The sequence below is a fragment of the Phacochoerus africanus genome, chromosome 1 (assembly GCF_016906955.1).
Source record: "Phacochoerus africanus isolate WHEZ1 chromosome 1, ROS_Pafr_v1, whole genome shotgun sequence".
In the NCBI taxonomy this organism is placed as follows: Eukaryota; Metazoa; Chordata; class Mammalia; order Artiodactyla; family Suidae; genus Phacochoerus; species Phacochoerus africanus.
In genome coordinates, this window is record NC_062544.1 from 277,079,677 (window position 1) to 277,151,765 (window position 72,089).

At 43.6% G+C, this 72,089-nt stretch overlaps 2 protein-coding genes across 4 annotated transcripts in view; both read right to left on the reverse strand.

Annotated features, from left to right (window-relative positions):
• Window positions 1-5,380: 5,380 nt before the first annotated feature.
• Window positions 5,381-54,432, reverse strand: TMEM50B (transmembrane protein 50B). 3 transcript variants are annotated; one of them, XM_047795699.1, is made up of 7 exons: window positions 54,288-54,432; window positions 28,439-28,580; window positions 25,475-25,587; window positions 23,375-23,442; window positions 16,409-16,501; window positions 12,973-13,030; window positions 5,381-5,674 (listed from the first exon to the last, which is right to left on the reverse strand). In XM_047795699.1, the coding sequence occupies exons 2-7, from the start codon at window positions 28,535-28,537 to the stop codon at window positions 5,668-5,670; spliced, it is 438 nt and encodes a 145-aa protein (XP_047651655.1). In that variant the 5' UTR covers window positions 28,538-28,580; window positions 54,288-54,432; the 3' UTR covers window positions 5,381-5,667. The 3 variants fall into 3 exon arrangements, with proteins under 3 accessions (XP_047651655.1, XP_047651639.1, XP_047651647.1); XM_047795683.1 differs by lacking the exon at window positions 5,381-5,674 and adding an exon at window positions 6,474-7,949; XM_047795691.1 differs by lacking the exons at window positions 5,381-5,674; window positions 54,288-54,432 and adding exons at window positions 6,474-7,949; window positions 53,605-54,139.
• Window positions 54,433-71,024: 16,592 nt separating this feature from the next.
• DNAJC28 (DnaJ heat shock protein family (Hsp40) member C28) overlaps window positions 71,025-72,089 on the reverse strand; it is a 3,858-nt gene continuing 2,793 nt past the window's right edge. The window contains exon 2 of the mRNA XM_047795711.1: window positions 71,025-72,089. This exon is cut by the window's right edge and continues 1,602 nt beyond it. The gene's annotated coding sequence lies outside the window, so the exon portion shown is untranslated.

A 72,089-nucleotide genomic window follows, 5' to 3' on the forward strand; every position in this document is an offset into this window, starting at 1 on the left:
GCTCAATGGGTTAAAGAGCCGGTGTTGCTGTGACAGTGGTGTAGGCTGGCAGCTACAGCTCCAATTCATTCGACTCCTAACCTGGGAAATTCCATATGCCACAGGTGTGGCCCTAAAAAGCAAAAATAAAATAAAACAAAATTTAAAACTTATTGAAATTTCCACTGTGGCGCAACAGGACTGGCAGTGTCTCTGCAGTGCTGGGATGCAGGTTCGATCCCCAGCACAGCACAATGGGTTAAGGATCCAGCATTGCTGCAGATTACACCTAGGTTGCAACTATGGCTCAGATCTGATCCTTGGCCCAGGAACTTTCCCACATGTTCCAGGCACAGACGAAAAGAAAAAAAAAAAAAGTATTATACATCAAAAAGCCACTTGTAGACTTTAGACAGTAATATGACTTTTTTCTCTCCGCTCTGTTTGCCAGCCATCTTCTAGAGAATATTCCTATTCATAATGAAATAATATCATCAATTTTGTATAAAATGAAAGCCCAGTGCTCTGGCCCAAGAGACTCTGGGATGGAAGAGACTGGAAACAGGTAGATTTCAGGACGAGGGTAAATCCTTCCCCCACCCCCCACCCCCCACCCCACACCCCCGCATCCAGGTTTTTCTTCAACCAGACAAGAAGCATTTATGTATGTAAGGCAAAAACTGCAATTTATTACCCACAAATTATATACCTCCTCTGCTGTATCATCACAAGGCCACTTTAGCTCAAGTCCACATAGCGCTGTTAGTAAAAAATACAATGGATTTGTTCCATTTCATTTATTAATCAGTTTCTCTCCCACAAGGTACTTTAATCATTAAAAAGGAGAAAAATAGCTACTTTGTAACAGAGAAACCTAATAGACACAAACTTGAACAAGTAAGCAAAGCTCAAATCACCAGTACTGGGACAGAGGTGTGCTTGCTTTTATGTCCTGGAAACATAACTTCTGAGTTATGCCAAGAATGCATAACCCGAATTTAATCATGATGGAACATCAGACAAACCCAAATTGAGGGGCATTCTATAGAACAGCGGGTCTGCATTCTTCAAAAATATACCTAGTCATGAAAGACAAAGGCAGGAGTCGTGCAAAGTTAAGAACCATATAAAGGGCCATGACGGGAGTTCCCATTGTGGCTCAGCAGTTAATGAACCCGACTAGCATCCATGAGGATGAAGGTTCGATCCCTGGCCTCACTCAGTGGGTTAAGGATCCAGCGTTGCAGTGAGCTGTGGTATAGGTCACAGATGTGGCTCAGATTTGGTGCTGCTGTGGCTGTGCTGTAGGCTGGCAGCCGTAGCTCCAATTAAACCCCTAGCCTGGGAACCTCCAAATTCCATGGGTGTGGCCCTAAAAAAAAAAAAAAAAAAAGACAGACTAAAGGGCATGAACACTAAATGCAATGTGTGATCAGGGACTGGATTCTGGAACAGAAAAACAGTATTTTTCTTTACTATGAAAAGCACATTAGGCAGTTCCCTTGTGGCAGCAAGTTAAGGATCTGGTGTTGTCATTGAACACTGCGGCAGGTGTTCAATCCCTGGCCCTGGGAACTTTCACCTGCAGGTGGCACAGCCAAAAAAAAAAAAAAAAGGACATTAGTGGGGCATTTGGCAAAATTTGAATGAAGTGCTTAATATTGTATCAATGTTAACTTCCTGATTTTGGTGTGATGCAGCAGCTGTGATTTGGGGAAATATACACAAAAGTATTCAAGGGTATAGAGGCATATTGTCTGCAGCATATTGTGAAATGTCTCAGGAAAAAAACTGACTAAAGCAAGCGTAGCAAAATGTTAACATTTGGGGAATCTAAAGGTTGTACAGGAATTAGGGTCTAATCTGAGCTGTAGTTTCTGGCCTACGCCAAAGCCACAGCAATGCCAAATCCAAGCTGTGTCTGCAACCTACACCATAGCTCACGGCCACGCCAGATCCTTAACCCACTGAGCGAGGCGAGGGATCAAACCCACAACCTCATGGTTCCTAGTCGGATTCGTTTCCACTGCACCATGACAGAAACTCCTCTCTGACCTTATTTTTGTAGATTTCCTGTACGCCTGAATTTATTTCCAAATAAAAAGTTAACCTCTCTCTGAATTCACAACTTTCATAACAGGAGGTAAATACATTTAGCATCACACTGAATCCCCCTTTTGGCACCTGGAGAGGGTGCTCTCAAATCCGAAATCTGGTGATCATTTGGAGTGAATAAGCATTGAGATCTGCCGTATAGTACAGGGAACTGTATCTAGTCACTTGTGATGGAACAGGATGGAGGATAAGGTAAGAAAAAGAATGTGTGTATGTACAGCTGGGTCACTTTGCTGTCCAGCAGAAATTGACAGAACATTGTAACTCAACTACAACAGAAAAAATAAAAATTTTTATTTGCTAAAGCTTAAAGAGTTGAAGAGACATGTTATCATCTAAAAATCCCGTGCAAAATGACTTAAGCTGTGTTAAATCTGCTATAGAATATAAGCACTGGAAGACAAAACAAAAACTGACTCCAGACTCTTTTTTTAAGGAGGCACGCCACCTTGTGACAAAAAGCTTAAAAGCCATTAAATGATGAAGGAAAAACCCCTTCAGGCAAAGCCACCAGGGAAAGAAGGGCCCAGCTTTATTGATCACTTGCTGCTTCCAGGTACTATGAGGCATTTCCTCAAGGGAGTTCTCAAACCACACTTACACACAAACAGCCCCAGAGTCACACAGCTAATAAGTGGCAGTGACAGAATAAGGGAAAAAATAAACTGACCTAAACACAAATTTATAATCCCTCAAGAATCCCACCTCCAGGGCTCAGTGGTTAACAAACCCGACTAGGATCCAGGAAGATGCAGGTTCAATCCCTGGCCTGGCTCAGTGGGTTAAGGATCCGGCATTGCCGTCAGCTGTGGTGTAGATTGCAGACACAGCTCAGATCCTGTATTGCTATGGCTGTGGTGTAGGCCAGCAGCTGTAGCTCTGATTGGACCGCTAGCCTGGGAACCACCATATGTCACAGGTGGGGCCCTAAAAAGCAAAAAAAAAAAAAAAAAAGAATACCGCCTCCAAAGCCAGAAAATTCCAGTAACAATGCAGCTGGAAATACTCTTCCTTCCCTCTGTTGTCACCATTCCCATTTTCCCATTCCCCATGTTAGGCTTTTCCCAAGGTCACAACATCCACACCTGTTTCCCACTCCTTTTGTTAATTCTCTTCTATCCATTTTTCTGAAGTCACTAAAGCAACAATTTCTCCAAATTTTATTTCCTAATATTTCCCAGGAGATAAATTCCCAAGACTCAAAGATGGAAAACACCAGTATTGATATTTCCTTCCTAAAAACATACAAGATCTATTTTATAAAAAGCACTAAGAAAAAACTTCACAGGGAAAAAAAAAAGTTTTAACCTAGTTCAGCCCAGGGTCTCCCAAGCTTTTTTTCTAGGGCAGCTTGGGAAATGCTGGCTAAGAGGGGAGCAAGGGCTTCGCACTCAAGAAGAAAGGGCCTGAGCTGTGTCTGAGATCCCTGGGTGAGTCACTTCATGTCTCCAGATAGAAGTTCCTATCTCTGCAGTTCCCTGGTGGCCTAGCAGGTTAAAGATGTGGCGTTGTCACCGCTATGGCGCGGGTTTGATTCCTGGCCGAAAGAGTGGCCAAAAAAAAAAAAAGCTCCCACCTCCAACTGTAAGAGTGAGATTAAACAATGCACAGGACACAGAAAGTTCTCAGTATATGTTAGTGATCAGGGTTGACCAGAAAAATGACATGATGTTACAGGACCCTACATCAGGAAGGTTTGGCTGGTGGTATCGAGGGAGGACAGAAATGATGGACCACGACGGGATGATGATGAAAAAATAACTCTATGCTAAAAGGAGGTCAGAGTTCTTCACAAACTGCGGTTGACCTTCATCATGTGAAGTTCCTTCACTTGCTAAAATGTTTATTTATAACTCCCGAATCAATACTCATGGCACTTCCTGGTCATCTGGGGACATGGGTAGACTGGTAAGTCATCGGAGCCACCTGACCTGCAATTTCCCAGCAGAGGCGGGACAATGCAAAGCTCTGCCTTGTTTTTGCCCTCATGTTGTAATAAGTGTCCTTTTCATGGCTTTTTTTTTTTTTTCCTTTTTTTGCTGCACGTGGAAGTTCCCTGGCCAAGGATCAAACCTGCGCCACAGCAGCAACCCAAGCTGATGCAGTGTCAAGGCCAGATCCTTAACGCACTGTGCCACAAAAGAACTTGCACATGGCCTATTTTGTGCCACATTTTTACATTTATGTGTCTGTTACTGACTCCACTGTATAAAACGGCCCCCAAGACTGGGATGGGATTTATGGGGAAAAAAATATTCGAGTCAGAAGTTTCCTTCAGGTATAAGTTAATAGCGCTGCTTTGAGCTCAAGGTCCATGAACCAACAATATTAAATAAGATGTTTTTAAACAGAAACACACATGAAGCAAGATTGCGTACTGATGGCTGAGGAAAACGTTGTGGCCAAAAGCTCAACTAACCCAGCATCTCCTCCGCCCCCAGCAATGATTCAGAATTCGATAATTCGGTGTTGGGAGGCTTTATAGAACCTGCCTCTTGTGAACAATAAGAATTGACTGTATTTAGGAGTTCCCGTCATGGCGCTGCAGAAACGAATCCGACTAGGAACATGGGGTTGTAAGTTCAATCCCTGGCCTCGCTCAGTGGGTTAAGGATCCGGCGTTGCCGTGAGCTGTGGTGCAGGCTGGTGGCTACAGCTCCGTTTGGACCTTAGCCTGGGAACATCCATAGGGTTGGAGCCACAGGTTTGGCCCTAAAAAGACACCCCCCCCCAAAAAAAAGGGGGAAAATGATCAACAAAGTAACTAAAATATATAATTTCTACTTCAAATCATTTCTACTTTAATCCTTCCAGTCTGAACAGATGATACAGAGGAGAGCGAGCTCAGAAATAACAGCACAGTCTGTTAAAAACAAATGTGACTAATTGTTTAGAGTAGAACAAAATTAACATCAGATATTTCTCCCTCATGATTTAACAGGTTGTTATATGAGATTAAAATGTCTAAAAGTAGTTGTGGCTCAACAGAAACAAATCCGACTAGTGTCCATGAGGACAGGTGTTTGATCCCTGGCCTCGCTCAGTGAATTAAAGATCCAGCATTGTGGTGAGCTGCAGTGTAGGTCATAGACAGAGCTCGGATCCTGCATTGCTATGGCTGTGGCAGAGGCTGGCAGCTGCAGCTCAGATTGGAACCCTAGCCTGGGAACTTCCATAGGCCATGGGTGCGGCCCTAAAAAGACAAAAAAAAAAATCTGAAAGTAGCCCCAAGCTTTAACAAAATTGAAACAACCAAAATGAGAGTGTGATGACAGGAGAGCAGAGGGAGGGGGAAAAAAATGGGATAAATTTATAAGATTAGCAGAGATAATTTGATATGAAGTAATTAAAAATGGAGCGACAGAAAAAGAAAAAGGGTCCAGAATTGACATTATGATTGAAAACCTTCCCATCGTGGAAAAATATGAAGAACCTGAATTCGGTGCATCTGTGTCAAACACTCCTGGAGTTCTTGCTCAAGTAGCAAATATTATATGGCACTGATCTTCCAGTCTTCAGGTCTTGCTACTTCATTAGGCTGATACATGTCAAAAGTTTATATCATGGAAAAATCTAGCCTCTGCAGCAACAATACAAAGTATATACAACAAGGATCTTAGAAACAGTGCAATTAATAAAACAGAATGCTCTGGCAATATTGGTCTATATACAAAGTAACACCAAAAGACACTCAAGATTCAACAGCCACCACACCTGTGTAAAAGGGAGATATTTATCTTAAAGGAATAAAATGTATTTTTAAATGATTACAGGACTATGTTCTAACTCATAATGTCTGATAAGAGTGGGTGCTGGGAGTTCCTGTGGCGCATTGGAAATGAATCCGACTAGTATCCATGAGGACGCAGGTTCAACCCCTGACCTCGCTCAGTGGGTTAAGAATCCAGAATTGCCGTGAGCTGTGGTGTGGGTCACAGACGCAGCTCGGATCCAGCATTGCTGTGGCTGTGGTGTAGGCCAGCAGGGCAGCTGCAGCTCTGATTCGACCCCTAGCCTAGGAACTTCCACATACCTTGGGTACAGCCTTAGAAAAAAGCAAAAAAAAAATAAAAGAGTGGGTGCTAACATTATCTCTTTCTTAAATGAGGAAACAAAGAGGGAAATTAAGTGATTTGCTCACAATTTAAAAAATTCAGGGCAGAGTCAAAAACAGAAACAGCCACTCTTCTCAGTCCGCCTTCTGGATGCCTTCATTAGCTTTCACGCTAGCATCTCACAAATCTGAGCATAATGTATTTCTCCTTATTTTATAAAGAGACACTGCTGCTATAATCAGGTCCACTTGGATAACCGAAAAACGAACAGCAAACCAAATTTCACGGTTCGTTTTCTCCAACAGATTTAACAGTATGAGAATGTATGAGAAGTAATATTTATTGCAATGGGTTATGAGGGAGTGGAAATAAGCCATCAGTCTCACAATGTGTTGGGAGCAAGACAGAGTTTACTGATGTTTTGAGGGAAAAAAAAAAACAACAGAGAGGGAAGTAATTAAACAAGATGGTATCCAGACAAAAAAGGCACAGCGATCCACAACTGCTTCATACTCTGTGCACAGGAAATCCTCAGGGAGGAGACGCAGAGCAAAATAAGGTTTATATTAGAAGCTGCCTATCATACCACTGATATTCTGTCTTACAACAAAAGGCTCTAGAAAAACCCCTCTGTAGGAAAAAAGTGCGACACAAGACCTGTATAACAAATGAAAGCAAAAGTAGAAATAAAGACCCACCTATCCCTTTGAAATCTCTCGCAGGAATACATACGGTGCAAATACAGTATTGCAAACTCAGCAAAAGAAGTTTTTGAAGGGCCTACGAACTCCCGGGTGAAAGATACATTTTGCAGGAAGAGTTCACCGGAAGCTTGGGAGCTAGAGCAAAAAGAGACTCGCAGTCGCAGTCGGTAAACTGAGGGGCTGAAACGCCTTAATCTTTCACTAGGTCATAATAATCCCCGTTGGGAAGAAGGGCTTTGTCTTGAAACTAATTGCTCCACTTGTTGTTACACGGCTCATGCTTTTAAACTGCGGTTGTCTCGAACGTGCTTGATACTGAATTGCGTAAGGTCAGATGATGGGAGGCTGTCAACAGAGGACCCCACTAGATGGATCACTTAAGCTGCTTTTGGAGGATGCATGTGGCTGAGCTGCCTTACAGTCTTCTTACATCAGCCATATAAAACTGCACTTATCTGACCGTAGATTACCTCTCAAATTAAGTCCGATGAGAGGAATTGTTTTGTAAAAGAGGCTTTCAAACTGGACCTTCAGGCCTTTTAAAAAATCTTCATATAAAAGTCCACTTCTTTTATACATAAGAACAAACATTTTTTTTTTCCTTTTAAAAAAAAACTCATGTTTAAACCAAAATAAATTACAGCCTGCTGAAACACCCTTTTCTAATGGCTCAGTGCTTATTTCAGACATACAGAGCTGTCTTTTTTGGACATCTTTGAAAATCAGAGATACTGAGACAAAGTAGTTAACTCTAAAATGACATGATGATATAGTCCCAGCCCAGGGAACAGATTAAGCTTTACGTCTTCAAGAATAAAAAACGACACTCATCATCCCATCCAGTCCTATGCTATGTACATATTAACAATCCAGTCCGTGAAAAAAGGCGACAGACAGTGCATGAAATGATTTCACAACCAGCATAAAAGTGGTAAGAAACAAAACAAGGTACAACCTATTCTACTTGGCAATGTGGAAATTATATTGAGAGATAAAAACTTATCTACAAAGAGAATGTAACAAAAGGAAACTGGGATTTGAGAAGTGATCTCAGGTCCATAGCTCTTCGGTTCTTCCGAATTTGTAGATCAGGGTGCTGGAAAGACAGTAAAATAAATCACGAGGACAAACGACAAAGCAAAGCAATAGAGAGTTAAATTTTCTAAATATGCTTTGATGGGTATCTCCCTGATCCCTGTGCATCAATTTCTAAAATTAAAGATTGGGGTGGTGTTGGTCTGAGTTTGTTTGCTTTGTAAGGTGGTATGTTGACTTTGATGGCTGACCTTAATGAAATATCTGTGCCTAAAGCCTGACGTTATTAGGAGAGTTGTAAGGAAAAGCAGCATTTCTCATGGGCCAGCATTAGGGCCACTCACACCTCTAGGATTCTACAATATCTGAGCTACAAAACCTGAAGCAGCTAAAACAGATCACGCTGCAATTGTTCATTTACTTAACACATGATTATGGTGCACTGAGTACGGGCTGGGCACTAGGCACCTGGCGAAGCAAGAGGGATGTGGCTGTGAGTCCAAATAAGACTTGTACTCACCAACGGAGCTAAGAGTCCAATGAGGGAGACAATCAAATTCCAACTCATGGGACCAAGAGAGAGAATGTAAGGATGTGACCTAGTTAGAGAGGTCAAGAAGGACTTCCCGAGGAGGTGGTAACTGAACTGAGATCTAAAAGAAGCCTGGGAGGCTTGTGGATTCTTGTGGATCGGGGAGTTAAGGAACCAACACAGTCTCCATGAGGATGGGGGTTTGATCCCTGGCCTCACTCAGTGGGTTAAGGAGCCAGCGTTGGAGTTCCCGTTGTGGCTCAGCGGTTAATGAATCCGACTAGGAACCATGAGGTTGCGGGTTCGATCCCTGCCCTTGCTCAGTGGGTTAAGGATCCGGCATTGCCGCGAGCTGTGGTGTAAGTCGCAGACTCGGCTTGGATCCCGCGTTGCTGTGGCTCTGGCATAGGCTGGCAGCTACAGCTCCAATTCGACCCCTAGCCTGGGAACCTCCATATGCCGTGAGAGCAGCCCAAGAAATGGCAAAAAGACAAAAAAAATTAAAAATTAAAAAAAAAAAAAGAAAGGAGCCGGTGTTGCTGCAAGCTACAGTGGCTTGGTCACAGATGTGGCTCAGATCTGGTGTTGCCGCAGCTGTGGTGTAGGCTGGCAGCTATAGCTCCCATCCTACTCTTAGACTGGGAACTTCCATATGTTGCAGGTGCAGTCGTAAAAAGAAAAAAAAAAATTAAAAGAAGTATGGGAATTATCTCAGCAAAGTACAGGGGAAGGAGGAGGGGGCAGAGAGATGGGGCACTCAGGGGCCATGAGCTGAGTTGTGGGTATGTCGGATGCATTCAATTTGAAATGTCAATTTGAAATCCGTAAGTAAGAATACGGATGTGTGGTTTAAAGGCGGAGACAGACACCTATGACTCACTGCCATATAGACAATAAATGAAGTCCTGGAGTTCCCATCGTGGCGCAGTGGTTAACGAATCCGACTAGGAACCATGAGGTTGCAGGTTCAGTCCCTGCCCTTGCAGGGTTAAGGATCTGGCGTTGCCGCGAGCTGTGGTGTAGGTCGCAGACTCGGCTCGGATCCCAAGTTGCTGTGGCTATGGTGTAGGCCGGCAGCTACAGCTCCAATTGGACCCCTAGCCTGGGAACCTCCATATGCCATGAGAGCAGCCCAAGATGGCAAAAAGACAAAAATAAATAAATAAATAAATAAATAAATGAAGTCCTAAGCGTCAAGGAGCCCACCTAGAGAGAAAAAGAATGAGTCGAGAAGAAGAGGCCTAGAATAGAACCTTTAGAAACCTCAGGAGTCCCCTGGTGGTGAGGCAGTGGTTAAAGGATCCAGTGTTGTCGCTGCTGTGGCTTAGGTCACGGGGTTTGATCCCTTGGGTCGGCAACTTGCTCAAGCCAAGGGTGCAGCCAAAAAACAAAATAAAACAAAAAAAGAGAGTGGCCAGAGGGTGCAGGATCATCTTACAAAAGAAACAGGGGAAGAGTGGCCAGAGAAGGAGGAGCTGCACTCTGTGCACAGAACAGGCCCAGTGCACCCAGGAAGCACACAGCTGACCAGTAACTCGCCAGCTCCCAGGGCAGCGCTTAGCTGATGCAGTAGCCACAACCCTCGGGAGCACAGGCCTTTACACGTACATGGATTCTGTGCATCCAGCTGTCATTTATATGGACACATCTACCCCTATAAAGGGCTGGATCTGAATTTAAATTCTATCTCTAAACAGTGCCTAAGACGTCTTCATGAAAACTCACTGTATTCCCCCAAGGCTGTCCATCACAGGCCAAGAAATACAAAGCCAAGATACAGCACCTGTCAAACATCTTTTCAAAACCAAGCATCTCCAGGCCCCGGTGCCATAAGATGGAACCCAGGCAGAGCACGGGGTCTCCCTGAGTTGAGGAAACAAGAGTGGAGCGTTCAGAGAGGCCAAGGGGCTGGATGGAGTGTGCCAATCAGAGGGCAGGGAGCTAGAGGGCTCCCCTGAGTCTCCCACCAGCAATGACAGCGGATGAGAGTGAGGAAACTACCCACGCAAAGGGAAGGAGCCATCTGAAAGAACACTTCCCAGAGCTCCCAAAGGGCTGGGAAGACCTCACGACCTCATAAGGCAGAGTGGGAAAGCTCAGAGTACACATAGCACCAGGAAGAAAACTCAGAGGTGTACTGCCTTATAGCAAGAGGGCCATATTGATCCCAGACTCAAGCTGCTCTGGTCCTGCCTCACGAAGATTAGAAGAGACTCCAAAGGCTCCAGCTGTTTCCCAGTGACTGTGCTGCATCCAGAACAAAGCTCAAAAATGCTTAAGTGAATACGGAAAGTCCAGGCCTCAACTAGCTGCATGCAAAGAAGCAAACGGGGCGATCCCACTGTGGTGCAACGGGATTGGCAGCATCTTGGGAGCGCTGGGACGCAGGTTTGACCTCCACCCCAGCACAGTGGGGGTAAGGATCCAGCATTGCCACAGCTGCAGCTTAGGGCATAACTACAGCTGGGATCTGATTCCTGGCCCGGGAACTCCATACACCACAGGGCGGCCGAAAAGGGAAAAAAAACAAAAAACAAAAGAAGAAGAAGCGAATAGGGGAAAAGAGACCCAAAATGAAAAGAGAAATTATCAACAGGAACAGACTGAGAATGGACACCATTAGACAAAGACACCAAAATAATTATAAACCTATTTCATATCTTCAAGAAGGCAGAGGAAAGCATAAGCATGTTAGAGACATGCAAATTGGTCACATACACACAAAAAGACCCAAATCAAGATAAGAGTGATGGGGAGTTCCCGTCGTGGCACAGCAGAAACGAAACCAACTAGGAACCATGAGGTTTCGGGTTCAATCCCTGGCCTCGCTCAGTGGGTTAAGGATCCGGCGTTGCCATGAACTGTGGTGTAGGTTGCAGACATGGCTCGGATCCTGCATTGCTTGTGGCTGTGGTGTAGGCCAGTGGCTACAGCTCTGATTAGACCCCTAGCCTGGGAACCTCCATATGCCTCAGGCACAGCCCTAAAAAGACAAAAAGACAAAAGAAAAAGAAAGATAACAGTGACGAAAAATGCAGTGTCTGAGATGAAAAACATACTGGAGGTGGGTAAGAGTAGACTGGACACTACTAGAGATCAATGAACTTAAAGCTACAACAAAAACTATCCCAACTGAAACACAGAAAACAAGAAAAAAATACTCGATGGGGCAAGGGGGTAAGAGCAGGGGTGCAGGGGTAGGAAAGAAAAGAACTAAGCATCAGTGGGCTGTGAGATGGCTTCAAGCTGCCAGTATACATGTAGTTGGAATCCAGGAAGGCAGAGGACAGAAAGAATATTTGAAGGAATACGGCTGAAAAGATTCCCAATTTGATGAAAACTATAAATCCACAGATCCAAGAAACTAATGACCCCCAAACAGAAGAACTATGAAGAAAACTACACCACAGCACATTATAACCAAATTGCTTAAAACCAAAGACAAGAACAAAATTCTTCAGGACTTAGATCTTAATGCTTTTGTAGGTAGGGTGGGGGGGAAAGGATGTGATCTTATCAATAATGCCTAAAATTACCTATCTTTATACTAAAAAGATATTTCATTCTGAAACCACAGGATATAGGCTTCATCTTGGAAGCTTTTTAGAAGACTGCCCCTAAAAAATACCTTTTTTTTATGGCCACACCCATGGCATACGGAAGTTCCTGGGTCAGGGAGTGCATCCAAGCCACAGCTGTGACCTACTCCACAGCTGCAGCAACACCAGATCCTTCACCCACTGCACTGAGCCAGAGGTAGAACCCTTGCTTCTACAGTGACCTGAGCTGCTGTGGTCAGATTCTTAATCCACTGTGCCACAGCAGGAACTCCAAAGATACTTTAATGTTGTTTTATTTTTATATTTAAATTATCTTAAAAACGTAATGAAAAAAAATCTAATTACCCAACAAGGTTTTGTATATGACAAGCATACTATGTAATTAATCCTAATTTCCTTCCTTCTTTTCTATTAAAGGCACATGATATGGTTTCTTCACAAAACACAAGCTAAGGAAGCAGCAGTCTGGGTTCAAATCCCTGTTCTGCACGTGCTTCTAGGTGGCCTTAAATAAGCTTTGAGGCTTATTTCCTCATCTACGAAATGGGAACACCACCTGGTTTATATACTTAAGATAATTAAATGGTGGAATGCCCTTGTGGTGTAGCAGATTAAGAACCTGGCATTGCCACTGCAGTGGCTTAGGTCACGGTGATGGTACACATTTGATCCTTGGCCCAGGAACTTCCACATGCCAAAGGCATGGCTAAAAAATAAATATATAGGTATCAATAAAATGAAAAAAAAAAGATAATTAAATGGGATTTTAAAAGGTAACATGCATAAAGCATTCAGCGGAAGTCTTGGCACAAAGCAAGCCCCTAATTAAAGGACTTCTATGCAATAGTACAATTTTCACTTTTTAAAAGAAGTGCTATAAACTAACTAATCCAAGAGATTTATACACTTTCCATCGCATACACTGCTCTTATAATAAAGATGATGTTTCTGTAAATGTTATAGGTATATAGTTTAAAAATTAGGCAACTTACCTAAAAAATATAAGTGCATTTTGAAAAAACACAGCTAGTCCTGGATAAACATCAGTATCTGCATATACAAAGTAAAACAGATCAGAAGATTACAAAAGGCAAATGGCAGTAACAAAGTATTTTGCCATTCATAACAACAGGCTTTGTATATTACAAAATACTACCAGTATTCATCGACTCTAAGAAACCCACAATAAAATTGAAATAAGAAATTGCCAATCTAATCCCCTCAAAACAAAGGATTACTCTCACACTGGATAAAAGACAATGAATTTACTAGGTTTTCTTTTTGTCTAAAGCAGCTGCTGTGGTCCGAGCTGCAGCAGAACCACCAAGGAAGCAGCAGCTCATCCCTTCACTTCCCATGGCCAGTACAGACACACAATGTCAGAAAGACACAAATTCAACTGTTGATGATGTCACAGACTGTTCATTTACTTTCTTTCATGAATTCAGGAGTTTCATTGGGCAAATCTGACATATATAAAAAGCATCATTATAGGAGGTCCCGTTGTGGCGCAGCGGAAACAAATCCGACTAGTAACTATGAGGTGGCGGGATCAATCCCCAGCCTCGTTCAGTAGGTTAAGGATCTGGCATTGCCGTGAGTTGTGGTGTAGGTTGCAGACACAGCTCGGATCTGGTGTTGCTATGGCTGTGGCTGTGGCATAGGCCAGCAGCTGTAGCTCTGATTAGACCCCTAGCCTGGGAACCTCCAGGTGCCACGGGTTCAGTTCTAAAAAGCAAAAAAAAAAAAAAAAAAAAATCACTGTAATTCATCATCACATTCTTCTAGAAAAAACAGTTCCTATCTTCAAAGGAAGAAAAAGAAAAAAATTTGCTCAAATTTTTGTGGACATTTAACTCATAAAACTATAAATGTTGATTAAAAATACTAGATAGGATGAAGAAATAGTCAATTTGTAGCCTTTGATATCATAGCAAACAATATAGCTGCATGGTTAAAACTCCAAGTTAGGGAGTTCCCATTGTGGTGCCATAGAAACAAATCTGACTAGCATCCATGAGGACGAAGGTTCGATCCCTGGCCTCCCTCAGTGGGTTGAGTACCTGGCATTGCCACGAGCTGTGGTGTAGGTCACAGATGCAGCTTGGATCTGGCACTGCTATGGCATACTCCAGAAGCTGCAGCTCTGATTCGACCCCTAGCCTGGGAACTTCCATAAGTAGTAGGTACAGCCCTAAAAAGACAACAAAAAAAGCTCCAAATTTGAACTGTACCCCTGGATTTGGAATCCTAACACTACCACTGACTAAATGTATGACCATAAGCAAATAATTTAACCTCATTGTGCCTTACTTTCCTCATTTGTAAAATGGGCATTGTAACAGCACCTACCCCACGGAGAGTGAGAGATGTGAACTATGCATAGTGCTTAGAACCTGGCCCATAAAGTGCTATATAAATGTTAGCTTTAACAACTGTGGACAATCTGTACGGTAAAAGATTTGATGTGTCAGGGAGTTCCCATCCTGGCGCAGCGGAAACGAATCTGACTAGGAACCATGAGGTTGCAGGTTCGATCCCTGGCCTTACTCAGTGGGTTAAGGAGCCGGTGTTGCCATGAGCTATCGTGTAGGTCCCAGATGCGGCTTGGATCCCACATCCCAGCTGTAGCCTGGGAACTTCCATATGCAGACCTATGCCACAGCTGTAGCCTGGGACCCCAGAGGCTGCAAACTTCCATATGCTGCAGGTGCAGTCTTAAAAAAAAAAAAAAAGTATGGTTGATTCACAATGTTCCTTCAATTTCTGCTGAACAGCAAAGTGACCCAGTCATACATATATGTACATATATACATATATATTCTTTTTCTTTTTTTCAGACTATCTTCTATCATGTTCTAACCCAAAAGAGGTACAGTAGATAGAATCTAGAATATGGCACAAATGAGCCTATCTCCATAGTATTTTTGATTAATTAAAATAATACATTGTTAGATGTATTTGGTGAGTGGTATTATTTAAACATTAGTCAACCACTGTCCTCTTGCACTGACCTACTTTGTGCAAAAAAAAAAAAAATGACAAAGGTATTCTAAATTCTTATACCTCGAAAACTATGATACTTAGGGGATCCTGTCATGATACCAAAAGGTCAGCTGTGGGTCAGGATAAGGAGACATGACAGTTGAGCAGAGTGACAGAGAGATTCCAGAGATGGAGGAATCGGAAGATGAATGAAGTGTTTTCTGAAAGGGACTCCTGTCTGGAGTGAAGGAGAACCAGCGAAACAGGTTCTTCTGAAGCTTCCAGAACCTGAAGCGTCAGGTTCTGCTTCAAGGCTGGGTCCTGCTTTTCAACACCCCCTCACACACCCCTCCAATGAAAAGCCATGGCGACTGGAATAGTCACAAAACTCAGAATTGTGCACCAAGAGCTCACTCCACTGCGTCAACAGTTTCTGCATGAAGGCCTCACACGGCTTCAGTCTTGCCTTTAAAAAGTACCTGTGTACCTTGTACCTCTGAATGAAAAGTTACAGGCTGGGGTTGGAGAGAAGAGGTATCAGTGGACAGAAAGATACTGGGGTCCATGACACCTTACCCTGAAATCCTCGGGACAAGGTTTTTTTTGCTGTTTTGGGGTTTTTTTGTGTGTTTTTGTTTGTTTGTTTTGTCTTTTTGTCTTTTCTAGGGCTGCTCCCTCGGCATATGGAGGTTCCCAGGCTAGGGGTTGAATCGGAGCTGTAGCCGCCGGCCTACACCAGAGCCACAGCAACACCAGATCCTTAACCACTGAGCAAGGCCAGGGATTGAACCCGCAACTTCATGGTTCCTAGTCAGATTCGTTAACCACTGCGCCACAACAGGGACTCCTAGGTATGTTTTGGAGATCAGAATTTTTCAGATTTAAGAATGGTAACACAGGGCGTAATATTACACAGCACCCCAAACTGGGTTTGAACCAGCTTCCCCAAATCAAACACAACCCCATTCCTCTAAGAAAACATCTGAATACGCAATAGATGGAAAAAAGACTGTAACAACTTCCGGGTCAATGTAGGTCAGGTTTTGCTGCGAAATGGGTTGTGAAAAACTGGACCTTCAGCACTTTGTGGATTCTAGAACTGCATATAAGGGGACGTACAGGTTTCTCGATTTTACCACAATGGCCCTCGGCAAACAGGCCTTGAGTAGAATCTGACTGTCTGGCGCGAGGAAGACCCTCTAGAGACAGCTGAGAGTTACCTGGTCTTGACGGTGGCTTGAATTTCCTAACAGGGTACCCCACTGCACGCAACGACCCCGCTGAGAGGTTTTATTAAACAACTTACGTAGCTTCACACAGAGTCTTTTCTTCGAGCTAACTAATTAAACTAAATTTCACTCCAGGTAGAGTTAATAGACTAAGGCAAATCTAAAAGACATACCTGAATCTCTCCTAGGAAATGAAGGTGGAATAAATACTTACTTTGGGTAACATATGCACCAAAGAGAATCCACATAGAAGCAATAAGTGACCCAAACATCAACATGAAACCGACGAAGAGCCAAACTCGAGCACCTGTGGGAAGAACAGGGGATTCTGCTCATTTTGGCAGCTCTACGTCTTAGGAACACATAACACTAGAACACTGTAAACCTCATATATGCTGTGCGTATCCAAGACAGGCACTTATTTACACACACCTGCTATGACAACTAGCTGAACCAAGACTAAAAAAAAGAAAGAAACTAAAAGAGGTTAAGCGATAGCTGGACAGGGGAAAAAGGGCAAATTACCACTCATTCTACTGGCTAGAGAAACCAACAGCTGAGTAAACTAACCAGGAAGGTTTCGTAAGTAATTATTTGACTCAACTGATGAATTAAACTCTAAGTGAGGAGTTCCTGTCGTGGCTCAGCGGTTAACCACCCGACTGGTATCCAAGAAGATGCGGGTTCGATCCCCGGCCCCACTCAGTGGGTTAAAGATCCGGCATTGCCATGAGCTGTGGTGTAGGTTGCAGACTCAGCTCGGATCCCATATGGTTGTGTTTGTGGCGTTGGCCGGCATCTGTAGCTCTGATTCAACCCTTCGCCTGGGAACCTCCGTATGCATCAGGTGCGGTGCTAAAAAGACAAAAGACCGAAAAAAAAAAAAAAAAAAACCTTTAACTGAAAAATCACCCTGTTGCATGTGTTATAAAAGTAACTGCCCTACTGGAAGTGGCAGAAAGGGGTTCTCTAGTGGCCTAGTGATTAAGGATCCAGTGTTGTCACTGCTGCGGCTTGGGCTTGATCCCTAGCCTGGGAATTTCCATATGCTGTGGGCCCTGCCAAAAAAAAGGAGAATAAAAATAAAGACAGGAATTTTAAAAAAGGAGAACTAGCAAATGTATTTCAGATGGCCTTTACTACACAGGAATGAGAGACGGCGAATGTACAAGGACCATGTACCCCCTTTTCATCAATGTAAGTATCAGTGTGGTGCTAACGGCAGCCAGAGAGCCCATCTCTGTTACGGCTGAGGCAGCCAACCTGTACCAAAGACCTTGAAGAGTTCAAGGTCAGGGCTTGGGATGGGACTGCTATAAAATTTGGTTGTGATGATCGTGGTACAACTATAAATGTAATACAATTCATTGAGTAATTAAAAAAAAAAAAACAGAAGACATGAGGTACTGATAAATGCTACAACACGGGGGACCCCGAAAATACCTAACTGAAAGAAGCTAGACGCAGAAGGTCACATATTGTACAGTTTTGTTTATATAAAATTGTTCAGAGTGGGCAAATCCATGGAGACAGAAAATAGATAGGGATGGCCTAGGCTGGAGGAAGCGGGCAGTGACTGCTAGTGAGTAAAGGGTTTTTTGGGGTTTGTTTTTTTTTTTTTGATGATTATTATGAAAAGTTTCTAAAATAGAAAAAAAAAAGTTCAAGGACAAAAGCACCTCTTTCAACCTTCTGCTGCACAAAATTTTAGAATTTGTACAACAGAAGCTCAATAAAGTCATCATCTGGACACCTGAATAGATGTTTAGAGACACTTTTTTAGGAAAGCAGGTTAGCATTTGTGCCAGGCCTTGATCACAAGTACACTGACAGCCTGTCACCCTGTTGAAAGGGAATATGGCTCCACTGAAGTGAAAATAAAATCCAAACCAATTGCCACAGCAGAAAGCTAAAATTGCCTCCGTTGTAGATATTCTGTTACTAAGTGAACAGAAGTTCATATATTTTTAGATACCACACAGGCAGGAAGCTCAAAGCTCAGCATGGTTAGAACATCTGATATCTCAGAGAAATGGGTCTCTAAGATGATTTAAACTTTATTATAATACTAAGCAGATCCCCAGAAATATACAGTAATGTTTAGTTCCTTGGAGAAAGACATCCTCCAAATTTAATCACAGCTTTTACCTAAAGTGAATGAAAGCTACTGACAAAAAGTCTTGTAATTATTTCCCTTCATGTCCTTCATAGATAACCACACAAAAATTTTTCTAACAGAATTAAACAAGAAAAAGAAAAAACTTGCCTTGAAAAATGAGTATGCTTTTGTTTAGCAAAAAATAAAAACTGTAACATTTTCCTTTTTTTCTTTGACTACAAAGGAAGCTCAGAGTCAAGGTTAATGAACAATGAAGAGTATCCAGGAGTTCCCGTCGTGGCGCAGTAGTTAACGAATCCGACTAGGAACCGTGAGGTTGCGGGTTCGGTCCCTGCCCTTGCTCAGTGGGTTAACGATCCGGCGTTGCCGTGAGCTGTGGTGTAGGCTGCAGATGCGGCTCGGATCCCACGTTGCTGTGACTCTGGCGTAGGCCGGTGGCTACAGCTCCGATTCGACCCCTAGCCTGGGAACCTCCATATGCCGCGGGAGCGGCCCAAAGAAATAGCAAAAAGACAAAAAAAAAAAGAGTATCCATCGTGTCCTAGATTCCAGGTACATGATCTTCTTTCTACCCAGTTCCTGTTCCTTTTTGTGGCTTTCTTATCTAACAGCTTCATTTGTAGTATATTTATTATCTTGATAATACTTTCCTACAAATTAATCCCTCTGGGAATTAAATGGGGATAAATTACAAATAAACTAAGTAGTAATAAGAGCTTAGTGTGGCAATACCTGAGCATGCCTGCGAGACAGCCTGTCCCTAAGTTTTGAAGCACTAGACAGAACTTGCACTAAACACACCGCATATAAACTGCACTGTGAATTTTAACGAGAGAGGGAATAATCATGGGATAAAATGTAATCACTGTTTACGAAGAATAAAAAATATGGACTCTGGAACCAGACAGACCCAAGGCAAATACAAGCTCTACCTTTAAGCTAAAAAGCTTTAGGTAAGTTACAATGAAATTTTCCATAGAAAATAGATAATAGTAACTTCATCTACAACAATGTGGAATATTCCTTAAAGAAGAACACAATCAAGTAAGTTCTTGTGTGCTCTATGCCCATTTTCACTTGCTAATACGTGCTTTTTCATTCATTATTTTCACTCATTCCCAAGATTAGCTGCTGAAGCTGAAGCCTAAGACATATGTGTGTGGGAGAGCTCACACACACACAAAATGCACTTTTAACTTAGGTTCATCTGTCATTTGTCACTATCCCCATTCTCTCCGATTCTTCAAAGGATCCCAAAGGAAGTGAAATTATAAAATCTGCAACAGTATTTAAAGCATCAGGTACTAGGAGTTCCCATTGTGGCTCATCGGGTTAGGAACCCAACTAGTATCCATGAGGATGAAGGTTCACTTCCTGGCCTCGTTCAGTGGGTTATGGATCCAGCATTACTCTGTGCTGCAGCATAGGTTGCAGATTCAGCTTGGATCCAGTGTTGCTGAGGCTGTGGTGTAGACCAGCAGCTGCAGCTCCATTCTAGCCCGGGACATTCCATATGCTGCAGGTACGGACTGAAAAAAAAAAAAAAAAAACAAAAACAAAACAAAAAAAAAACAAGGAAAGAAAGAAAAGAAAAGAAAGGGGGAAAAGGCATCAGGTACTAAAGAAAGCTAATTTATCCCCCTGTGACTGGCTTATTTCATTTGGCATAATGTCTTCTGGGTCTATCTGTGTTTTCACATATGGCAGGATTTCCTTCTTTTTTAAGGCCCATTCCCCTTATACGAGGCATCTAGAAGAGTCAAATTCATAGACACGGAGTATAGCAGTGGTTGCCAGGGGGGACAGGAGGGGGAAGTGGAGAGTAGCTATTCAATAGGTATAGAGTTTCAGCTATACAAGATGAGTAAGTTCTAGGGATCCGCTGCACAACGTCCACAGTCAGCAATACTGTTTTGTGAACTTAAAATTGTGTTGAGAGTAGATCTCACGCTAAGTGTTCTTACAAAAAACATTTTTTTCCAAAGCTAAGCTCTTCGGCTCCTTCATTTTGTTTAAAATCTATGACACTGACTTTATGACTCCATTTATATGAGGGTCTAGAAAAGACAAGACTACAGTCATAGAAAGCAGATCAGTTGTGGCCAAGAGGTGGCGGGAAGGGGATTAACTAGAATGGGATGTGAGGGAACTTTCTGGAGTAATGGAAATGTTCTATATCATGATTGTAGTGGTAGTTACATGACTGCACACATCTGTCAAAACTCAGCAAACTGTGGGGTTCCCGTCGTGGCTCGGCAGTTAACGAACCTGACCAGCATCCAAGAGGACGTGAGTTTGATTCCTGGCCTCGCTCAGAGGGTTAAGGATCCAGCGATGCCGTGAGCTATGGTGTAGGTTGCAGACGAGGCTGAGATCCCGCATTGCGGTGGCCCTGGCATAGGCTGGCAGCTACAACTCCAATTGGATCCCTAGCCTTGGAACCTCCATATGCCAAAGGTGCAGCCCTGAAAAGAGAAATACAGGGGGAAAAAAAAAAACCCTCATCAAACTGTACACTTTATATTGAATTTTATTCTATATTTCACATATTATCCTCAACACACTAAAATATATATATAATATTATATATATATATAGTACCATATATATGGTACTATAGACAAAGAGACTAAATGGTTCTTAACTGGAAATAAACATAGCATGGTGGCTAAGAGCATGAGGTCTGGGGGGAGTTCCTACTGTGGAGCAGTGGGTTAAGGACTGGTGTTGCTGTAGCTGTGGCATAGGTTGCAGCTGCAGCTAAGATTCAATCCCTGGCCCAGGAACTTCCATATGTCTCAGGTGCAGCCAAAAAATAAACAAAAGCATGGGCTCTGGAACTAGACTGTCAGTGTTCAAATCCTGGCCCCACCACTTATTTGATTTTATGACTCTAGACAAATTACTTAAGCTCTCTGTGCCTTAGTTCCTTCACCTAAAACTGAGGACAAGGAGTTCCCTGGTGGCTCAGCAAGTTAAAGGCCCAACACTGTCACTGCTGCAGCTTGGGTCGCTGCTGTGGCACAGGTTCGATCCCCGGCCCAAAAACTTCCGCATGCCACAAAAGCCAAAAAACATATGTATGTAAAATAAAATAAAACTGAGGACAAGGAGTTCCCGTCGTGGCTCAGTGGTTAATGAACCCGGCTAGTATTCATGAGGATGCAGGTTCGATCCCTGGTCTCGCTCATTGGGTTAAGGATCCCATGTTGCTGTGAGCTGTGGTGTAGTTCACAGATACGGCTCGGATCCTGGGTTGCTGTGGCTCTGGCGTAGGTCAGCAGCTGTAGCTCCAATTCAACTCCTAGCCTGGGAACCTCGGGTGCAGCCCTAAAAAGACAAAAAAGACAAAAAAAAAACAAACAAAAACAGAGGAGAAGGGCACTTACATCACAGGACTACTGCGACGATAAATTGAGTTAATACATGTAAAGCATTCAGGACAATCTGGTACACACTAAGTATTCTCAAGTACTTGCTATTATTCTTTATTATCCTTCAAAATTCCTCTCCTACCTACCCCAAATTTCTGACCATAACCACAAATCACCCTCCTTCATCCTTAAAGGCTGGAAACAGGATGTCTAGCACTGTGCTTTTTACATGCGGCATGGAAAGGGTCCACTGAAAACTCACCCATGGATTCTACCATGGATTCTAATAGAATGTGTTATAGGAGTTCCCATCATGGCTCAGGGGTTAACGAACTCTGACTAGTATCCATGAGGACGTGGGTTCCATCCCTGGCCTTGCTCAGTGGGTTAAGGATCTGGTATTGCCGTGAGCTGTGGTGTAGGTCAGAGACGTGGCTCAGATCTGGCGTTGCTGTGGCTGTGGTGTAGGCCGGTGGCTAGAGCCCCGATTAGACCCCTAGCCTGGGAACCTACATATGCCATGGGTGTGGCCCTAAAACGACAAAAAGACGGAAAAAAAAAAAGAGTCTGTGTAGCAATAGTATTAGAGAGATGGCTCTACTCTGAAAACCAAAGTAGAAAGAAAAAGAAAAAAACAAAAACAATGTGTTGTAACTTGAATAAAAGAAAAATACCATTGGACTTCCCACTGTGGCGCAACAGGACCGGCCTTGTCTCTGCAGCACCAGGATGCAGGTTCAATCCCCGGCCTCGCACAGTGGATTAACAGACCCGGCGTTGCCACAGCTGTAGCAGCAGGTCACAAATGCAGTTCGGATCTGATCCCTGGCTCAGGAACTCCACATGCCATGGGGTGGCCAAAAAAAAGAAAGAAAGAAAAAGAAAAATACTATTGGATGGAAATTCAAAAGAACTCAAACTCAAAAAACAGTACATGGAGACAAACAGCATATTTCTTCTAAACATTTCTGTTGCAGTCTCTGAGTGGTTACTCATGTGGATAAGAACTGAATGTGATACTGTAGCTCTAGGTTTGATCTCTTACTGTGTCCAGACATTTGTGGTCAGTAATCACAGTCAGCCACCTTGTAAGTAATATTACCAGTCAACATTTGGGTTAAGAATAAATCCAGTATTTGGCACTGGAAGAGTAACCTGGAGTCTAAGATCCACTGATTTTGAATGGATTTTATCTATATACTATGGGCAATAGAGCATGACAAAAAATAGTAAACTCTGGCAGTAATTTTAACTTTCTTAAAAATTAAATTAGGAGTTCCCGTCGTGGCGCAGTGGTTAACGAATCCGACTAGGAACCATGAGGTTGCGGGTTCGGTCCCTGCCCTTGCTCAGTGGGTTAACGATCCGGCATTGCCGTGAGCTGTGGTGTAGGTTGCAGACGCGGCTCGGATCCCACATTGCTGTGGCTCTGGCATGGGCCGTCGGCTACAGTTCCGATTAGACCCCTAGCCTGGGAACCTCCATATGCCGCGGGAGCGGCCCAAGAAATAGCAAAAAGACAAAAAAAAAATTAAATTAACATAAAAACTCTTTTTAAGTCAACTTTTTTAAAATCCTATGTAATCGTTACCACCCCTAAATAAAGACTCGCTAGAGGACTTGTTTTTTTCCGCTGATCAACTCCTCTTTTGCCAGCATGACATTAACAGCTCACAAGGGCCTTTACCTGTTCTTCCTAAACAGCCGCTTTCATAGCTGTCACCTCTCACCTGAGCGTTGGACACGGCATTGATCCTAAAACAATACAAAATCATCCATCAACTTCCAAGCTGCTAAAACAGCCACAGATATTTACGTCGTTTAGAAGAGAAACATTCCCTAACTAGAGTCAGTAATAACGGAACATGTCTTTTCACGTAAATATCCCAGGGCATAGCAGTGTTAGGCTAGTCTTACCTTTCTAAAGCGCCCCCAGAAAACAGATTTAATTTTAAGAGATTATTATCACTGGTCTCTAGAGATTAGAGGGGCCAATTTTTCTGACTTGTTGCCTGTGTTACATTTATACCCACTGTGAGTTATCCCATTTTAAAGTTCTCATTACAACTAAGAGTTCAACAGTTTTTCTTTGAGTTAATAGTCAAGTGGGGAGTTCCTGTCATGGTACAGTGGAAACAAATCCGACTAGGAATCATTAAGTTTCAGGTTTGATCCCTGGACTCGCTCAGTAGGTTAAGGATCTGGCGTTGCTGTGAGCTGGGTGTAGGTCACAGACACGGCTCAGATCCGGTGTTGCTGTAGCTGTGGTGCAGGCCAGCGGCTACAGCTCCGATTAGATCCCTAGCCTGGGAACCTCCATATGCCACGGGTGTGGCCCTAAAAAGAAAAAAAAAAAAAAGTCAAGTGGTTTTCACCAACCCATTGCTCAAATTCAGAGGACATTTGGTCTAGGTATAATAAATAGGCCCACTTTATTCAACTTCTCTTTTCATTTTTGTTAGAGTAGGTACATTTATAGCAGGAATTGTCTTTTCTTAGCATCCTGAGAGAACATAAGCAGTTTCACCTTCTACAATTTAAATTTTTTAAAACTCCGGACAATATAAGAAAATTATATAATCTTAATGTTTAACATATTTTTTTTAATTATTAGAAGACATCCATGAAAAGCTTCCAAACGCTTACATGAAGTGAAATAATGAACGAACCTGAAAATGACTTAAAAAAAAGAAAAGCCACAGATCAGCCTCATTTAAGGTCAATCTTACCCTCCCCCCAGTACTGGCAAATACAGTCAAGTAACACACTTAAAAAAGAGAACACTCCATGGTTAAAGATGAGTGTATCAGACTACTCAAGGATGACTCACTACTAAAAAAATCTATAAATATAACATACTTGATTAAACCTAAGAGTCCAATGATTTTTAAGATGCACCATTATTTTTTTATACTGCCAAGAAGGAAAAAATAGTATGAACTGTAATTATAAGATACCACCGACTACGAGAAGCATTCTTATATTTAGAGTTATTAAAATATAAAACATAGGAGTTCCCGTCGTGGCGCAGTGGTTAATGAATCTGACTAGGAACCATGAGGTTGAGGGTTCGGTCCCTGCCCTTGCTCAGTGGGTTGACGATCTGGCGTTGCCGTGAGCTGTGGTGTAGGTTGCAGACGCGGCTCAGATCCCTCGTTGCTGTGGCTGTGGCATAAGCTAGCAGCAACAGCTCCGATTCAACCCCTAGCCTGGGAACCTCCATATGCCGCCGCAGAGTGGCCCTAGAAAAAGGCAAAAATATATATATAAAACATAATCTTAGGGCTGATAAGACATAGTAAGTGGTCAGTTTAAGAAATGTAAAGACAGGAGTTCCTGTAGTGGCTCAGTGGAAAGGAATCCGACTAGTATCCATAAGGATGTGGGTTCGATCCCCGGCCATGAGCTATGTGTAGGTCACAGACGTGGCTTGGATCCCGAGTTGCTGTGGCTGTGGTGTAGGCCAGCAGCTACAGCTCTGATTCGACCCTTGCCTCAGAACTTCCATATGCCTTGAGTGCGGCCCTAAAAAGCAAAAAAAAAAAAAAAAAAAAAAAAAAACAGAAATCACATGATAATCTTTATAGATGATAAAAAGGTTATCTGTCTAAATTCAACACTCATTCTTGATTAAAATATCTTAATAAAATGAGAATACAGATATACACACATATGTTTACCATGTTAAAGAATTCATCAACTAAAAACTTGTTCCAGCTAGCATTAAACTTCGAAGAAAAAATGCTTTTAGAAATAATCTTGAATTGAGAATTACCTTCATACTTACATGAAGAAAGCCAATGTGGAAAATACACCACATGTGTGAAAGGCATGGTTCAGCTGTTCTGGCTTAGGATACACCACAGCTGCATCAATCATTATCCACCAACCTGTAAAAAACTGGAGAAAGAACCCATACCATTAAATTAACACTAAGACTTTGGCTTAGCATGATACCTATTCCTTAACGTTCCTCTGTTTCTATGGGCCATATAATTGAGACATAAAATATGTCTACTTTTTGAGTTTTAGATCTTGAAATACAGAAAATAAGAATCCCTGCTTACTTGTTCTTTACAGCATATGAGGTGAATCTAATCAAATCTGTGTAAGACTCTGAAGTTCTGCTCTCAATGCAAGATAAAACCTTTACTATCTAGGAATGAATTCTCTGCTTCTTTCTTCCACCATAAAATTGTATGTAACCAAAGTTCTCTTAAGCTCCAATTAACCATCTCCCTGATTACCTGATGTGCTTCATTCTCTCGTTCAAATTAAAAAGAATGGGAACATTCCTTTTTAATGGCCCAAGCACTTTTGCCTCCACAAACGGGCTGCCATGTCTCCAAAAGATATCTCAGATTGCTATAGTTTCAATTAATTATGTAATTTGATTACATAATTTAAAATTGACTAAACATGAGTTTATAAAAGGTAATGTTCCTATGCAAATGGAGCAAAAAAAATGAATTAGGTAAGTTATTACAGAATTTCATAGACAAATTAAGTGCAGGAGGGATGATCATGAAGAGTAAGAAAACCTTAGAGACACCTAAGAGAATTCTGAATGCTAGCAACATGGATGCAACTAGAGATGACTGTACTAAGTGAAGTCAGTCCGAAAGAGGAAGACAAATACCGTATGACATCACCTATATGTGGAATCTAAAATATGGCTCAGTGGTTAACGAATCTGACTAGGAACCATGAGGTTGCGGGTTCGATCCCTGGCCTCGCTCAGTGGGTTAAGGATCCAGTGTTGCCACGAGCTGTGGTGTAGGTTGCAGACACGGCTTGGATCCCATGTTACTGTGGCTCTGGCGTAGGCCGGCAGCTACAGCTCCGATTGGATCCCTAGCCTGGGAATCTCCAATGCCGCGGGAGCGGCCCTAGAAAAGGCAAAAAGACAAAAATAAAAATAAAAATAAAAATAAAAATAGAATAAAATACGGCACAAATGAATCTAACTACAGAACAGAAACAGACTCACAGACGTAGCCAACAGATCTGTGGTCACCACGAGGAAGGGGGAGGGAGAGGACGGACGAGGAGTTGGAGGTGAGTAGATGCAAACTATTCCCTTTAGAATGGACAAGCAATGCGGTCCTACTTACTGTGCAGCACAGGAAACTATGTCCAATCTCTTGGGACAGACAATGATGGAAGAGAATATAAGAAAGGGAACGTATACATACATATGACTGGGTCATTTTGATGTACAAATGGGCACAACGTTGTAAATCAACTATACTTTAATTAAAAAAAGAAAAGAAAAAGAACCGAGGAAGTTCCCATTGGGGCAGCAAAAATGAATCTGACTGGTGTCCATGAGGATGCAGGTTCAATCCTGGCCTCGCTCAGTGGGTGGGGGATCTGGCATTGCTGTGAGCTATGGTGTAGGTCACAGAGGCGGCTTAGATCCTGAGTTGCTGTGGTGTGGTGTAGGCTGGCAGCTGTAGCTCCAATTCAACCCCTAGCCTGGGAACTTCTATATGCTGCAGGTACAGCCCTAAAAAAATAAAAGAAAGAAGAAGAAGTGGGAGAAGCATTTTAGAAGGAAAAAAAATAATTTTGCATGCTTACTGCTTTGCAATTATCTTTAGTTCCTGCTCTGCTTTATTTATTGATTTTTTTTTTCTATTGGACTTCAGGTATAGAACTATATACTAAAAAATAGATACACACAAAAAAATAATAAAAATAAAAAATAGATACATATACTGAAAAAAGATGAATTTAAGTTAAGTGTAACAGGGAGTTTCCTGGTGGTGCGGCAGGTTAAGGATCTGGTGTTGTCACCACAGTGGCTCAGGTCACTGCTGTGGCACCGATTTCAATCCCTGGCTCGGGAACTTACATGTGCCATGGATATGGCCAAAGTAATTAATTAAGTGTAAAATATACTGAAATTTGCTTCAAAAAATGCAGGAGGGGCAGGGAGTGCTTGAATGAAATACTAAAGCAAGATTGGTCATGATGTGTTTTTTTTTTTTTTTTTTGGAAGCTAAATGATTGGTACGGAGGTAGGAGGGGGCTCTTTAGACCATTCTTCTATTTTTGTTCATATGCTTGATATTTTCAGTAATAAAAAGTTAAAAAAGAAAAAAAAAATGTTGGGAAGAAAATTAAGGCCTTAGTTTCCTTCACAGATTTCTTCTTTTCACTTCCTAGTGGTGCTGCGCCGGGGAATGGAGGTGGTAGGCCTTCCCCAGAGCTTCAGGGCTTCAGTTCTAATGCAGCCTGAGGTGTGACTCCTGTCTACACATCCTGAAATCCAATGAGCCGCAACAACAATATTAGTTACCTCAAATTTGGAGCCTTAGCATTCCCGTTGTGGCTCAGCGGAAACGAACCTGACTAGCATCCATGAGGACCCAGGTTCAATCCCTGGCCTCTCTGAGTGGGTTAAGAATACAGTGTTGCCATGAGCTGTGGTGTAGGTAGCAGGTGAGGCTCAGATCCTGGGTTGCTGTGGCTGCAGTGTAAGCCAGAGGTGACAGCTCCAATTTGACCCCCAGCCTGGGAATCTCCATGGGCTGTGGGTGCGGCCCTAAAAAGACAAAAAAAAAAAAAAAGAATTCTGAGCCTCTGAGAATCTTAAAGGAATTATACATATTATATAATTTAATTTTAAAATGTTACTGCCTATAAAAATTGTATTATCATGAGCATTTGCAGTTTAAGGAATCAAGATTAATTTTCAGGGCAAAAGATGAGGCATAAATGTCACCAACCGGGCCTTTTCACTTACCAAGATACCTGCTACCACAGAAGCCACTGCATTTCTTCTCTCACTCCAGTCAATACATTCACATTCTGGCCAACGGAAATTATCCAGGAAGCCTGCCATTTTCACTCCTTATGCATGGATTGTTTTCATTAAATACTATATTCTACAAATAAAAAGACCAAAAAAAATCCATCTAAGGAAATGTTTTTAAGAAGGGAAATATCTTACTCCTTTCTTAAAGCTTTAAACACAAATTTACTTTAGATGTAAATCTATTAGAGTTAAAAAGAAAAATTCAATACTATAATAATGAATTATCTATTGAGATGTTCATAAGACTTGCTAAGACACTAGAGGGAGCTTTACTATGTGCTAACTGAGCATAGTGGTTTGAAAGCACGTCTGCAATTCTTTGACAAGTCTTATGTAGAGGTGGATATGTGTCCCTCCCTTAGAATCCAGGCCAATAATAAAGGCTGGACGACCGAGAGAGAAAGTGATGCTATGTAACTAGTGCCATACAATTTTGAGACGAGGTCATAAAAGGCAATGCATCTTGTAGCTGGTTCTCTGCAACACTAATACCAGAGTCCTGAGTTGCTCTCAGGCCACAGTGCCGTGAGGAGATGATGTACAGGTGTTCTGGCTACCGTTCCAGGTGGGGGCCCAGCCAACAGTTAGCCCTCAACTGTCAGGCGTGTGAGTAAACACTTGTCAGTGAAGGCTGTTCCAGCTATGAGCATCACCCCCACACTTTAAGCCTTCTGTGGTGATGCCCCAGATATACGGAGCAGACACCTCATCCTGGCTGTGCCCTTTCCAAATTCCTGACCACAGAAACCGTAAGCATAATAAACTGGCTGTTTTAAACTGCCAAGTTCTGGAGTCATTTGCAATGCAGCCATAGGTAACTGGAAGGAAAAAAATCACAGGCGGTGGGAATTTCAAAACAAAGAGTATGTTCAGATGTGATGACTCAGGTACACCTTAAATTTCAGAAAGAAAGGGGGCGGAAACTATTTGAAAGCACTGAAAAGTATTCAAAAGCAGGCAGAAACTGGAGGGGATCTGACCCTTGAAGGAAAATACAATGAGTAAGATCGACTTTTATACCACTTTTCCCCCTGAAGTATCCCCTAGCCTCCCACTCCCAGTCACATGAGTCCCTGTGGCACAGAATGCCTAAAACTGGAGCAAAAGGTCAATCTTTGGGGCTTGAGGTATCAGAGCATGAAGTTCAGGATTACAAGAACTCTTTTTTTTTTTTTTTGGTCATTTTAGGGCTGCATCCATGGCCCATATGGAAGTTCCCGGGCTAGGGGTTGAATCAGAGCTATAGCTGTCAGCCTACACCAGAGCCACAGCAATGCAGGATCTGAGCCATGACTGCAACCTACACCACAGCTCACGGCAACGCCAGATCCTTAATCCACGAGGCCAGGGACTGAACCCACATCCTCATGGATACTAGCTGGGTTACCACTGAGACATGAAGGGAACTCCTGAAGGAGAAATCTTGGAAAGGGTTGAGCCCCAAACACTTCAATATAAACTCTCTTAAATATGTGACTAATGCCTGAATAGCACATGCAAGTAGGAGACTCCAAGGACATCAGCAGGAAAAAAAAAAAAAAAAAACAGCTCGAAGGCTGAAAGAACTAAACAGATTTCAGCTGATGTCCTCTCCAAGACACTTTGGAATTTGAGTTCCACCAACTCAGACATTAATAAACACCATGGGGGAGATCCCACCATGGCTCAGCAGAAACGAATCTGACCAGCCTCCATGAGAACGCAGGTTTGATCCCTGGCATCGCTCAGTGGGTTAAGGATCCAGCACTGCCGTGAGCTGTGGTAGTCACAGACGTGGCTCGGCTCTCTCGTTGCTATGGCTGTGGTATAGGCCAGCAGCTGTATGTAGCTTTGATTTGACCCCTAGCCCAGGAATCTCCATATGCCACAGGTTCGGCCCTAAAAAGACAAAAAAAAACACACACTGTGGGATTTCTAGACATACTTTAACAAAGTGTAAAACCAAATCTGCACCATTTCAGGGTGATGAGCCCGTATTTGAACTGCCTGTTAGAAGAAAAAGTAACAATCTTCAGATGAATAGAAGTGAATCTAGAGTGTCTATAATGTCTCATCACAACATAGCCTTGAACGACATGGGTTTGGAGTGTGTAGCTCCACTCCTAGGCAGATTTTTTTTTTTTTCACTAAACACACTCTACGGTACCATACAACCCATAGCTGGGTGACTGCAGATGCAGAACTGCAGATATGGAGAGCAACTGTAAAGGCAAGCAGGAATTTTTGACTGCACAGGGGGTCAACATCTAACCCCTGTGTTGCTCAAGGGTCAACTGCATCATTTTTTAAAAGTCCTAGATATTCAGAGAAACAAAAAAATGGGATCTTCAAGGAGGCAAAAAGAAGGCAGTCAATAGAAACAGATCCCCAAGAGACTCAAATACTGAAAATTATCTGAAAGGACTTTGAAGCGGCCAGTATAAACACATTCAAAGACAAGAGAGCACCGTCAATATAACTGAGCTGTTGGGAGAAACTCAGTGGAGAAAAAGAAACTTTTTAATATAAATTTAGAACCGAAAATTACAATATTTGAAATTTAAAATAAACTAGATGGGCTAAATAGGCGATTAGAGAGAACAGAGGAAAAGCACAGTTAGCTTGAAGAAAGTTCAAAAGAAAATATCCAATCTAGAGAATGGGGTTTTTTTGTTTGTTTTTTAAATGGGAGAAAACAATGAATAAAGCCTCAGCAAACTGAGGAACACTAGTCAATATATGTTTAACTGGGTCCAAGAAAAGTAAAAGACAGAATGAGGGAGAAAAATATTTAAAGAAGTAATGGCTGATAATTTCCCAAATTTAGTGAAAAATAATAATTTGCAAATCCAGAAGCTCAGTAAACTCCAAGGAGGATAAATACAAGGAAAACATCACAATCAGACCACTGAAAACAAGATATAGAAAGAAATGAAGTAACTTTGGGGGAAAAAAATCAACCCATTACATAAAGGGACAGTAGAACTATATACATGATGGCTGACTTCTCATCAGAAACAATGGAAGCCAGGAGTTCCCACTGTAGCACAGCAAGCTAAAAACCTGACTAGTGTCCCTCAGGACGCAGATTTGATCCCTGGCCTCTCTCAGTGGGTTAAGGATCCAGCATTTCTGTAAGCTGCAGCTACATCAGAGGCAGCCTGGATCTGGCATTGACGTGGCTGGATGTAGGCCAGCAGCTGCAGCTCTGATGTGACCCACAGCCTGGGAACTTACATGTGCCACAGAGATTCAGCCCTAAAAGGAAAAAAAACAACAACAATGAAAGCCAGAAAAAAACAGAAGGACATTTTTTGAAGTGCTTTAAAAAAGCAATCAATCCCAAATTCTATACCTAGCAGGAATATTCTTCAAAAGGGAAGGTGATGGCAATTCTAATCCTGCCTATCTACCCAAGAGAAATGAAAACATGTCTACACAAAAACTTGTACAGCAATGTTCACAGCAGCATTATTCATCATAACCAAAGAGTACAGCAATCCAAAATACATCAATTGACGAATGAATAAATAAAAGGTGGGATACCATACAATGGAATACAAAGTGGGTAATAAAAAGGAAGTACTGATACCTGCTACAACATAGATGAACCTCATAGCATTACGCTAAGTGAAAGAGAAAAGACCACAATTGTATATTCCATTTATATAAAGTGTCCAGATGAGGCAAATCTATGGACAGAAGGTAAATCAGAGGTTGCCTAGCGATGGGGAGAAGAGCAGGAGAGAGGGGTTCAGTGCTAACAGGCACAAGGTTCAAAAATTAGATTTGGTGGAGTTCCCGTTATGGCACAGCAGAAACGAATCTGACCAGTATCCATGAGGATGCTGGCTTTGATCCCTGGCCTCACAGCAGCTGCAGCTCCAATTCAACCTAGTAACTTACACAAGCCGCAGGTGCAGCCTGCATCTGCAACATAAGGAAGTTCCCAGGATAGGGGTCGAATCCGAGTTGCAGCTGCTGGCTTACACCACAGCCATAACTCAAGATCAGCTGCATCTTCAACCTACCCCACAGCTCACGGCAACGCAGGATCCTTAACCCACTGAGCAAGGCCAGCATCCTCACAGATATTAGTTGGTTTCATTACTGCTGAGCCACAATATGAACTCTGAGACTAAAATTTAAAAGACTGACCACCAGTTGAAAAACAGCTGGAAATCTCATACACTTCTGGTTGCAGCTTCTTCAACTTAAAAATAACCAAGCAATCCCATTCCTAAGTAATTACCAAGGAAAGTAAAAACATACGTCCACACAGATGAAAAGACTTTATAAGAAAGTTTACAGTAGGTTTATTCCTATTAGTCCCAAACTGAAACAACCTATATGCTCATCAACAGAAGAATGGATGAACAAATTATGACTGATTCACACAATGGAATACTATTTGGCAACAAAAAAGGATGAATTGATACATAAAACCACACAGAAAAAAAAATTTCAAAAACCTGATTTAAATGAAAGACGGCAGCCACAAGAGTATATAATGTATGATGCCATTTAAATGAAGCTTAAGAGGCAAAACTAATCAACAGTCTCAAAAATTAGAACTGTGGTTAAGTGGGGGAGATGAGGACCAAGTACAAGGGAACTTTTTTGGGGTGCCAGAAAAGTTCCTGGCTGGAAGAGTGATTATGCATGCATATTTATCAAAAGTTATTGAGGAGTTCCCGTCGTGGCTCAGTGGAAACGAATCCGACTAGTAACCATGAGGTTGCGGTTTCATCCCTGGCCTCGATCAGTGGGTTAAGGATCCGGCGTCGCCATGAGCTGTGGTGTAGGTTGCAGATGCGGCTCAGATCTGATGTTGCTGTGGCTGTGGTGTAGGCTGGCGGCTACAGCTCTGCGGAGAGCCCAGAAGATACGGGGACTCAAAAAAGGGACCTTGCCTGATGGCAAAAAAAAAAAAAAAAAAAAAAACCTGAAGGCAAGTTCCTAACCAAGGAAGGGAGCTCACCTGAACGGTACATGCCGAAGGTGGGCTTCTGGTCAGGCTGAGACCTGCCTGTACGGCACAAGCCGAGGGCAGGCCTCAGGTTACACAGCTCTCATTTTAATGTTGATGGGGAAAAACTGGGGCTTTCCTGGGAAAACAGTTTCCATGTTTGCGCTGGAGAACATGGATTGCTTCTCAGGTGACCCAGTCTTTCCTGCTGTTTTGTTTGTTATTCAGTTTCCTCAGTCTTTCCTGATTATTTACTTATTATTCTTATTTTCCATTCTTATTTTCCTGTGGTGATTTGTGACTTAACAAAATTACAATAATAATATAATAAGAATTTCATTCTAAGGGACTTTCCCCTATTCATATCCAACTTAATTAAAACATAGTGTTTATCTACTAACTAGTTATACAGTAAACTTTAGAGTTAGGATTTTAATGAGGTTCACAGAAGTTAGACATATATTATTCTTGATCAAAAGAAACCCAGCTGTGAGTCTTGTCCTTGATTTCAGAAACTTTCAGTGGTAGCTGGCTAAGCTGATTCGTATTTTCTCATACTGTTTCCCTGCCAAGGACGCTTTAAAGATAGACACTAGTCTGAAGACAAAAATTGTTGTGTTTGTAACCTCTTCAGCTTGTGGGAACTGGCTGGCCATGAGATGGTTTGTGCTGAGTCTCCTCTTTCCCACATGATATGCTACACCTGTTTGTCCTTGAATTCTACTCATTAAATTTAGTTAAGTTAAAGATTTTAAAGTGTGATGTATTGCTACTGTACCATGTGATCAAAAAACAAAGCCTAATAGTCAACCAATGTACTTTTAGCACTATGATGTAATTTATAGTGAAAAACTGTCTATATAATCAACCACTTATGCCAATAAAATTTGAGCAGTCCAGCGCCCTGAAAGAAGGGACAGGGACAAAGAGGCTGTCTCCGTTCTCTCGCCTACGCTGTTCATCTCCGATCGGGATGCATACTCCCTGGCTGCCGGAGCTGGCCTCCGGCAACACAGCTCCAATTAGACCCCTAGCCTGGGAACCTCCATATGCCGCAGGTGTGGCCCTAAAAAGGAAAAAAGAAGTTATTTTAGTATACACTTATGACGTGTGTATTTTACAGTATGTAAGTTTTACCCACAAAAAGTTTTTAAAACTTTATCATTTAGATATGCTATAGCTGCACTAAAGCCTCGCTCTGTACACATTATGGGCACATTTTATCAAGATATCCTGCAGACACGGACATGAATTGTTATCAAAGATTAAATATTAACTGGTTAAAAATAACTTTATGGAAGGTCACCATGACTTTAATATGATGTATGAAGGTTAAGGAGTCCCCGTCGTGGCGCAGTGGTTAACGAATCCGACTAGGAACCATGAGGTTGCGGGTTTGATCCCTGGCCTTGCTCAGTGGGTTAATGATCTGGTGTTGCCGTGAGCTGTGGTGTAGGTCACAGAAACAGCTTGGATCCCACGTTGCTGTGGCTGTGGCACAGGCCTGCGGTTACAGCTCCGATTCGACCCCTAGCCTGGGAACCTCCATATGCTGCGGTGAGGCCCTAGAAAATGCAAAAAGACAAAACAAAAACAAAAACCAATGTGTGAAGGATAAAATAAAAGTCATTTTCAGCAACGTGGATGAACTCCCCTACTATGGGAAGTAAGGCAGAAAGAGAAAGGCAAATACCATATGACAGCACTTACGTGTGGAATCTAAAATATGACACAAATGAACATATCTATGAAACAGACTCAGAGACACAGAGAACAGACTTGTGGTTGCCAAGAGGAAGGGTAGGAAGGATCAGGAATTTGGGATTCGCAGATCAACTATTATATACAGGGCAGAAAAGAAGGTCCTAATATAGTACAGGGAACTACATTCAATATCCTACCATAAACTATAATGGAAAAGAATATGAAAAGAATATTTATATGCATAAATGAATCACTCTGCTGTATAGCAGGAATTAATGCAACACTGTAAATCAATTATACTTCACCAAAATTTAAAAATTTTTTTAAAAACCCATGTCATGTTGCCTATTATAAAATTCATTTCCCACACACTAACCTATTTATAAATAGTTCTATAAGCAGAAAATATACAGTTGTCTCTTAGCATCTACAGATGAGTGGTTCCAGGACCTCCCTCAGATACCAGAATCTGTGGATGTTCAAATCCCTTATATAAAATGGTTAGTATTTGCATATAATTTATGCATATCCCCCTTCATATATTTTAATATCATCTTTAGATCAGTTATAATAATTATACAATGTAAATACTATGTAAATAGCTGCCAACACACAGCAAATTCAAGTTTTGAAGCATTCTGGCTTTTTTTCCCTGAGTACTTTTGATACCCAGTTGGTTGCATCCATGGATGTGGAATCCAAGGATACAGAGGACTGAACGTATAGCTACTTCCATATACTGATTTCTGAAATGGCACGGTCTTCTCCCTCCTGGGGCTTAAATTGGAGAGTCGGGGGTGGGGTGGAGCAGAGAACCACTGAATAAACTAATACAAACTACAAAGGAAATGCACAGTATCCTAACAGAAAATAAAAGAGAGATAGGAGTTCCCACTGGGGCTCAGTGAGTTAAGGACTCAACATAGTCTCGATGAGGATGTGGGTTTGAACCCTAGCCTCAATCAGTGGGTTAAGGATCCAGTGTTGAGGCAAGCTTCAGTGTAGGTCACAATGTAGCTTGGATTTGGTGTTGCCGTGGCTTGTGGTAAAGGCCTCAGCTGCAGCTTCAACTGGACCCCCAGCCTGGGAACTTCCATACACTGCGGGTGTGGCTGTGAAGAATGAATGAATGAATAAATGAATGAATGAATGAATAAATAAAGGAGAGACCTATTTTAGAATGGTCCAGAGATGCCTCTCTGAAAAGGTAACATTTGCTAAAATTTGAAAATATATTGAAATTTGGTTTTGGTCACACCCACGGCATGCAAAAGTTCCCAGGGCCAGTGATGTGAGCCACAGCTGTGACAATGCCAGATTCTTAACCTGCTGAGCCACCGGGAACCCCTAGAACATACTGGAATTTAAAAGCTGAGTAGGAGTTCCCGTCGTGGCGCAGTGGTTAACGAATCCGACTAGGAACCATGAGGTTGCGGGTTCGGTCCCTGCCCTTGCTCAGTGGGTTAACGATCCGGCGTTGCCATGAGCTGTGGTGTAGGTTGCAGACGTGGCTCGGATCCCGCGTTGCTGTGGCTCTGGCGTAGGCCGGTGGCTGCAGCTCCGATTCAACCCCTGGCCTGGGAACCTCCATATGCCGTGGGAGCGGCCCAAGAAATAGCAACAACAACAACAAAAGACCAAAAAAAAAAAAAAAAAGCTGAGTAAAGTTAACTACATTAAGGAGAAGCAAAAGAGGTAAAGCAGGGAGAAAAAGTTACACACAAAAGCCACTGAGCCTCTTTTTCAGTAGTGAGGAAGAGAATTAGGATATAGTAAGCTAGTGGAAGAAGTGGCTTGGAATAAATATGGAGACAGGTAAGCACCAGATCACACTGTAGATTAACATGGACTTCGTGATAGGTTTGGGGTTTTACTGAGTTACAACAGGAAACCAAGTGAAGAATTTTAGGATAAAAGGAGCCAAGAGACCAAGATAAACAGTCACTATATTAAACATTTAAAAGAGACTGGGAGTTCTCAGCAGAAACGAATCCAACTAGTATCCACGAAGATGCGGGTTTGATCCCTGGCCTCGCTCAGTGGGTTAAGGATCCAGCGCTGTCAGCTGTGATGTAGGTCAGATCCCTTGTTGCTGTGGCTGTGGTATAGGCCAGCAGCTGTAACTCCGATTTGATCCCCTAGCCTGGGAACTTCCATATACCACAGGCGCAGCCCTAAAAAGCCAAAAAAAAAAAAAAAGAGAGAGAGAGAGAGAGAGAGGGAGAGAGGGAGAGAGGGAGAGAGGGAGAGAGGGAGAGAGAGAGAGAGAAAGTTCCTGTAGTGGCGCAGCAGAAACAAATCTGACTAGGAACCATGAGGTTGTGGGTTCAATTCCTGGCCTCACTCAGTGGGTTAAGGATCTGGAGTTGCCCTGAGCTGTGGTGTAGGTCGCAGACACGGCTTGGATCCCGAGTTGCTGTGGCTCTGGCATAGGCCGACAGCAACAGCTCCGATTAGACCCCTAGCCTGGGAACCTCCATATGCTTCAGGTGTGGCCCTAAAAAGAGAGAGAGAGAGAAGAGACTGAGGGCTAGCATATTAAAAACTAACACTCTGACCAGAGCAGACTGACTTTCATGTGGCTTATATTATTGATACTTACCAAAAAATAAGCATATTTTATAACACAGTCTTTGATTTAGTGGAAATTGACAACACCAACACTGATCTCCTGGCTTAAAATAGAAATAAGTATAAGATATTTAACATAAGACAACAGGCCAGGAGTTCCCGTGTGGGCTCAGCGGTAACGAGCTCATCTAGTATCTATGAGGATGCAGGTACGATCCCTGGCCTTGCTCAGTGGGTCAGTGATCCAGCATTGCCATGAGCTCTAGTGTAGGTCACAGACACAGCTCAGATGCCGTGGGCCGGCAGCTACAGCTCCAATTTGACCCCTAGCCTGGGAACCTCCATATGCTGCAGGTACAGCCCTAAAAAGACAAACAGACATTTTTTAAAAATCTAATTTTGAAATGCATTTAATGGCATTAGGATATAGTAAGCTAGTAATGACTAAGTGAAAAAAGCAGGTTATTAAAACTTTACAACAGTATTTCCTTTTTATTTATTTTTGTTTAGGGTCTCACCTGAGGCATATGGAGGTTCCTAGGCTAGGGGTTGAATCAGAGCTACAGCTACTGGCCTACACCACAGCCACAGCAACGCCAGATCTGAGCCACATCTGTGACCTACAGCACAGCTCATGGCAACACCGGATCCTTAACCCACTGAGTGATGCCATGGATCGAACCTGCATCCTCATGGATGCTAGTGTCAGATTCGTTTCCGCTGAGCCACGACAGGAATTTCCATTATTATTTTTTTTAATTAATAAAAAAAAGAAAAAAGAATTAATAGTATACATATATAAACACACATATATGTAAAAATACTGGAAGGACAGACACTAGCACTTTCATATTATATACATGGGTGACAGAACTGTGTGTTGTTTTGCTTTTTTTCTATTTTTTCATTTTCTGTTTTCTTTTTTTTTTTGTCTTTTTGCCATTTCTTGGGCCACTCTCGAAGCATACGGGAGGTTCCCAGGCTAGGGGTCAAATCGGAGCTATAACCACCAGCCTATGCCAGGGCCACAAAACGCGGGATCCGAGCCGCATCTGCAACCTACACCACAGCACACGACAACGCCGGATCGTTAACCCACTGAGCAAGTCCAGGGATCGAACCCTCAACCTCATGGTTCCTAGTCGGATTCGTTAACCACTGCGCCACGACAGGAACTCCCTGTTTTTTTTCTGAGCACTGAGCATGAATTACATTTTTTAATGCACAGTTTTTTAAAGTTATTATAATTAACACAATTATTTGTTGACTCTTCTGTTGAGAAACCTCTTAAATAATGTAATACACCTGTAACTATTTTTTTAAGTTTTATTCAAGGTTGTGATCCTTTTGCAACTATTTTTAATAAACTTATAAAAACTTTTTGAGGTCGAGGAAACTACTGATATGTTTCACAAAACTGACCCTGGTACCAATTTAAAAAAAAATAAAAACTACTGAACTGAACTGATCCTAAGTCTTAAAATACATTAGACAGCAGTTATTCCTACTACTAATTGAGGCAATAAGTCCTTTTTAGAGGGCATTTTAACTGATTCAACAGTGAAAAAAACTTCATTTCCAAACATTCAGTTTAGGAAACCAAAGGACACTGTAAAGGTCAAAAGGTGAAAGCAACTACACACTTCAACATATAAACATGGTCTGAGCAATTTCCAAGGTCCCAAACATTATTAAATTCAATTTTTTTTCCTTTAACCAAACTTTCATACTGCCATCTACCTGTTTACCCAGCTCTTCACTAGTTGTTTTTTGTTTGTTTGTTTGTTTGTTTTTTGCCTTTACGTGAGCCACTCCCGCGGCATATGGAGGTTCCCAGGCTAGGGGTTGAATCGGAGCTGTAGCCACCAGCCTACGCCAGAGCCACAGCAACTCGGGATCCAAGCCGCATCTGCAACCTACACCACAGCTCACGGCAATGCCGGATTGTTAACCCACTGAGCAAGGGCAGGGACCGAACCCGCCACCTCATGGTTCCTAGTCGGATTTGTTAACCACTGTGCCACGACGGGAACTCCCCACTAGTTGTTAAATGTTACTAACATTAGGCACTGTGTATACAGAAATGACTAAGAAAATCCACGTAGGAGTTCCCATGGTGGCTCAGTGGTTGACGAATCCGACTAGGAACCATAAGGTTGTGGGTTCGATCCCTGTCCTCGCTCAGTGGGTTGAGGATCTGGCGTTGCCATGAGCTGTGGTATAGGCTGCAGATGTGGCTTGGATCCCGCGTTGCTGTGGCTCTGGCGTAGGCCGGCAGCTATAGCTCCGGTTAGGGTTCCCTAGCCTGGGAACCTCCATATGCCGTGGGTACAGCCCTAAAAAGACAAAAGACAAAAAAAAAAAAAGTAAGAAAATCCATGTAGAGGAGCTCCCATCGTGGCTCAGTGGTTAACGAATCCGACTAGGAACCATGAGGTTGTACGTTCAATTCCCTGGCCTCCCTCAGTGGGTTAAAGATCCGGCATTGCTGTGAACTGTGGTGTAGGTTGCAGACATGGCTCGGATCCCGAGTTGCTGTGGCTGTGGTGTGAGCCGGCAGCTACAGCTCTGACTCGACCCCTAGCCTGGGAACCTCCATATGCCCCAGGAGCAGCCCAAAAAATGGCAAAAAGACAAAAAAAAAAAGAAAGAAAGAAAGAAAGAAAATCCATGTAAAGAATAGTCTAATTAGGGTCGATGTCAGAAGAATAAAAAACTGCACTACAAATGAGCTACTGTCCACATACACTATGGGCTGTAATACAAAAGTGCTATAATAGAAACAGGAAAAGAGGGAGTTCCCATTGCGGCTCAGTGGAAACGAACCCGACCTGTATCCATGAGGACGAAGGTTCGATCCCTGGCCTCACTCAGTGGGTTAAGGATCTGGCATTGTTGTGAGCTATGATGTAGGTCAAAGACCTGGCTCGGATTCCATATTGCCGTGGCTGTGGCACAGGCTGGCAGCTGCTGCTCTGATTCAACCCCTAGCCTGGAAACTTCCATATGCTGTGAGTGTGGCCCCTAAAAAGTGGGGAAAAAAAAGAAGGAAAGAAAGAAATATGAAAAGAGTGTTGGAGGACATCATTTGCCAGGAAGCGTTGAGGTCAATTGTATAAAGGAAGAATAAACTTGGCTAGGTTTTCAAGCATGACAGACGACAAAGAAGGAGCAAAATATGGGAAGTTATGTAGGCCCGCAAGAGAATATGGTAGTTTCAAGTATTTCAAAGAGTGACGGTGATTAATCTGTTTGGGAAAAGATCACGAAGGATTTTTCAGCCGACACAAATGTGACCTCCATCCTCTAAGCCAGGGATTAGCAAGCTTCTGTAAAGAACCAAAGAGTATACATTTTTCATTTTGCAGGCCAAACAATCTCTGCCACAACCACTTCACTCTGCTGTTAAAGCATCAAAGCAGCTATAGACACTATGTGAACAAATGAGCATGGCTGTATTCCAGTAAAATTTAATTTACAAGACAGGCAGCAGGCCAGACTTGGCCCACAGCTCACAGTCTGCAGGCCCCTGCTCTAAGCCCTAGAAACCACCAGAGGCTTGTAAGCAGGGAAGTGACAAGACCAGCTCTGCGATTTAGAAAAATAATTCTGGCGGCAGCACTGTGAAGGAAAAACTGAAGGAAAATGTTAGACATTTTCTAGACAGGAAGAGAATAAGAACATAAATTGAGGCCATCCTGATACAGGCTAAAGGAAAGGTTTTTATTTGATAATTTTTTACTTTCTTAGGGCCACATCTGCGGCACATGCACGTTCCCAGGCTAGGGGTTGGATCAGAGCTGCAGCTGCCAGCCTATGGCACAGCCACAGCCATGCCGGATCCAAGCCTCACCTGTGACCTATGCTGCAGCCTGCAGCAACACCAGATCCTTAACCCAACTGAGCGAGGCCAGGGATCGAACCCGCAGCCTCATGGATACTAGTCAGGTTTGTAATTGCTGAGCCACAAAGAGAACTACTAAAGTAGTATTATCAACAAGCAGGAAGGGCTAAGAATGACTCTGTTTAGGAGTTCCCAAACGGTAGCTTGCGAGTTCCTGAGTGGTGGCGTTGGTCGCAGATTCGGCTTGGAACCGGTGTGGCTGGGGCTGGGGCTGGGGCTGGGGCTGGGGCTGGGGCTGGGGCTGGGGCTGTGGCAGAGGCTGGCAGCTGCAGCTCCGATTCAACCCCTAGCCCAGGAACTTTCATATGCTGTAGGTTCGGCCATAAAAAGAAAAAAGACAAAACAAAACAAAAAGAATGGCTATGTTTGGGTGCCCGACAGCTGGCAAGACACCATTAACCAAAACAGGGCAAGGGGAATGGGAGAAGAGCCTGAACAGAATGTGCTGCATGTGACTAAGGGCACACAGGTGGAGACACACTGAGACAGACGTAGTAGAGACTCCACTGAAGGAGCGGTTTCAGCAGAAATATAGATTAGAGGTTGAGGTTTGCAGTAATTGAGGGGTAACTGAAGTCATGGGGGCAGCAAAGCTATCTCAGGGAGAAAACAGGGCAGAGCGCTGAGGACGAATGCAGCGTTCATCTCGGACTCACTTCCTGTGTGCCTTGCACCACTGTGTGCCAGGCATTACAAAAGACTTACATATATAATGGCCTTTAATCAGCACAAAACTCCTCTAGAGCAGGTATGGAATATTATAGAACATCTCCCATAGGCAAGGCGTTCTGGAGAAAATAAAGATGAATAAAGCCTGACCCCCATCATCAGGGGATTTACAAACTGGAGAGGAATCAATTAATACTTTTTAAAATGAAATTATAAGTCGTATCATTAAAAAAATGTGTCATAAAAAAAATCAGGAATTGCTGTAAAATCATAAATGTAATAAAATTCATTAAGTTAAAAAAAAATCAGGGAGTTTCCATCATGGCTCAGTGGTTAATGAATCTGACTAGCACCCATAAGGATGCAGGTTCGATCTCTGACCTTGCTCAGTGGGTTAAGGATCTGGTGTTGCTGTGAGCTGTGGTGTAGGTCACAGACGTGGCTCGGATCCTGTGTTGCTGTGGCTGTTGTGTAGGCCGGCAGCTGTAGCTCTGATTCGACCCCTAGCCTGGGACCTCCATATGTCGAGAGTGTAGCCCTTAAAAAAAAAAAAAGGCCAAAAAAAAACAGGAAATTAACAAAATTTAAATATCATTCCGTGGAGTTCCCCAGTGGCTCAGTGGGTTAAGGCTCTGACATCACCACCATGGCTAAGGACACTGCTGTGCCTTGAGTTCAGTCCCTGGCCCCGAACTTTGGCATGCCACGGGCAGAGCCAAAAAAAAAAGAAAAAAAAAACAAGTCATTCTAGATATTAGGTCTCTGTAGCCAGAGCAAAAGAGTTGACTTGAATGAAACAAAATCTACATCTTCCCCACCATTACTACGACTAATACTAGCTATTAGTTACAGGGTGCTTCTATGTTACAGGTAGCTCCGCTCTATCTTCAGAGAAACTCTTTTCATGGACCATTCCACTGAATCTTCACAAATACTCTACGGCAGTTCCTATTATTATGTCATATTGCTAAACAGGTTTAGAGAATAACTTGCCCAAGGTCACACAGCTAGCAAGGAGGAAAGCCCGGACTCCACTGAAGTTCAGGTCTGATTCTAACACCTGCGCTCGTGACCATTACACTGTACGGCTGCCTGACAGTTTCACGGCATTTCTCTCGCTTCCGGTTTCTTGAGGAGAAAGATACTCTTCTACTGCCTGTGGGGAAGCGGACAAGAAGAACGAGAAGGAAAAGAAATGGCCCCGATTTAGAAGCAACACTACGATTATCTGGAAACAAAAGAAAGCCAGTCCAATGGGGTCTGCAATGACAGAGGTGATTACTCTTGATTCAAATCTTGCCAAAGGAGTCAGGAGACACAGTGTGTCTTCTCGGGTTGCTATGAACCTGGTTTCTAGGCACTCAGAGTGTGAATATTTTATAGGCCTTAAAATCCAACAGCATGAATTATTCAGAGAGCTAAGCACTTTTGGAAAAGACACTTTACATACGAAATCTCAGGATGCTTACTTGCCTTCTGCCTTGTAAATCATACATAACAAGGATAAAATTTACTGAGTGCCCACCAATTTTGGTAAAAAGATTTTAAATCTAAAAACCAAAGTAAAGGAGAGGGAGCAAAGATTTTTAAAGAGACTTTCATTTTATAACTATATAACTTGCCCCACTAATATCCTTAACAACTTTTAATTATTCAAAATGGTAAATCCTAAATTTGCGTATTTAAATATCCAGTCCCCTACACCCGACTACTTCCTTGACTTCCCCCCCCACCCCGGCCCAGATGTCTCAAGGTCACCTCGAAATCAACACATCTGCAGTCAAAACTCATGATCACCTCCTCCAAACTTGATCCCATATTGGGATTCTCTCCATTTTCTATTTTATTTTATTTTTTATTTTGTTGTCTTTTTAGGGCCGCACCCATTTAGAGCTAATGGAAGTTCCCAGCCAGGAGTCAAATTGGAGCTGCAGCTGCTGGCCTACCCCACAGCCACAGGCACGTCAGATCCGAGCCCCATCTGTGACCTCTGCTGCAGCTCACAACAATGCCGGATCCCTAACCCACTGAGTATGGCCAGGGATTGAACTTGCAACCTCATGGATACTAGTTGGGTTCGTTACTGCTAAGCCACAATGGGAACTCCCATTCTGTCTTTCAAATTTTGAAATGCGATATGTGTCCCATTAACCTGTCACACACAAAAAAAAGAGTCTACATTATACCTAGGTTTATTTAAACGATATTTTTGTAGATACTAAATATTAGAAGCATCATTTCAGGAGTTCCAACTGTGGTGCAACAGAGCTGGCAGCACCTTGGGGGCACCGGGACTCAGATTTGATCCCTGGCCCAGCACAGTGGGTTAAGGATCTGGCGTTGCCGAAGCTGCAGCTTATGTCGTGACTGCAGCTCAGATCTGATCCCTGGCCCAGCCAACTCCACATGCTTCCGGGTGGCCAAAAAATGGGGGCAAAAAAAAAAAAGCTTCATTTCAGTAAAGGAAATAAATCTTGTCATGACAATATACTCAAACATATTATTTCCTATTTTGTGTTTTTTTTTTCTTTTTGCCTTTTCTAGGGACACTCCCACAGCATATGGGGGATTCCAGGGTTGGGGTCTAATCGGAGCTGTTGCCGCTGGCCTACACCAGAGCCACAGCAATGCGGGATCCAAGCCTCATCTGCAACCTACACCACAGCTCACAGCAACGCCGGATCCTTAACCCACTGAGCAAGGCCAGGGATCGAACCCGAAACCTCATGGTTTCTAGTCAGATTCATTAACCACTGCGCCACAACGGGAACCCCCAAACATTATTTCTTTTTTTTTTTTTTGGTCTTTTTGCTATTTCTTGGGCCACTCCCGAGGCATATGGAGATTCCCAGGCTAGGGGTCCAATCGGAGCTGTAGCCACTGGCCTACGCCAGAGCCACAGCAACGTGGGATCCGAGCCGCGTCTGCAACCTACACCACAGCTCATGGCAACGCCAGATCGTTAACCCACTGAGCAAGGCCAGGGACCGAACCCGCAACCTCATGGTTCCTGGTCGGATTCGTCAACCACTGCACCACGACGGGAACTCCCAAAACATTATTTCTTAAAACCATTCTCCCTGCTTTCCCAGGTCCATATTTTGCCAGCATTTTCTAAAACTCAGACTGGATCCCACTCCATTCATTCAAAAACTTCCAACAGTGTATGAGTCCGAAAGACATAGGGTACTTAAGTCTTCCCCTAATACAGCTCTCTTAGCTCCTACTATCTTGACACACTCTTTACTTCAGCCACAAAGAAATGAAAGGCAGGAGGCAGTTGATACTTATTACATATCTAATATTAGGCAGCCTGCCACATACATACATTTTAATACATTTATTTATATAGTTCTATGTCTATTTCTATACAATTTATCTATGTCCTTGGAATGGGCACTTTCATCTCTTTGTCTACATACTCCCAATTCCAAACCTTCAAGACACACAGCAGCCAAGTCTGGAAATAAATGAACCAGGTTACATCAAGGGTCTCTTCCATTGCTAAGAGTCTGAGAATCACCTTTCCACTAAGGAAGTGGTCTCCAAGAGCTTTTTTTTTTTTTTTTTTGGTCTTTTTTCCTAGGGCCGCACCCCTGACACATAGAGGTTCCCAGACCAGGGGTCTAATTGGAGCTATACCACCGGCCCACACCACAGCCATAGCAACGCCAGATCCGAGCCACATCTTTGACCTACCCCATAGCTCACAGCAACACTGGATCCTGAACCCACTGAACAAGGCCAGGGATCGAACCTGCATCTTCATGGATACTAGTCGAGTTTGTTACCTCTGAACCACGACAGGAACTCCCAAGAGTTCATCGTTAATTTTATCTTTGTCAAGTGAAATGTGTAAACCTTTACTGATCCTGATTTCCAGAAAAAAGTCTTCTTGAGGCAGTCTAGGCTAGTCGAGGAAGTCTGAATACAGGTCAGACAGAGAATATTACAGAATTACTTTCCCGATGTGATAATGATAGAATTATGGTTTCGTAAGGAGCATGACCTTGTAGGAGACGCATGTTTACAAATTTAGGGGTGAGGTTTAATGTCAGCATTATATGATCAAACAGTTAAGCAAAGAAAAAAAAAAGAATAACGCAAATGGAAAAACGTTAAAATGCTAAGCTACTGTTCGATATTTCTGTATGTTTAAATTTTTTTGTAAGTAAAGGTTGAAAAAACAGAAAGGCATACCATCATGAATTGCCACCTAGATACAGATGACTGCTACACAATCCCAGAGCTAATCTGCCCATAGCAAAATTCCACTCCCCCTCTGAGGCCATCCTTATCTAGGCTTCCCAGCAGGAGCCCTGCTTCAGCATCTCTGCATCCTCTGGGATCGATCAGTTAATGCCCTACTCCCCAGTGCAGAGAAACTGGCTCCGGGGTCACAGTTCTGAACCCACACAGGTGAAAGGGAACCCACCTAGTAAGCAGTTCTGAGAAGGCAAAGGCCTACAGTAAGGACATTTCTTTTTTTTTTTTTTGTCTTTTTGCCTTTTCTAGGGCTGCTCCCACGGCATATGGAGGTTCCCAGGCTAGGGGTCGAATCCGAGCCGTAGCCACCAGCCTAGGCCAGAGCCACAGCAACGCAGGATCCGAGCCGCATCTGTAGCCTACACCAGAGCTCACGGCAATGCCGGATCCTTAACCCACTGAGCGAGGCCAGGGATCAAACCAGCAACCTCATGGTTTCTAGTCAGATTCGTTAACCACTGCACCACGACAGGAACTCCAGTAAGGACATTTCTAAAGGGCTCAGGGGAAGTGGATACCTTGGAGGACCAATTACCCTCTTCCAGCAGAAGCCACCACACTGGCAACTACACGTATAGGCTCTGAAGCTGGCACTGGCCTGGACCCACTCCTACATTCAGCCTCTTCCCAGCTGTGCCCGCTTGGCCAGGTTCATTCATCCACTCCACTTTTCATGGAATAGCTGCTATGTGACTGGCACTGTTCAAGCCTTAAACATCCCTAGGCTTGTGGTCTTCTGATGTGTAAACTGGGAATACGATAGCACATCCCTCAGTAAGCGACAATTCATCAGAAAAGCAGCCTCCAGAGCATGTGATCACTCAACATTATCAACCACTACTGACTAAGAAGATGGTTCATGGAGTTCTCGTCATGCCTCAGCAGTTAGTGAACCCAACTAGTATTCAAGATGTGAGTTCGATCCCTGGCCTTGCTCAGTGGGTTAAGGATCCTGCATTGCCGTGAGCTGTAGTATAGGTCCACAGACGCAGCTCGGATCTGGCGTTGCTGTGGCAGTAGGCCAGCAGCTATAGCTCCAACTTGACCCCTAGCCTGGGAACCTCCATACGTCTCACCCTCGGCCCTAAAAAGACAAAAAAGAAGAATATGGTTCACATGCATATGACTCTTTGTAAAGGGCACTCTGTTCCTGGCAATACTGCCATTACTATTTAGTCCAGCAAAACAAGTAACTATTCCTTTTTTTTTTTTTTTGTCTTTTTGCTATTTATTGGGCTGCTCCTGCGGCATATGGAGGTTCCCAGGCTAGGGGTCTAATCGGAGCTGTGGCCACCAGCCTACGTCAGAGCCACAGCAACACAGGATCCGAGCCTCGTCTGCAACCTACACCACAGCTCACGGCAACGCCGGATCGGTAACCCACTGAACAAGGGCAGGGAGCGAACCCGCAACCTCATGGTTCCTAGTCGGATTCGTTAACCACTGCGCCACGACGGGAACTCCCCTAGTAACTATTTCTGAGTGAAGATGGCAGAGGTACATAAGCATCTCATTTTGCTCCCTCCTGCAACTTCACTAAAACTGCAATCAATAAAAGTAGTTTTTACAAAGTAAACTCACAATGACATGGAGAACAGAAGAGACAAGAGCAACCAAATTTTGAAAGCTGGAAAGCAGATGGACAATGGTAACTGACAGCACAGCCAAGCAAGCTGCATTTCCAAGCCAGCAGTGGGGAAAGCTGAGCTCCAGCACAATAAAGACTTGGGGGGAGTTCCCATTGTGGCTCAGTGGTAATGAGGCCAACGAGTATCCATGAGGGTTCAATCCCTGGCCTCACTGAGTGGGTTAAGGATCTGGAATTGCCATGAGCTGTGGTGTAGGTCACAGACAGGGCTCTTGGATCCTGTGTTGCTGTGGCTGTGGTGTAGGCCAGCAGCTACTGCTCTGATTCAACCCCTACCCGGGAAACTTCCATAAGCCACGGGTGCGGTGCTAAATAGACAAAAAAAAAAAAAAAAAAGACTTGGGGGGAAGCAGGAAGAAAAGTTGCATCCCAGAACCTATCCTTTTTCTCCTCATAGTACTGGCTACTGCTTCTTCCATATCCTGGCAGAAGCCTGAGGTTCCCTCCCCGCACTTCTTATGTTCTGGAATGGGGGATACCAGACTCAATGGAAGATGTAGGTGTTGTATTGAAAACTGGACATAAGCCACTGCTATTCCTCTGTTCTGGTGCAGGAGACTGGCAGCCAGATCCCTTCCTTCCAGATGGGAATCCGGAGAGCTATGCAGAAAAGAAAACTTAAAATCATTATAAAACCTCAGAGATGGAGTTCCCATCGTGGCTCAGTGGTTAACAAATCCGACCAGGAACCATGAGGTTGCGGGTTCCATCCCTGGCCTTGCTCAGTGGGTTAAGGATCTGGTGTTGCCGTGAGCTATGGTGTAGGTTGCAGACATGGCTCAGATCCTGCATTGCTGTGGCGTAGGCTTGGCAGCTACAGCTCCGGTTAGACCCCTAGCCTGGGAACCTCCATATGCCGTGGGTGCGGCCCTAGAAAAAGGCAAAAAAGACAAAAAAAAAAAAAAACCTCAGAGAACACATTGCATTTTAAAGCAAGAATAGGATGCTATCATAAGAAATACTCAGAGACTAAAAAATAGCCTTTGAAAACTAAAAACATAATCAAGGCATTTTTTTAAAAAAACAATCCAAAAAGAAAGGTTGGGAAATAAAAGTTAAGAAAATCCAGGAGTTCCCATTGTGGCTCAGCGGTTTACACACCCAAATAGCATCCATGAGGATTCGGGTTTGATCCCTGGCATCACTCAGTGGGTTAAGGATCTGGCATTGCCATGAGCTGTAGTGTAGGTTGCAGATGTAGCTTAGAACTGGCATTGCTGTGGCTGTGGCTGGCAGCTGCAGCTCCAGCTCGACCCCTAGCCTGGTAACTTCCATATGCTGTGGGTGTGGCCCTAAAAAGAAACACACACACACACACAGAAAATCCAAGTAGATGGATAACAGAAGAAAACAGATGAGAAAACTAGAAGACCTTTAAAAGGTTCATATCTAAATAATAGGTGTTTCAAGAAAAACTACAGAGAAAATATGAGGGATGAAAATGACAAAATATTCAGGAAAATTTCTCCAGAATAGAAAGTACTGCATTCCCAGATTTAGAGGGCCTATCAAATACTCAACCTAACAGATGAAAATAGACCTACACTAAGACAGACCATTTTAAATCTCAAACCACTGGAGTCAAAGCATAGCATCTATAAGTCCGTGGAAAATTTTTAAAAGTAGGTAACATACAAAGGCTCAGGAAATCATCATAGTTTGGAATTCTCAGCAGCAATATAAAAAGCAAGGTGACAACAGAGCAATAACTTCAAAAGGCTGAAAAAAATTATCTCCAACTAAAATTCTATTACCAGCCAAAATATCAGTCAAGGATGAGGATAGAATCAAAACATATTCAGACAGGCAAGGTCTCCGAAAAAAGTAACTCGTCTCGTCAAAGAGCTACTAGAGTTTGAGTGCCACCAGGGAGAGTACACTAACAAAAGAATACAGGAAAAGATTCCCACAGAGGACAGCTAAAGAGACCCCAGCTGTGCCCCAGCCAAGGCACACCCTCGGGCAGGTGCACACCTGGAACCTGTCCCAGCTGCCACGCCAGCTTTCTAACCTGAGGACTGAACGCTCATGAACTTGGCCCAGATTCCAATCTGTCCTCAGCTGGGCTGGGCTTGGCTTGATCTTCATTATATGCGATACAGTTCCTGCTCTCCTTCCAAGCCGCAGAGCCTGTATCAGCAAAGGGCATTCACTTCCCTCCGCGAAGGGTTCTGCTTTGACCTACCCGGATAATTGCAGGCAGGCTATGGTGAGCAGCCAAGAAAACACAAAATCGGAGCAGTCTAGTTACTCCTTCTGATTTTCTGCTGTCCTTCTAGTATCTGGTCCACACTGGAGCCCTCTGACTGCTGTGAACCCCAGTTCCCAAGACTCACTCATAACACTGCCCACTGATCTGCTCTGAAAGGGTCCCTGCCAGAGAAACAGTTAGAGAAGCTGGAGCCATTTGTCCTTTTCCTGGAAGCTTTCATCTGACAGTGACAATACTGTCCTTGCCTCACACAGTCAAGTTTATCCTTACAGTTATGAAACAAAACTTTAGTCTTAAACTGAGAAAGCTCTAGCATTTTCTAATAAGCCTGTTTGGACCTCATCCAGGGGAAATAACTTTGTTATCACCATTTACTTAGTGAAAAATCCACTGTTAATAAACACATGTTTATATTCCTATAAGGTTTTGAGTTTAACTGCAGAAATTAATGAGGTGCTATGATTTTATCACCTGGTAGAAAAGATTAATCCCAAAGGTATTATGATTCTGTTGCCCTCTGGAACATTAAGCAATTACATCTAACTCAGCAATTTTGTTGAGATATTCCTTTCCCCATGGAATATAGAAATATCTATTTCTTTCCTTTTTTCCCCGCTTTTTAGGGCCACATCTGTGGCATATGGAAATTCCCAGACTAGGGGTCAAACCGGAGCTGCAGCTGCCAGCCTACACCACACCATAGCCACATCTGCAACCTAGACCATAGCTCATAGGAATGCCAGATCCTTAACCCACTGAGGGAGGCCAGGGATTGAACCCACATCCTCATGGATACTAGCTGGGTTTGCAACTTGCTGAACCACAACTGAACTCCATAAACATCTATTTTGTAAATCAAAAAACAAACAAACAAAAAAACAGTTATTTGTGGCACTCTCAATAACGGTAAAATAAAACTCTGAAATATGCTTAGTATTTGTACGAGAATTCTATTTTTAACTCTATTCACTCAAAACCAAATATACTGTTTAAGATATATATAAATATTACATGCAAATATATGTATATGTGTATATTTATGTACTTGGGTGGAAAGCTTATTTTATTTTAGGGCCGTACCCACAGCACACAGAGGTTCCCAGGCTAGGGGGTCAAATCGGCGCTATAGCTGCTGGCCTATGCCACAGCCACAGTAATGCAGGATCCGAGCCTCGTCTGAGACTTACACCACAGCTTAGGGAAACACCGGATCCCCAACCCACTGAGCAAGCCCAGGGATGGAACCCATGTCCTCATGGATACCAGTCGGGTTTGTTAACCACTAAACCACGAAGGGAATTCCTGTAAAGTTTCTTTTAAAAAGCAAAAAAATCAGGATACAGGCTACCTCTAGGAGAAAGATGTTAACATTTGATTTCATTTGCTTATGGATAAAATACTGACCCCTGCAAGAGTATTGCTTAAAGTATATATTTATATATGTTCTGCTCACGGGTTTTTTGGGTACCTGAGATACATTTGTAACAAAAGAAACTTACTGGAAAAGAGAACAAGAATTTCTGCTACTGCTGAATATCCAAGGGGGTTACCACAGGAAGGTATTACACAACATATGCCTCTTCATATTTTCTCTTCCTGAAGGCCCTCTCTACCCATTCCTGCCAAGCCAATCGAATGAGTCAATACAGCCTTAAAGTCAACACCACTAAGTGCTAACAAGGTGAATAAATCCACCATTATTTAACCTGGTCCTCAAAAATTTTGTGATCCAGTCTCTAAATGTAAAGAGACAAACAGATTCTAAAAATGCATATAAATCAAACAAATTAGCTACTGCCTTTAAATGATAAAATCCTTTCCGATTTTGTCACTACTGTGGCTGGGGTTCAATCCTTGGCCAGGGAACTTCTGCATGCCACAGGTGCAGCCAAAAAGGAACAAAAAAATAAGGCATTAAATTATAAAATCCTATCAGTTATAAGAAGTGAAAAGAGCACTAAAATTATACTTTAAAATACAATTATCTGTTTAAACCACCTACCTGAAACTTATCCTACAATGCCAAAAGGATTTTCATCCATAATGGCGAAAACCCAGAAACAACCAAAATGTTCATCATTAAGGGATCGAGAAAATTTGAGTATTTCCAGAGTTCCCTGGTGGCACAGCGGGTTAAGGATCCATGGCTGTCATTGCTGTGGCTTGGATCACAGCTGTGGTGCAGGTTCCAACCCTGGCCTGGTAACTTCCACCTGCGGCAGGCATGGCCAAAAAAAAAAAAAAAAAATTAAAGAGTACATCCAAACAGTACATCCAAAAATGAGATAGGTCAGCATGTACTAAGTTAATGTATCTTTAATTTTTTTAAGTTAATGTATCTTTATATTAAGCTAGTTGCCCAACAGTATTATGGTACAATCCCCTCCTCGGGACTGGAATTGAGGATGTAAAGTATGCAACGTCCAAAATCAAGGAAGTCTAACTTTTTTGATACTCTTCTGCGCACTCTGAATTTTTTACTTGATGTTCCTCTGTAATAATTTTAAAATGTTTACAACCTGAATATATTGTAATCACTTAAAAGGAGCCGATAAGGACAAAATAATAAGATAAATTCTTTACCTTGGACTCCAGAAAATGAATTCGGAAATAACCAGCCAGTTAAGGCTGCTGTGATCCTAGCGGGCAGAGGAGGATGGGGGGTGGGGAGGGCGTGTCTCCGGAAGAGAAACACGACATCCTTCCCCGGCTCTCATCACACCAGCTTTTTCCTGCCGCATCATTATTCAAGAGAACGTCTTGTTTTCATTTTAAGAACGAGGAGGCCTGCCACACTATTACCGGTAAAAAATGTCTAACGTCTGTTCTACGTCTGAACAGTATGACAGAAGAGAAGACAACCGACCCTGACCGAAGATGGTGTAAAAGAAGCGTGACAAGCCTGGGAGTAGGAGGCTTGGGAAATGTTAAGAAAGGGGATTTATATAAGGTGCAAGTCGGTGAAGAGTTGGCGCGAAGAGGTGGGACACTCCGAAAAGAGAAATTAATGTCTTTGAGAGGTATAACGCTGGTTACACATTCACTCCAATCGGAGGCTTGACTCTCTCCCCAACACACACACACACACACACACGCATGCACAGCGCTAGCAGCAGGGAGCGAGCGAGGACAATCTCATTACTGCTTTGGCTTTAAAAGGTTATATATTTACCTTTCCGATTAAGCACCTTCCAGTGATGAACTCGGAAGCCAATTTATTGGTTAAAAACCAAGCGTCTTCCCCAGCTCAACTACCATTGCTACCTGGGCTCCGCTCCTTATCTAAAAGGACACTCAACACTTTATGATTAATCCTGGAAAGAATGCTGACCCTCCTCTATTCCCTCTTTCCACCTCTGTCCCTACTCTCCTAAGGAGCGAGTCGGAAAAGTCCACCAAACACTTAACAACATCGCCAGCAAAGGCTGAGACCAAACGGGAGGGGTGAGCAAGTCCTCGAAAGGCCCCTAGACGCCGAGTGCGGGCCGGACGTCCTCTCCCCTGCGCCGGGCACCCTGGTGAAGCTGACAGGTTCGGGATGGAAACCTGTGCAGATCCTCCAGGGAAGCAAGCCGACGGCGAGATAACGCGGCGTAGCTGCCTGCCCCGGCCGAACGCGCTCCCCGGTCGCCGAAGAAGACATGGGCTGGTGAGCAGGGAGCGGCGGAGGCCCCCGCCCCGCAGGCCGCCCGGACGCTCCGCGAACCCGCTCCGCCCCGCGACGCCGCGCACCGCGCACGGGAAAGGCCGGGCGCTGTCGTCCCTCGCAGGCCAGGCCGGCTGAGGACGCCTCTCCAAGAGCAAGTGGTGGGCGCTAGCCCCTAGCGCGCCCCGAAACTGACTGCCTGCACTCACCCTGCTTCCCCCACGCCCACGCCAACGCGAGGCGCGCGCGCAGAGGAGGAAGCTGCTGTGCAGCTGTCTAGCCCGCGTCCTCCGCTCCACTTCAGCCCCCGGGAGCCGGGAGCGGGCGGCGGGCGTGAGGCGAGGGCGCCGGTGGGGCGGGGCGCGGCGCCGTGCGCAGGGAAGCAACCAATCGGCGTGCAGCAAGTGGCCGGCCGAAGGCGGGGCAAGGATCTAGGGGCGGGGCGAGGCAGCCAAGGGGCGGGGTGAGGGCGGTAGTTCTGCGGGCCCCTGGGAGCTGCTGGCCGGACTCTGCGACTTGTGATTCGCGGCAGCGCTGACCTGACCCCTCTGTCGTTTTCTGGGCGGCATCAGTGCTGCGTGTCCGCTCAAGGACTTCAAGTGCAGCATCCGTGAAATCACACGTGTGGGAGGAGCCCAAGACCTAGAGAGCGGAGGTTGTCTTTGCCCCTGGGTTAAGCGGCTTTGACCGAGAGCGACCCAGGGTAGGGCGTGTACTCCAGGAGGTTCTCAGAAACGGAGGGTCTCTAGAAGTGCCCTTTTCCAATCCCTAACGCTCAGAAATGGAGGCCTAGAAAGGTGAGATTTCTGGTCCAAGGCTACCAACTAGTACAGCAACCCGAAGTTACCGGTACAGTACAACTAGGCCTTTTATTTTTTTGCTTTTTTTTTTTTTTTTTGGTTTTCTATTTTCTTACTAGGGCCGCACCCATGGCTTATGGATGTTCCTGGTCCCCAGCCACAGCAACATCCGAGCTGCATCTGTGACCTACCCACAGCTTGCAGCCAAGCCAGATCCTTAACATACTGAGCGTGGCCAGGGATCAAACCCGCGTCCTCATGGATACTAGTTGGATTCTTAACCCGCTGAGCCACAACGGGTAATTCCCTACAACTAACTAGTCTTAATTCTGTTCTTATGTTTTCCTGGCTATCTACCAGATTTTTGCTTTCTTATAGTCCAGTATCTTCCTACTGTCTCCTTTAAAGAGGATACCTTGAATTTTCAGTGTAACTTCAATAGCCTTTGAAAGCCTGGTCTAAATTTCCTACAGAATATAAAGTGTAATTAGTTATTTGGGGAAAAGACATTGTGTAAAAGTCCAGGTATTTTCAATGGGATTCTAAAAATGTTTTCCCCTGAAATATAATGAAATAAAAGGTTTTGTGTCCCAAGTTGTCACAAAATGCCATTCTCTTATATTCCTGTTACTCCTATAAATCTTATACATGTAAGAGAAACAACCCCTGCTTTTTATTTTTCCACTGTCTCTCAGTTCTCATTTTCATGGATGTTATTTTTCTATCTTTTATATTCTGTCACTTGGCAAATAATACATTTGCAGTTATATTACCCATCATCCTGACACATATGCTAGAATCTAGATGCTCAGTAATTATTTGTTAAATAAATTACTTTTGAAACATTTGCAACCTTAAAACTAGTTAAATTACTGATCTATAAAAGTTGACTTTTTAAAATCTTACTTTTGGGGGGCAGTTCCCATTGTGGCTCAGCAGGTTAAGAACCCAACATAGTGTCTGTGAGGATGTGGGTTCAATCCCTGGCCTCGCGTGGTGGGTTAGGGATCCAGCCATGCCACAGCTGCAGCTCCAATTTGACCCCTAGCCCTGGAACTTCCATATGCTGCAGGTGCAACTGTAAAAAGAAAAATATAAATAAATAAATAAAATATTACTTCTTTTTTTTGTCTTTTTGTCTTTTTTGTTGTTGTTGTTGTTGTTGTTGTTGTTGCTATTTCTTGGGCCGCTCCCGCGGCATATGGAGGTTCCCAGGCTAGGGGTTGAATCGGAGCTGTAGCCACCGGCCTACGCCAGAGCCACAGCAACTCGGGATCTGAGCCGCATCTGCGACCTACACCACAGCTCACGGCAAGGCCGGATCGTTAACCCACTGAGCAAGGGCAGGGACCGAACCCGCAATCTCATGGTTCCTAGTGGGATTCGTTAACCACTGCACCACGACGGGAACTCCATTACTTCTTTTTTGAGTGTTATATTAGAATGAGGTTGGCTGCAAGAAGCAGGGGGAAACAACTACAAAATAACAGTGGCTTAAACAGAAAGCCACTGGTATCTCCCTCATGTGTATAAGTCCAAAGTTAGTCTGGAGCTGTCCAGTGTCACTTCGCAGGGACAGATCCAGCCTCCTTGTTCCAGCTAAGAGAGTCACATGTGTATTTATTTATGCATTTGGAAGATATCAGCCTCTGTACCCAATGTCACCTCCTGGTCCAAGGGAGCTGCTGGAGCTCTAGCCATTATGCCTGCATTCCAACCAGCAGATGAGAGGACAAAGGGAATACCCTCTCTAAGAACTTTTCCCAGGAGTTCCTGTTGTGACACAGTGGAAACGAATCCAACTAGTATCCTTGAGGATGCAGATTAAATCCCTGGCATCTCAATCAGTGGGTTAAGGATCCATCGTTGATGTAAGCTGTGGTATAGGTCACAGAGGCAGCTCAGACCCCGTGTTGCTGTGGCTATGGTGTAGGCCTGCAGCTACAGCTCTGATTTGACCCCTATCCTAGGAATCTCTATATGCCCTGGGTGCAGACCTAAAAAGCAAAAAAAAAAAAAAAAAAGAGAGAGAGAGAGAGAGAACTTTTCCCGAAGTTTGCATTATATCATTTCTGCTTTCATTCTGCTAGCAAAGACTTAGTCACTGGGCTACACTACACTCAAGGAAGTCTGGAAAATAGGGTTTCAGTACTGAAAAAGAAAGGAAGAACAGATACTGGAAGACGAGTAGAAATCCATAGTCTCAAATCTAATCACTGTTTAAAGTATTAAGTATTTTAAGATTCTCCAAGACTTTGAAACTTTATTGCAGAAGAATATCTGTGAGCAAATTCTTTTTTTTATATTTTTTATTTTTTTAATTTAATTTAATTTATTTATTTTTTGTCTTTTTGCCATTTCTTGGGCTGCTCCTGTGGCATATGGAAGTTCCCAGGCTAGGGGTCCAATAGGAGCTGTAGCCGCTGGCCTACACCACAGCCACAGCAACGCGGGATCCAAGACACGAGTGCAACCTACAGCAAAGCTCACGGCAATGCCAGATCATTAACCCACTGAGCAAGGCCAGGGATCAAACCCACAACTTCATGGTTCCTAGTCGGATGAGAACTCCTCTGTGAGCAAATTCTTACCTCCATGTATGAAGAAAGATGTTTCTACTGACCTACCATCAGGATGCACATGCTTTGAGTTGCCTTTCCAGATGTGAGTGGGGACTTACCCTAATGCAGCTGATTTCTCTATCATTCTATAAGCCTCTACTTCACAAATAGAGTCAAACATGTATATAGCTATGCTTTCAAAAATATGGGCATTTGATGGAGTTCCCTGGTGGCTCAGCAGCTTAAGGACATAGCATTGTCATAGCTGTGGCATGGATTCTATTCCTGGCCTGGGAACTTCTGTGTGCCTCAGGCAAGGCCAAAAAGAAGGAAACAAAATGGGCATCTGAAAGATATTGGGGGAGTTCTCGTCGTGGCTCAGTGGTTAACAAACCAGACTAATATCCATGAGAATGCAGGTTCAATCCCTGGCCTCGCTCAGTAGGTCAAGGCTCTGGTGTTGCCATTAGATATGGTGTAGGTTGCAGACTCGGCTCAGATCCTGCATTGCTGTGGCTCTGGCGGAGGCTGGCAGCCACAGTTCCAATTGGACCTCTAGCCTGGGAACCTCCATATGCCACAGGTGCGGCCCAGAAAAAGACAAAAAAACAAAAAACAAACAAACAAACAAAAAGAAAGATATTGGGATTAAGTTGCTGATGTCAACATTTCAATGTCAGCATTTCAAATGTATTGATTTGAGGAGTTCCCACTGTGGCTCAGTGGGTTAAGAACCCAATGTAGTCTCCAGGAGGATGTGGGTTTGATACCTGGCCTCACTCTGTGGGTTAAGGATCCAGTGTTACTGAGAGCTATGGCATAGATTGCAGACATGGTTTGGATCCAGCATTACTGTGGCTACGGTGCAGGCCAGCAGCTGCAGCTCCAATTTGACTCCCTAGCCTGGGAAGGCTAGGGAGTCGAATTGGAGTTATAGCTGCCCACCTATACCACAGCCACAGCAATGCCAGATCCAAGCCATGTCCATCACCTACACCACAGCTCACAGCAATGCCGGATCCTTAACCCACTGAGCGAGGCCAGGATCAAACCCGTATCTTCATGGATACTCGTTGGATTCGTTTCTGCTACACCGCAATGGGAACTCCAAAGCATTTATTTTCCTAAATTCCAATTACCTAAGGACCTCGGAGGACTTCTAGATTCTGGAGTTTTTGTGTCTTCAGGACCATTTTCAATTTGGGGCCAGGACAGTATCTAAAAGGCCTACTTCACCTAAAACTGGACAAGAAGAATTCAGTCTAGTTGGTTCAAGCCTACTAAGAGAAAGTAGGCTTCTTCCAACAACATCCCACAGGTTCTGATTTGTTCCTACTTTCTTGGAGCCACTTCATGAACTTAACATGGTGGATGGTCTTCAGGCCCCATCTTTTAAGAGTACACACCAAAGTGTATTGCAAGAGCTATGTTGTGTAAAGCACATTGCGTAAACATGTACTTCAAAAATATTGTCTTTCTTGAAGTTCCCATTGTGTCTCAGCAGTACCAAACCCAACTTGTATCTATGAGGACACAGGTTCAATCCCTGTCCTCGCTCAGTGGGTTAAGGATCCGGTGTTGCCATGAGTTGTGGTGTAGGTCAAAGACACTGCTCAGATCTGGTGTTGCTGTGGCTGTATCATAGGCCAGTGGCTACAGCTCTGATTTGACCCCTAGCCTGGGAACCTCCATATGCCATGGGTGCAGCCCTGAAAAGACAAAAAAAAAAAAATAGGGATCCATATGGAGGCAATGAGGAGTACGATATTCTCATGAATGACTCAGGCTTTTTTATGTGTCATGTTAAAATGATCATCCATGTTACGATACAGGAAGAGGCAGTGATGAGATATTACACGTACTCTATCTCAAGGATATATTCAGACAGATTGGAGGCAGATTCTTCAATGGGTAACAGAGAACAGAGGATGAGTCAGAAAAAGATACAGTAGGAGTTTCCATCGTGGCGCAGTGGTTAACAAATCCAACTAGGAACCATGAGGTTGCGGGTTCGGTCCCTGCCCTTGCTCAGTGGGTTAAGGATCTGGCGTTGCCGTGAGCTGTGGTGTAGGTTGCAGACTCAGCTCAGATCCCGCATTGCTGTGGCTGTGGTGTAGGCCAGTGGCTACAGCTCCGATTGGACCCCTAGCCTGGGAACCTCCATATGCCGTGAGAGCGGCCCTAGAAACGGCAAAAAAAAAAAAAAAATTTTTTAAATAAAAAGATACAGTAGTATAGCAGTAGAGGAAGCCACAGAGAAGTTAGGTAGAAGGCCTCTGGATACAGTATAAGGTAAGATGGAAACACAATACGTGGCCCCAAAATTAATAAATCATTTCAACATGTAATTTTTATAACACAGATTGACTTAATTATACTTGAAGGGTAGCACACATGACCTTTCTTTGTTTTTTTATTTTTGGGGTTTTGGGTTGTTGTTGTTTTTAGCATTGAATTTTATTTTGTTTTATTCTTTCCCTGCTGCACCCATGGCATATGCAAGTTCCCAGACTGGGGATCAAGCCTGAGCCACAGTTGCGACCTACATCACAGCTGCAGCAACGCCAGACCCGTAACCCATTATGCCACAGCAGGAACTCCTGAAATGTTATGAAAACAATGCTTATTGATGAAGTTAATTAGATTACTAAGCTTCATGCATGTCTACTGTATTAGTTACCTATTGCTATATAGTAAATTATCCCAAAAGTTAGACTTATTATTTTTAAATTTATGTATTTATTTAAATTTATTCAAAGATCTATTTATAATCTTATATAGTTTCTAAGGGTCAGGCATCTAAAAGCAGCTCAGTGGTGTTGTTCAGGCTTAGGACTCCTCATAAGCTTATGATTAAACTGTCAGCTGGGGCTGCAAACATCTGAAGACTTGCCTGAGGCTCTGCTTCCAATAAAGCTCACTCATATGGCTGTTGGCTGGAGGCCTTGGCTCCTGGATACATGTGCGGCTCCACAGGCTGCCTCAGGATATGGCAACTGGCTCCCTCCAGTGATTGATCTGAGACAGAGTGAGAGGAGGAAGCTTCTAGCCTCAGATGTGACATACCATCACCTTTGCTACATTCTCTTAGCCACATAGACCAACTCATAGCCACATACATGTGGAAGAGCACTATACACACACACACAAAATGTGAATATCAGAACGTGAGGATCATCTTGGACGCTGGCTATGACTCCCACTAAATTCCTAACATTTGCTTCTAAATTAAAAGGGATCTCCAGGAGTTCCCATCGTGGCTCAGTGGTTAATGAATCCCACTAGGAACCATGAGGTTGCGGGTTCGATCCCTGGCCTCGCTCACTGGGTTAAGGATCCGGCATTGCCGTGAGTTGTGGTGTAGGTTGCAGACATGGCTCAGATCCCAAGTTGCTGGGGTTCTGGTGTAGGCCAGCAGCTACAGCTCTGATCAGATCCCTAGCCTGGGAACCTCCATATGCCGCGGATGCGATCCTAGAGAATACAAAAAAAAAAGGAAAAGGGATCTCCAGTTTCCTCTGGTACATATTTGCCTTCAAAACTACAAATGCAAATCGCAGTAGATGTGTAGTACCGGTAATTCAAGTGCTATAAGCCACGGTACCGTCAGTCATGTTTTTCTAAAGTGAAGTACAAGTCTTGATAAAATTCCCAAGAAAATGAAGTACAATTTTCTTTTGTGAAAAAAAAATGTATTTAAAATTATGCAGGAGTTCCCTGGTGGTGCAGAGGGTTAAGGACCCAGCATTGTCACTGCTATGGCTCAGAAGGCTGCTGTGGCACAGGTTCAGTCCCTGGTCTGGGAACTTTTGCATGCTGTATATGCGGCCAAGAAGAAAAAACAAAAGTTTAAAAATTTAATAGGATTTCTTTTGTGACACAGGGAGTTAAGGATCTGGCATTGTCACTGCAGTGGCTTGGGTCACTGCTGTGCTGCGGGTTCTGGCTCAGGAACTTCCACATGGCAGAAGTGCAGCCAAAAAAAAAGAGATAAAAAAATAAAATGATATAGGAGTTCCCGTCGTGGCACAGTGGTTAACGAATCCGACTAGGAACCATGAGGTTTCGGGTTCGATCCCTGGCCTTGCTCAGTGGGTTAAGGATCTGGCGTTGCCGTGAGCTGTGGTGTAGGTTGCAGATGTGGCTCGGATCCCACGTTGCTGTGGCTCTGGCGTAGGCTGGTGGCTACAGCTCCAATTAGACCCCTAGCCTGGGAACCTCCATATGTCGCAGGAGCGGCCCAAGAAATGGCAAAAAGACAAAAAAAAAGATATAAAAAGTATGTTTTGTTTATATGTAAAATATAATTCCATTCTAGGCTTAGATGATGACAAGCAAATTATTCACCCACATGAATGTCTGGTGAGACATTTGAATGTTTGGTGAGACATGGAACAATTCCTCTTTTTGGTCAACCGCCTGGTAGACTGTGAAACACTCAGCATATCTGGCCCCGGTTCCTAAATGTCTGTGGTCAGGAGTGATGTTTGAAATTTTTAACAACTAGGATTGCATAGGTTCCCGTCTTGGCTCAGTGGTTAACAAATCCGACTAGGAACCATGAGATTGCGGGTTTGATCCCTGGCCTCACTCAGTGGGTTAAGGATCCGTCGTTGTAGTGAGCTGTGGTGTAGGTTGCAGACACGGCTTGGATCTGACGTTGCTGTGGTTCTGGAGTAGGCTGGGAGCTATAGCTCCGATTGGATACCTAGCCTGGGAACTTCCATATGCCATGGGTGCGGCCCTAGAAAACACACACACACACACACACACACACACACACACACACACACACACACGAATAGATGCCAGCCAGCATGGTCCAAATGGGCTCACAATCTCTGCCAGCAGGGCTCCTCCATTTGTCCTGTCAACTGAAGATTCTCCCACAAATTTCCAAAATGTCCTCTAGAGGGCAGTAGTGTTCCTGCTGAGAACCACTGATTTACCACTGAGGCCCTCACCCTGCACCCAGCTCATCATCTCAAAGGATTACAACAACCCTGCAAGTTGAGTTTAATGATATTCATTTGATAGATGAGAAAACAGAAGCTCGGGAAGGGTTCATAGCTAGTAAGTGGAAACCCTTGAATCTAAATTCAAATCTCCAAGCTCTGAAGCCCATTCCCTCTCCCCTACATTGCACCTCCCCTTGCTCATTGGTGTTATGGGCAGTTAGGGAGACCGGTATCTTGAAGGAAACAAAGAACAAGAATAATAACAAAGAGTTCCCGTCGTGGTGCAGCGGAAAGGAATCCAACTAGGAACCATGAAGTTGAGGGTTCGATCCCAGGCCTCGCTCAGTGGGATGGGGATCTGGCGTTGCAGTGAGCTGTGGTGTAGGTTGCAGACTCAGCTCAGATCCAGTGTTGCTGTGGCTGTGGTGTAGGCTGGCAGCTACAGCTCCGATTTGACCCCTAGCCTGGAAACTTCCATATGCCTCTGGTGTGGCCCTAAAAAGCAAAAAAAAAAAAAAAGAAGAAGAAGAAATCCAGCTATAAAACACTTTGAATCCAGAGTTCCTGCTGGTATAACGGGATCAGTGGTGTCTTGGGAGCTCTATGGACACAGGTTGGATCCTCAGCCCCGCATGGTGGGTTAAGGATCCAGCATTGCTGCAGCTGCAGCTTAGGTTGCTTCTTCAGCTTGGATGTGATCCCTGGCCTGGGAACTCCATATGCTGTGGGGTGGCCAAAAAAAAAAAAAAAAAACTACAGTTAATAATAGTACCTATGTCATAGGATTGTTGAGAAGATTAGGTTAACGCAAGAAAGATGTTCAAGTGTGAGCTACTGACTCCCTCTCTGTACCTTATACCTTATGACTCATTATGAGGCCATATCTCCTTCCTGATTCATGATAACTTCAGTTTGCCGTTGCCCTCTCTATGCCTCCCATCTGTCTTTGTGTAACCTGCAATTGCAATTGATTTCATTTGCTCAGTATTGATTAGTTCTACCTTCCATGAGAGCATATAACAATCTCATGCTGGCTTAATTGATGAGCTAGAGCTTTATGTGTTGTTGATCTGGAAAAATCTTGATGCTATATTAATAGGGAAGTAAAGAAAAAGATAAGAGTATGTATAATGTGCTCACATGTGTGTGTTTTTGAAAGAGAGTTGGAGAGACAGAGTGTGCATATAAATCGTATACGGTTGATTCTTCAACAACTCAGGGGCTAGAGCCGCTGACCCTCTGCACAGTCAAAAATCTGAGTATGACTTTATAGTTGGCCCTTTGTATCCTGGTTCTGCATCCACAGAGTCAACCAATTGTGGATCGTATACGGTAGCACACACTGAAAAAAATCCACGTAGAAGTGAATCTGGGCACAAATGAACCTTTCCACAAAAAAGAAAATCACGGACTTGGAGAACAGACTTGTGGTTGCCAGGGGGGTGGTCAGTGGGATGGACTGGGAATCTGGGGTTAATAGATGCAAACTGTTGCCTTTGGAATGGATAAGCAATGAGATCCTGCTGTGTAGCACTGGGAACTATATCTAGTCACTTTTTTTTTGTCTTTTTGCCATTTCTTGGGCCACTCCCACGGCATATGGAGGTTCCCAGGCTAGGGGTCTAATCGGAGCTGTAGCCACCGGCCTACACCAGAGCTACAGCAGCGCAGGATCTGAGCCGAGTCTGCGACCTACACCACAGCTCACGGCAATGCCGGATCCTTAACCCACTGAGCAAGCGCAGGGACCGAACCCGCAACCTCATAGTTCCTAGTCGGATTTGTTAACCACTGAGCCACAAGGGGAACTCCGTATATCCAGTCACTTAAGATGGAGCATGATAATGTGAGAAAAAGGAATATATATGTGCATGTGTGACTGGGTCACCTTGCTGTACAGAAAATCGACAGAACACTGGAAACCAGCTATAATGGAAAAAAATAAAAACCATTAATAAAAAATAAATAAATATTCCAATTCAAAAAAAAAGAGAAGTGAATCTGCACAGTTCAAACCCAAGTTGTTTAAGTGTCAACTGTTTATAAATTTTTGAAAGGATATTGTGGTAGCAGGATAATGGCCCACCCAAATATGTTCTAATCCCCAGAATCTATGAATATGTTGTGTCACATCACAAAGGAAATTAAATTTGCAAATGCAATTAAAGTTGCTAGTCAACTGATGTTAAAATAGGGAGATTGTGCTGGGTGGTCTGGACAGGCCCAATGTAATCACAAAGATGCTTAAAAGTGCAAAAAGTAGGAGTTCCCATCGTGGCTCAGCAGTAACGAACCCAACTAGTATCCATGAGGACTGGGGTTCAATCCCTGGCCTCACTCAGTGGGTTAAGGATCCCATGTTGCTATGAGCTATGGTGTCGGTTGCAGATGTGGCTCAGATCTGGCGTTACTGTGACCGTGGCATAGGCCAGCAGCTCCAGCTCTGATTCAACCCCTAGCCTGGGAACTTCCCAATGCCATGGGTGTGGCCCTAAAAAGACAAAAAAAAAAGTGGAAGAAGGAGGGAGGGGAGTCAGAGTGATGTGACATTGGAAGGATTCCACTTGCTGTTGCTGGCTTTGAAGACAGAAAAAGGTGATGCAAGCTGAGGATACAGGCTAGAAGCTAAAAGACAAGCATCTAGAAGGAATGAAGCCCTGCCAGTACCTTGATTTTAGCCCAGTGAGATCCACTTTGGACTTCTGGGCCCTGGAACTGTAAGATTATAAATTTGTGCTGTTTAGGTTTGTAGTCCTTTGTTACAGTGGCAATAGGAAACTAATACAGAGAAGCAAGAAATTATTGATGGTGATTAGATCTGGGAAGCAGGCTCAGAAGGTCTGGATCGGGGGGAGTCTGAGGAAAAGAGGAACTCATTTGCGGAGCGCCTATCATTTTTCGTTGATTGAATTTTTACTATATACCTGCGAATTTTCAAAATAAATTTGTTTTACCAAAGAACCTTACCTTGGAGTTCCCATCGTGACTCAGTGGTTAACGAATCCGACCAGGAACCATGAGGTTGTGGGTTCGATCTCTGGCCACGCTCAGTGGGTTAAGGATCCAGCATTGCCGGGAGCTGTGGTATAGGTTGCAGACACGGCTCTGCTGTGACTCTGATGTAGGCCAGTGGCTACAGCTCCGATTCAGCCTGGGAACCTCCATATGCCACAGGTGCGGGCCCCAGAAAAGACAAAAAGGAAAAGGAAAAAAAAAAAAAAAAACCTTACCTTGTATTATGTAACACTTCATCATCCATCATTTGTGACCTTCAGGTCAATGGCTTTGGCTCCTGGGGGCTGTGGGCAGGCAGGCACCCTAAGAAACACATTTAAAACTAGCATCTCCCAAACCTGTCAAGATGCTCAAATCCCTAAGACTAGGGCCATGGGCACACATGGGCACTCTGCCTCCTCCCCCAGCTTCCTGACACTCCTGCCCAGAAGGCCATGGATTCATGACTTCTCAAGATACTTTTTTCTTTTTTTTTTTTTTTGGCTTTTTCGGGCCACACCCATGGCATATGGAAGTTCCCAGGCTAGGGGTTGAACCAGAGCTGCAGCTGCCAGCCTACACCAGAGCCTCAGCAATGCAAGGATCTGAACCGTGTCTGCGACCTGCAGCACAGCTCATGGCAATGCGGGATCCTCAACCCACTGAGCGAGGCCAGGAATCGAACCGGCATCCACATGGATGCTAGTCAGATTCATTTCTGCTTCACCACGATGGGAACTCCCAGGATACTTTTTCTTGGGGTTGGAGAGAAGAAGAAGAGGAGGCCTCTGCTTCCTCACAGGCTGTGGGCAACTGGGTGTGTAATGGGATATAGTGGGAATTAACATGTCAACTACTGCTTGATCACCTGCTGAGTTTTAGAATTAAAAGTTTGTATATGTAGGAGTTCCCATTGTGGCACAGAGGAAAAGAACCCAAGTAGGAACCATGAGGTTTCAGGTTCGATCCCTGGCCTCACTCAGTGGGTTAAGGATCTAGTGTTTCCATGAGCTGTGGTGTAGGTCGAAGATGCGGCTTGGATCTGATGTTGCTGTGGCTGTGGTGTAAGCCGGCAGCTACAGCTCCAATTGGACCCCTAGCCTGGGAACCTCCATATGCCATGGGTGTGGCTCTAAAAAGAAAAAAAAAAAAAAAGCAGTGGCAATCATTTCCATGCTTAACACAATTTAAAAGTTATCTTATTTCTTATGCTTCTGAAGACATTTTTTTCCCTACAGAAAAGTAGCAAGCAACCTACCAAACTCAGAACCACTATACATCATCCTTTACTGTTTTCTGTTTGTTTCTTTTTCTCTTTTTAGCACCACACCCTTGGCTTATGGAAGTTGCCAGGTTAGGGGTCAAATTGGAGCTGTAGCTGCCAGCCTACACCATAGACACAGCAAAGCCAGACCGAAGCCAAGTCTGCAACCTACACCACAGCTCATGGCAACACTAGATCCTTAACCCACTGAGCGAGGCCAGGGATCAAACCTGCATCCTCCTGGATGCTAGTTGGCTTTGTTACCACTGAGCAACAACAGGAACTCCTACTGTTTTCTTTTTAAAATAGGAGTTCCCTGGTGGCCTATTGAGTTAAAGATCTGACTTGTCACTGTTGTGGCTCAGGTCACTACTGTGGCTCAAGTTCAACCACTGGCCCGGGAACTTCTGCATGCCACATGTACAGCCAAAAAAAAAAAAAAAAAAGTTTTCATATGCCATGAAATTCACTAATTTAAAAGGCACAGTTCTGGAGTTCCCACTGGGGTACAGCGGTTTTAGGATCCAGCATTGTCTCTGCAGCAGTGCAGTGGGTTAAGGATCTGGCATTGCTGCAGCCATGGTAAATGTTGCGGCTGTGGCTTGGATTTGGTCTCTGGCCAGGGGATCTTCCATATGCCATGAGTGCAGTCAAAAAAGGAAAAGGAAAAAAATAAAATAATATAATAATAATAATAATATTAGGCACTATTCTATGGTTCTTAGTATGTTCACAGAGTTGTACAACCACTGCCACAATCAATTTTAGAACGTTTTTATCACCCCTAAAAGAAAACCTGTAACCATCAGCAGTCAATCCTCATTCCCCCCCAAACTCTAGAGCCCTAGGCAACCACTGATCTACTGTCTGTCTCCAAAGAGTGGTATATTCTGTACTTTTCATAGAAAGGGAATTGTACAATTTGGGTCTTTCTTGACTTCTACATTCTCATTTAAACTGGCTTCTATGTTCTCACTTAAAGCCTGCAGCTAGCTGAAGACATGACAGAGAGTTTCCCATCAATTCAAGGAACTGACAGAAACTGGCAAGATTAGCTTTGAAATCAATAATTCCCCAAGAGAATAACTATGGAACAGTTTTTTCAACAAATCTTTCTTTTTGGTCTTCTTAGGGCCGCACCCGCGGCATATGGAGATTCCCAGGTTAGGGGTCCTATCAGAGCTGTAGCCGCCCACCTACACCACAGCCACAGCAACACCAGATCCGAGCCATGTCTGAGACCTACACCACAGCTCATGGCAATGCCAGATCCTTAACCCACTGAGCAAGGGCAGGGATCGAACCCGTAACCTCATGGTTCCTAGTCGGATTTGTTTCCACTGTGCTATGACAGGAACTCCAAATTTTTTTTGCTTGTTTGTTTGTTTTGGCCATGTCTGTGGCATGCAGAAGTTCCTGGGCCAGGGATCAAACCTACACTGCATAGTAGTGACCCAAGACCCAGCAATGACAAAGCCGGATTTTTAACCTGCTGAGCCACCAGGGACGCCAACAAATCTTAAAAAGTAATAGGAACTTCTGCTTATTATTGTATTAGCACAACAGAGTATATAATACTTAGAGTGAGCGCTGATGTGTAAGTAACCATGCTGTAGTCTTTTTCTTTTTTTTTTTTTTTTACAGACACACCTACAGTATATGGAAGTTCCCAGGCTAGGGGTCGAATTGAAGCTGCAGCTGAGGTCTACGCCACAGCCACCGCAACACCAGATCCAAGCCCCATCTGTGAACTTTGCCGAAGCTTATGGCAATGCCAGATCCTTAACCCTCTGAGTGAGGCCAGAGACAACATCACGTCCTTAACCTGCTGAGCTACAATGGGAATTTAGTAATCATGCTGGATTCTTTTTTTTTTTTTTTTTGTCTTTTTTCCTTTTCTAGGGCCGATCCCATGGCATATGGAGGTTCCCAGGCTAGGGGTCTAATTGGAGCTGCAGCCACCGGCCTATGCCACAGCTACAGCACATGGGACCTGAGCCACATCTGCAACCTACACCACAGCTCACGGCAACACTGGATCCTTATCCCACTGAGCGAGGCCAGGGATCGAACCCACGACCTCATGGTTCCTAGTCGGATTTGTTAGCCACTGCGCCACAGGAACTCCTGGATTCTTTACACATGATAGAACATTGAATCCTCATAGCAACAGATCCCTATTCCTATTAACACCCAAGAAACCCGCAGGTCAGTAAGGTTTGGTAATTTGCCCATGATTACACACCTACAAAGTAGCAGAGTTGAAAGTTTAATAAATCCAGGTGCTCTGTGCCCTATAATCCACTGTACAGTCCTACTTGATCTCAAAACCATGAGATTCCCATAGATCTCCTCTGTATCTGTCACATTTCTTAGTTGCAAACAGTGGGCCCGCCACTAGCTGGATTAAGCAGAAAAGGGATTTATTAAAGAATACTGGAACTTTGAGGAGGGTGTAAAAAGTGGCTCAAGATTGTTTCTAGGAACGTTGCCTAAAACCACACCGAAGAACTGGGCTGGTGAGAAAGACACAAAAGTGGCTGTGGCCACCGTCACGCACTACAAGCCACTGTCAACCAACAGTGACATGACTTCTGTGCCAGGAGCTCTACCTGGCAGCCACTGTCTTCCTGCACCAGCTGAGTGGAACTTCCATAGCAAGCCAGTGCGGTTGCTCCCATGCCTCATTCTGAAACCAAGTCTCCCAAGGATGAGCCTTGTTGGCAGAGTCCAGGTCATGTGCCCATTTCTGAGCATGTTTAAGAAAAGAAGGGGAGTTCCTGTTGCGGCTCAGCGGGTAATGAACCTGACTAGCATCCATGAGGACAAGGGTTCGACCCCTGCCCTCGCTCAGTGAGTTAAGGATCCGTCGTTGCCATGAGCTGTGGTGCAGGTTGCAGATGTGGCTTGGATCTAGCGTTGCTGTGGCTGTGGCGTAGGTCAGTGGCTACAGCTCCTATTCAACGCCTTGCCTGGGAACCTCTATATGCAGCAGGTGTGGCCATAAAAAGACAAAAAAAAAAATTAGGATTTTCAGAGTTCCTATCATGGCTCAGTGGTAACAAACTCAACCAGCATCCCTGAGGATTCGGGTTCAATCCGTGGCCTCATTCAGTGGGTCATGTACCTGGCGTTGCCATGAGCTGTGGTGTAGGTTGCAGACACGTCTCGGATCCCTCACTGCTGTGGCTGTGGCATAGGCTGGCAGTGACCCCTGGCCTGGGGACTTCATATACTGCAGGTGCAGCTCTACAAAGAAAAAAGAAAAAGATAAGTAAATAAATAAATACATTTCAAAAAAAAAAAAAGAATACCAAGCAAAGTGAGTGTCTGAGGGTTACTTTTGGAAGGAAGGGGTCCATTTGCGGCACCCCGGCCTCAGTCACTGATTTCTGAGACTCCAGATAGTGGGACTTCCACATGCCGCAGGTGCAGCAAAAAAGAAAAGAAAACAAAACAAAACACAAGAGTAGTCCCTGTCTCAGTCAGTTTTTTTTTTTTGGTCTCGGTTTTGATATTACTTCTTCTTTTTTTTTTTGTCTTTTTGTTTTTTCCTGGGCAGCACGCATGGCATATGGAGGTTCCCAGTCTAAGGGTCCAATCGGAGCTGTAGCCCACCGAGCAAGGCCAGGGATCGAACCCACAACCTCATGGTTCCTAGTTGGATTCGTTAACCACTGAGACACAATGCGAACTCCTGATGTTAATTTTTGATATTACGAATCAAAAAGATAAAAAACATTCATTTATATGGCCAGCCCAAAATGTTTATTTCTATTAGTTGTTTATAGAACAATGGACCATTGAATAATGATTAAAATTAACTTTATTAATTAAAGTTATTAATATAGACAACATTCACAAACATAAACTATGCTGGGCTGCAATGAGGAATTACTAGAGGGTTTTTTGTTTTTTGTTTTTTTTTGTTTTTTTTTGTTTTTTTTTTGCCATGCCTACAGCATACAGAAGTTCCTGGGGCCAGGGATCAAAACTGCACCACAGCAGTGACCGGAGACACACAGTGACAATGCTGGGTCTTAACCCACTGAGCCACCAGGGAACTCCAAGACTTTTCTGAAATCTTTACCTTCTCATTACGTAATACCAAAAATGATATCTAGTATCATTTATATATGTTGCTGCAATGTAATTAGGTATCATATATCTAGTTTTTAATGAGATTCACAGAATTACAGCCTTCTAGAATGTTCTGGAACTGTAGCTTTTATTATAAAGCTATTATTCCACACTGTTCACAATCTTAGAGTTATATATCATTGCAGAAGCTAATGATAACTCATTCAATAAAATAATCACATAGTATAGCAATTAATGCCCCATCATCTAAGCAGAAAGGTCTGAAATGTCCTTTTGAAGACGTAATTTTATTTAACTAACACACACTTTACAAAATAACTCGTTCTTCCAAAATTAGAGTGGCAGGTGCCATGCTTCTGAGCCACAACCACAGTAGAGAGCTCTGAATTAAATAAGGAAACAGACCTGCTCCTTTTGACCGCTCTCCGTATCCTTCCAGTTGCCCTATTCTGTGAATAAGGCAAATACACAGACCTTAAAAAGTCAAATTTTCTGAAAGTGATGGGACACAATCTCACGGATATCAATCTCTGGTCATTTGCCAAAATGCAAGTGGGCATAAAATTGTGACATCTTGCCTTTGTTTATCGAAGGGTTCCTAAGACTGGCCATTGGATATGGCTGGAAATGGTAAGATCAGGAAATTAGTCTAATGGAGTTACTGCACACTCTTCTTCTCCTTTTTTTAATAAAGTCCTTCCCTAAGACAGTAAACAGATTTTTCACACCACAAAAAAAGCCTCTGGGGACTCTGACACGTAACAAAGACAGGCTTCAGGTAGGTTCAGGTAAATCTAACATTTCAACCTCTAAATAGAAATGAAGCCAAAAGTGAAATCTTGTTTCTGTTGGGCACAGGGATTTTTTTTTTTTTTTTCCACCTCCAAAAGGTCAGAAAATACATTCAAAGTCTTTAAAAGTGGACACTGGAGTCTATTTCTAGAATAGCTAAATCAGCTAGCTTGGCTGATGGATTCATGCAGCCAATGGCTCATGACGTTAGAAAAAAGTACACCCAGATATTTAGTGGCTTTTTTCATTAAGTACCCACAGAGAAGGCCTTTATTTTAAAAAGGAGGAGGAGGAGAAGGAGGAGAAGGTAGACGGGGAGGGGGAGAAGGAGGAAGAGAAGCAGCCTAATTTCCTGATCTTACCATTTCCAACCCTACTGAAAATGTCCCCCAAGTCTCAGAACAGTTTTGTGCTTTAATAACCTCAGGTGTATAAATGCAGCAAACTTGCAAAATACATACCTCATTTGGAGGTTGACTTGCCCTTATTCCATGCTTCTTTCATTTTGTGATTTTTCCTAATACATGTTTAGTTGTTGCTG

Bases quoted from the DNA above. Each gene is read 5' to 3' on its own strand.
- TMEM50B (XM_047795683.1), bottom strand. From the start codon at position 28,537: ATGGCAGGCTTCCTGGATAATTTCCGTTGGCCAGAATGTGAATGTATT. The intron at 13,031-16,408 runs GTAAGTATTTAT...TTGTATATGCAG, and splicing joins TGGTGCATATGTTACCCAAA to ATACTGATGTTTATCCAGGA. The intron at 7,950-12,972 runs GTAAGTTGCCTA...CTGTCTTTCCAG, and splicing joins AATGCACTTATATTTTTTAG to CACCCTGATCTACAAATTCG.